Here is a 72089-nt window from a genome sequence, read left to right on the forward strand (position 1 = left end):
CTACACTTATCATAATTAATTTACAGTGAAATACTTATTATTATCCATAGTAATCTTATAAAGACATTTGTTTGTAAGGAACTTGAAAATTATTTGACCTATTTCAAATTCAAAAAAAGAATAATGTCCAGTCATACGAAGAAGCGACAGGTCGCAAGTAAAAATATTAATAGAAAATTCCACCCGTATCACCTCGACTACCATGTAAATATGTGGAACCTGCTTCCCACTGAAGTATTTCGGAACCAAGTCGACTTAGGGAACCTAAGAAGGGATTTTAATTAATGTAGATAATTGATTTTTGGCTGTATGATTACATTCTTCCATGAGAAATTCTAAATGAATAAAAAGAAAACAGAAGTTTTGATAGCTTAGGAACCCATAAAAATGTCGCGTCTGTAACCACTATAAAAACTTTTAAAGGAAAATATTGTGTCCGTTTGACTTTGTTTTCCCGGAAAATTAATTTTAGCTCCGACCTTGTTTTTAATTAAGTCACTCTTTTTATACACTTCAAAAGACTAAGCTTTCTGTAGAAAGCTTTTTATAGTGTTTACTTTCTCGCATTTTAATTAATGTAATGCTAGACAAATTGTTTAAATTCATTTTTATCTAACATCAACAAAATTATATATTGCGTAAATAACTATTGCAAAACTTCGGATTTTTTTGTTTTGGTTATATTGTACACATTGTTATGTTAGTAACTTTTCTTTTGTAAAATTTCTATTCGATTTTTTCTGAAACATTATTTTTCCGGGAATTGAATTTTGTATTCACGAGGTTCAATTACGCAACAATTTGCTGTCTTCATTTTCACAGTATTTATATTATATTATAAACACCCATTGATCATAACAGAAAAAAAGTTATCATGCCTTTTAATCTAAAAATACAGGTTTTCAATTTAAATCTCTGTTATATATACGTTTGGAGGTTTATGTAAAAGGCCCAAAAGTATTGAAAAAATATCATCGCTTTTAGTAACAATATTTTTTATTACTACGTCGTATAACAGTAGTAGTACAACACGTAGCTCAAAATATCGATAGAATTTTATTATAACTCAACGCAAAGTCACGAGAATTCGCTCGTTTCGTATCCTATATAAGATAAGATTGTTTCTAAAGACAATACCGAGACGGTTAATGGAGGTACACAATACGCAGCATAATCTGTTGGACTAATAAAGGAGGCTGCGTAAATAAACTTTCCTCCTATTATCGCCGCCGCTCTCAAGTAATTTCATATTTCATATAGTGCCTTAATAAGACCTTTCGGGGTTTAAACTATTGCGAAGTTCACCTGAATGGGCACTTTATTTTGAAGTTTACTTAATGATAGCAGTGTTAGCATAGTAGTTGACTATCAAAGTCGAGGTCATGGTCGAACGACTGTTACGTCTGGACTCTCTGGGTTGTATTTATTTTTAACCAATATGTGTCGAATATTTGAGCCGTTTATTATTTTCTGCCTGCTATGCGGCCGCCCCAACAGTTTTGCTTGTCCGAAGGAGGTGAGTCCCATACCAAAGCCCGTCCCATCTTTCAAGGGATCAGCGACATCCCATCCGGCTGCTTGCTATTGTCTCTTGCGAAGCCTGCCAAATGATATGATCGCTGCATCAATCTATGTAGTAGGTACAATACGAAATTCCACCCGTATCAATTCGACGTCCGTCATTCAAAAACTGCGCTCTTTAAAAGGCAGTTTTTGACGTGATAACGTCTTTAAAATCGTTTTAGTCGGGTGACATGTTCAGAAACTTGTGTCACACCAAAACCTCACGAGCGCGATCGCAGGTATAACGAGAGAGAGACGGACCGATCTCCCGTCTTATCTCGAGCGCTGCCAGTCATTCCGTGAATGTATGAAGAAAAATGTATATCATAGTCGAATAAGTAAACTTGTCATTTTACACCCGAAATTTATCATCAAAAGTGTGAATAAAACGATAGATGTAATTTAAAATTTGAAAAAAATAATAGAGCGTACAAGTTCTTAAAAGGCCGGCAACGCATTCGTCCTCTGGCATTGAGAGTGTCCATGGGCGGCGTATAACTTAACATCAGGTGAGCTTCCTGCCCGTTTTCCCCCTATTCTATAAAAAAAGGTAGAAAGTAGTGTAAACAAACTTAAAATAAAACAGACAAAAATCTGATATCAACGTAAAAGCGTACTTTGGGTATTAGCATGAAACCAAAACACAACATATAGCTTCCAGTAAAACTGCATATCAATTCCATTAGTATATTTTGGTCTACCATTAGTTCATACTAACAAGATGTATTTCAAAGAATATTAGATGGAATCTCTCTAAAGCTTTGAGCGTAGAAATCCAAATATAATTTCACAAAGTTGGTATCGTATGATTCCATGATAATCACAAATGAAAATGGAATGAAATAGATCAGTTTAAGGGTAACGTAAGCGTGCGTCCAATCAAAAGAGTCTCTCTGCGTTCGATTCGTTTCAAAAACTATGATTACACAATCATACACAGTTCATGTATATATTTGTATAAGCTATTAGACAAATTGATATCTAAGTAAGTTATTCTGAAGACTGAGGGTGACATCAAAGACGCTATTCGAACTTAACGAATAAATAATATGATAATATGATTGGACAATTCACACCAATTGACCTAGTCCCATGTTAAGCTGGTGAAGCTTGTGTTATGGGTACTAGGCAACGTATATACATACATATTATAGATATATAGACATATAAATACATATTTAAACACCCAAGACCAAATGTTCATCACATCGATGTCTTGTCTCAGCCGGGGATCGAACCCGGGACCCATGGATTCGCAGTCAGGGGTACTAACCACTAGACCAATAAGCCGTCGAACGAAGGGTTTAGTCCTGGACCTCTCGTAGAACATTGAATAAGCCAATTGCATTATTAACTAATTAAATAGATGGCTTTATCTATCTTAAGATAAAAACTATTGTTCGTATAAGTTTAAAAATTATGAATATGAATATAAAAATAACACTTAACAAATGATAGTTTAAATAGTTTTTAAATTAAATAACAACGGTGCACGTTAAATTGTCTCTTCACACCTTTTAACTATGAAGGAAGATATTTCTTTTTTATCTCTCACCACTTCCGTTTTCGGATTTTAATGCGGTTTCCCGAATTGAAGTTGGCAGAAAATGTATTAGAAAAACTCCATGTGAGGCTGCGCTAATCTGTCTGTTAAACGAGAACGTACTTGGAAATATTCACATTCTCGGGGCCTCATATATTTATATCTCGATACTAACGAAAATTAGAGGATCCTGTCGATTTCTTATTAATTGCATTATTTAGCGACATATCCTTAATTCAACCTACTGCCAAATTCTGTAGAAGACAGGTTAAAAGACTCCTTCTTTCTCATGTTAGCGACTTGTTAAACCGCAGACCGTATCTTTCTGATCATTGATTACTTGCTAACAGACAAAATCACAGCATTTCATGCTACTATCAAGTATTGGAACGTTATGAAAATATAAAATTAACAGATAATATATAAAAGAAAGTTAGTCGGGGTAGAATGGTATTATTACAGGAGAATTTTTTATGTTACAGGAGGCAAACGGGCAGGAGTTTTATCTGATGTTATTACCGCCGTCCGTGGACACTTGCACTGCGAGAAGGCTCGCAAGCGGGCTGCTGGCCTTTTAAGAATTGGTACGCTTTTTTCTTGAAGGACCCTAAGTCGAATTGGTTCGGAAATACTTCAGTGGGCAGCTCGTCGCACATAGTGGTGGGGCGCGGCAAAAACTGCCTTAAAAAACGCTCAGTTGTGGACCGACGGACGACACAATGACAGATCAACATGGCGATATTTGGCCTTAATCGAGGAACAAGCTGGTTATAAAACTAAAGGGATTTAATTTCCTCTCCCACTTTTTTTGTTGAGCTAAAGCGTACATGGCCCCTATAATGGTTAATAGGACCCTGAGCTGAGGCCATCTCCATGCTACCGATAATCTGCTAACGTACTGGCTGAGGCAAATTAGATGATAACTCACTTTGACTCTTAACGCGAACAGAGAATGTAATTATGAACGGGTAAAAATGTCGCTCAAGTAAAGTAGCAACACGCAATTATTTTCAAAATATCGTTTATATCTACGGATTTAGACACTTTTGCGTTATATGGACCATCGTCGTGTTTCTAATTAGTTTGAAAAGTGTTGAATGAATTAAAATATAATATTAAATAAAAAAGGTTAGTCGACATCACAGGAGACCGAAGAGCTGGCAGCTACCTCGGACAAAGAATGAGTCTAGCTTTTCAAAGGGGGAACGCTGCCAGTATCTTCGGAGCCTTACCTATAAGGACTCCTTTTAATAACATATTTTAATGTTGTTATTGTTTTTTGTTATATTATTTTATATTAGCTGTAGGATTCAGAAATAAAATACATGTTTTAATGTATTTGTTATGTACAAAGCTTTAATTAGATAATAAAATGCCTTAAAGAAATACCGCGATGTAAATAATAATTATTTCAGTAAATTTCCTTTAATTATAAATAATTATTTTGTTAATATATCAAGGAGTGAATAAAAATCCTTGATAACAAAATTAATTATGTTTGGACTTTGTCGCAGTAGTTTTAACGTGCGCAATGTTTATATCCAGATTATCAGTTTAGATAATAAGAAAAATTCTTTACTTCAAGTTTTGTAGAAATAAGTGTACAGCGTTGGCTGTAAACAAAATATTTTATTCCAGGCTCATTTGGTCCAAAGGAGACTCTTATAGTTGGGTCTATTCTATAGCTTATCAGAACATAATATTTTAGTACTGTTATTGTATTTGCACACAATCCCTCTATTACACTAAAACGATAATTATTGTCAGCATCGGTTAAGATTAAAACATATAAACACATTTGTTTTAATAATTATTGGCTTCTGAAATAGTGATTTAAATATTATCAGGATTTCGATATGCATCATCATAAAGGCCTTCAAGACAGGTAAGCGAAATAACGAAATTTAAATACTGGTTGTATTTAAAATTAGTTGCCTAGAAGAGATCGCGATAAAGCCGTCGTTTGTCCTCCTTTTCATTTAATTGCGTCAATATTTAAGTAGGTGCAACGAAGTTTAAATAAATAAAATATTTACTTTATATTAAAAAAAACTTCGTAACTTTATATTAAGAGTAGCAAAGAGCACAGAGTGAATTACACAGCTATCATGTTCTTAAAACTATTATTATACAACCATTTCACATTGAACCTAATCATTTGACATTAATTCATAAGCATGGTCATTAGTATATTCATCAAATCGTTGGTATTCGGGATTTCTAAAGCTGCTTTTATAAGCTACTTATTCCTTTAGGTCTTTGACACGACTAAGAGAAAAATATGTATAAAGCCGTTTTAGAGCTTTTACCCTCAAAAATGTTGAATGTGTTTTATAGTTATTGCACAAACAACTGAGTTTTGCGTTTCCTGTTTTCAGTGAAAATTTTAAATTGCATATAAATCATGCTTTGTTGACACAAAATGTACCGGTAGGTGAAAAACGAAGGATTCAATATTTTAGATTGATTGATCTATAGAACAAAATGTGTTGCGTATGTAAAATGTCAAGTGTCATCTGCAATTGTGTTATTATCTGTTAAGATAACGCCATAATATTTTTTTCTATGCAAAATATCAATATAGGGTTAGGGGTTAGGGTTGAAGGACTCCTTTCTCGTTGTGCGTACGAGTCCTGGCTAATTTAGCCAGCCTAGCTCCTTCCAGAAGCACAGAAGTCTCCTGGGCACTTCACAGGCTTCCCGGAGCGACCTCACCGTTCCGAGGATTTTTTCACGTTGATTAGCCACAGCCTCGCATTCCAGGACTACGTGGGTGACTGTTTCCTCTGCGCTGAAACAGCCTCTGCACAGGGGGCTGTCTGTCGCGCCTAGGATAAAAAGATGGTTATTTAGGAGGCAATGACCCGTTATTGTCCCTATCATTATTTTAAGGTTAGTTCTATTTAAGTTAAGTAGTCGCTTTGTCAGTTGCGAAATATCAATATATAATAGATATAGTTCACACATTTCATTAAAGAAGTTCCCGTTAATATTATACAGTATTTTTTAAATTAATGATTAGGCCAAATATATGTATAAAAATTTATCATTCACTCATTACTTTTCTACGCACAAAAAAGCCTTTTCTTTGATTAAAGTCTGCAAAGTATGTATAATGCTGTTTGGATTTGTGAAGTAAGTACAAGTCCTGAATATATTGTACAATTCAACTAATGTATTAACAAAATTTATTATTAATATTGAAATATTTCTCAAAACAAAACCATTTGCATCGCTGCTTTGACATATACATTATTGTCTATGAAGTGAGACCGTTTATTCACACTTCATATTTATAATCTTATGTATTCTGTGTATGTCACACTGACAAGTAGTACGATAGAATTTGTAATATCTTCTATGTATTACAAAACCACAAGATAACATATGATTCTCGAGAATAAACCAACTGAACACGGGAAGTAGGTTAGGAGAATCTAAACAAGAATGGCAGATACACTCAAGTTAGAACAAAACGTCTCAAGAATACTTGACAGTGCACAGTTGCAACGTCTCAAATACTGTATTTGATAAATACATTCGTGTACCCGTTCGAGCTAGCGTTCCACATAGTTGTCAATTGTTTCAGCATGGCTGTGTATCTAATCTAAAATTAATATTTGAATTACGAACGTTAAAACGATTCTATAATGAACTTATTACAGAGTATAAAAATAGTGTTACCATATTCTTTACGATATAGGCCAACGGTCTATACTCTATGGTATAAACCATTCCATTATATTTACCTTTATGAGGATGCACCCAATTTATGGGATTAGAGATATTGTAGTTTATGAAACTTTACGCATCTACGTGTTAAAATATGATTCTATTATACGGAAACTCGCGCTAAAATTTATTAATTTATTTTTAATCTATCGTGTGTATTTTACTTTTCTTACTACTTGCTTGTACTATGTTTTAAAAAGATCCTGTTCATTAATTTTATTAAAACTTAAATTTTTACATATTACAGCGATTTTTCACTATAGCAGATAAACTGACGTCTTTGATTCGTGATAGCAAGTCTTTGATGTACCACAAGAACTGTACTTGTTTCAATACATAGAAAGTCACCATTCGTTGTTTCATGTAAATTTAACAAAACTCAAGGGAAATTTGTATTCATGTTACACAACCGAGTGACCAATAAATGTTTTTGTTTCTATATCTATCTATTGTACCTATATATGTATGAAAAATTAATATTTCGCTATATGTATTATTTAAAAAAAAAAAAAGGATGATAATACTCAATTAAAACTTGACACCAGTGTTTCCTTTCAAATGCCCCATCTGAGCCTTTCTAAAATTCTTATTCCCTATGTAATATAGATCATGTTTAATAACAAAAAATTTAATTCTCTCTTTTTTAAATGACGGAAGAAAATTTCTAAGAAATTGTTAACGAAACACAGTTAGTAAATTTTCAAAACATACGATTTCGAATAGCCTTAACAATCAAATCGCCCCCCCCCCCGTGGGGCGTGGGGCCCATGTAAAGTAAAGTAAAGTAAAAAATCATTTAATCATATAGGTAACATAATTTACACTTATGACTCGTCAGTAAAGAAATACATATTAATGCTTCTAATTTTACATTTTCTCAAATCAAGGGCGTAGAACGGGAGAGAAGAACTGGCAATAAACTCTCCGCCACTCTTTTTAATCGCCATTTCTTTTTACACAACGTTTGTAAGGAGCTGCAGCCATTACACCATGTGATGGTGAGATACACTGCATTACACAATGTGTTGTTTTTTCAACATTGCATTCACTATTAATATTATTATAAAACATTGAACCGTAATGCACTTCTTTTTGCTGAAATTTGAACCAATATATAAACTACGATCGAATCGTAGTTTATTGATTGAGTGTTGAATAAGAGGAGATCACTTTTCTCCCCTTCTTTTTGTTAATTAGCTGAAGATGTTTATACATTATACTTGTGTTGATAGTAACTTTGTGAAAGAGGCATTAACATTTTACAAATATAAGTGTTGCTAAGAAATGAACAGTGCATTTCTTATTTTAGTAAAATACAAGCAAAATGTTTACATAGAATTTATAGAAAAGCATCATATTTTATAATTAGTTGTCTAATAAGAGTTTCATTTCGTAATTTCACTGTTCATTCTTGGCGAACAGCCGCTCGCTTCCCCTAAGTAATTTTAATTCTGCAGCCTTTGGCTAATTAAAATATAACAATCAAACCCTCCTTTGTTAGAAAGCTTGCTTTCAAGATGGCATTGACACCTGGTAGCTTTGACAATTCGCAAACTATTATCAAATTTTGTCTATTTAGTAACTCTTCTAATAAATGATAAATGATTTATTTTTGTAAGTAGGTTTTTACAAACACTTTTACACGTCAAACATATTTTTTTTTTAAACTAGATGAGATCGACGTTTCCTATCTGACTACTCTGAGAAGAAACGCCGAAACAAACTCAGTCTCTTTTAAAGTCCAGACATAACAAGATTATGTGAAGACCATGTAGATTGCAGTCTGAAATGGTCTTTTGAGGAAAGAACCATGTGTAGGATATGATTTATAAGAACTCCTACAGGAGGTTGTACTTAGCCTATTTAGTATGCGATGCTGAACTCTGGGTTCTAACCCCGGCTGTGCATCAATCGATTTTGTACAGTGGAGGAAAACTTGTTGACAAAGTGTGTTAAGGGAAAAATGGTTCACCTTATACAATAACAGTGTTCAGAAATTCGACAAGATAGCTTTAGACAGCGGTGAAAGAATTTTGGGACACCGATCCAGTGAAAAATTGCAGGCGTTTTTGTTCATAAATGTAGGATATATAAAGCTTTTTGAGAGAACAACAGAAATTTCTAGTTAACAAAAAGTTTTAACGAATGCATCCTAATGATTTCAGAATAATATTGCATTTAAAGTTGTTTGCACGTTTAATCCCAATTTTTGATAAAACGGTTTCATTCAAAGTAAAAATAAAATTAAAAAAATATCTATACATTTTAGTAATAGTTCGAAAACAAAAAAAAATCACAAATAAAGAAATAAGTAAGTAATAATAGTTTTTTAAGTATTTTTTTTTCATCACAAATAAAGTCTCGACTTAATATCAGCCGAATTGCAACGTTGCGTGAATAAAACTACTAGGATTTAGTAAAATCATGAGTGTAATTTAGTTAAACATCTTATACATATAAAGAAATACATTGTTATAAATTAATATCGAATTTATTGTATATCGTTAGATAGTGGACGTTATGCAATATTAATTGCAATTATCATTCTATCCTGAGATTTCTAGAACGTTAACTGAATAAGGTACTAAATTGAGTATTTACTATAATATTTTGATTATAGCTTCATTATTACTGTGAATTCTTAGGAAATATATCCTTAAATATATTTCTAACTCGCCCTCTTCAACGTCTATAAATGATGTAACAAATTTAATTAAAGAAGTTTTATTTATTTCTCTTTTACTTGAAATTCGAATATGGAACATATCTTTACAGCCGGAAGTGAAGCACACTCAACATTCGTCACGCCACATGTATTCGACAAGCACTCATGTTTTGCATGAAATAAAAGCCACCTCAGGGCTGACATAAAGATAATAAATATGTCAGAAATATCAGGCATCTCTAGCGATACGCGCTTATTTCCCTCGAGATGTGCCCGTTTGTAATTTACATAAAATACCTAATGCCATACTGGCCATCTCATAAAACCACTGTTTACAACCCTGGATTCTTTGAAAAGTCACGCTTTTTACTCGTATTAATAACGAGCGCATGAGTTTCACAACAATTTATATTACAAAAATTTATTTGGAGTATACCTATGAATACCCACTAAAGAGGGACCATCAGTCATCACACAGAATATGAAAAAGAAATATGGACTAAGTAGCGTCGTAATTTCTACCTTTATTTTAATCACAGTGCAGAATTCTATGAGTATGAAGATTTTCTAAATAGTTTTACTTCAAAAATATTACTTGGTTTACAAAAACCCATTTAATAATGTATTTGCTTTTTTGCGAAAAATATGAAAAGTCATGTGCATTCTGCTATCATAGAATGAATTTAATAGAAGGTCACTTTATCATTTCACCACCATATAAACGGAGGATTCTCAACCAGTCTATAAGTAGCGGCACGAAACTCTAGCGCTGACCGTTATTGCGCAGAAGTAAAAAATAAGGTACCTGAGGGGGGCTAGCGGAATGAAGAGCGTCGATTGGCTCTCCAGTCGCATTTTGTCCCCCGCGCGATAGTACACATGCGCAGCAATCCCCTCCACGTATCGGCCAGCGCTAGACTTACGTGCCGCTGGTTATAACTACTGACTGTCCAGCCCGAAACCCCGCGTGGCTGATGGAGAAACACGGGATTTTGTCGTTCCATACTTCAAGCTACAGTTAATTCTTTGTTTTATCAATTTAGGTATGAAAATTTCCATCGAAAACGACCCAAGTGAAAAAAAAACTTTTGATGTTTAGATTTAGCCGTTAAGTTGAAACTGGGCAATACATTTTACACATATCAAACATAGATTTATTTATGTTATAATCATATTTTTCTCTTATTTATATTTTTAATACAAAAACTATTTATTTTTTGGCCCCTGCAAACATTCAGGAAGCTCTGCTTAATGCCAGAAGGCTCGCGACTGCTGGCCTTTTAAGAATTGGTATGCTCTTTTCTTCAAGGACCCTATTGATTCGAAAGTCGTATTGTTTCGAAAATACTTCGACGAGCAACTGGTTCTATACAGCGATGGAAAGCGGTAAGCAATGCTTTAAAAAACGCTCAGTTGTGAAGCAACGGACGCCGAGGTTAAATGGTTGAATTTTGCCTCGACATCCGATGATAAAACTCAGCTTAAGGTATTAATCCGAACAACTCTTCTGGAGTGGTATATTATTAAGCAAACGTCAAAGTCAAAAATCATTTATTCATATAGGTAACAAAATGTACACTTCTGAACGTCAAAAAAGAAATAAGGCGGAAACATACTACCAAAACGCGACGCTACACCACGCCATCCGACGCATGTCAGTACTTATCAATCCCATATAATCAATATGGTCAGATGCACATAGACAACACGCCATGTGATCACACGCGGTAACATCCAATCGATTTGGATCGGCGTGTTGTGGATGTTGTGATGATGACGTCATGCGTCACTCTTTCGAATTATTGACACGAATGTCAATTTATATACTTAGATATTTTTGGATTTATTTGGCGAAATGAACGACGAACAATTAATTGAGTTGGTGAAACAATATTCTGTTTTATATGACATGAGATTACCTCAATACAAGGACAAAAACAGGGAGTTAGGATGTTGTTAGTTTAATACAAATAACCTACTAATCAATTCAGTTTATTTTAAAAATACAGAGTGGGCCAGAAAGATTTGCGAATTTGAAAAAATATAATAAAAAAACTAAATACAATACACATACAATTTTTTATTTCAATTAAAATAGACATCTGACATTTAATTCTTAAAAATAACATCATCCAGGTGTGCACCATTGCGCTGCAAACATTCCTCGAATCTGAACCTCAAATTGGTAAAAGCTTTTTGGCACATTGCGCGGGGAATAAATCAGCTAAATGACTTCTGAATTTGCAAGCGTGTCGTGGTGTCGCGTGTTGGTAATGTGCACGATGGACATCGGGTGTCGACACGACACGTCGCGTCGCGTTTTAGTAGTATGTTTCCGCCTATACGTATACATTAAATGCTTCTAATTATATATTTACTGCCAGTTCTCAAATCAAGGGCATCGATTGAGGGTAGCTACAATTTTTTTACTTTCGTGATTGGTTAAAAGTAGTAGATATATAAAAACCTTTTATCTTAAATAAATGTTATAAGTAATCGTAAGATCAACTCTGAGTACGAATGTTAGATAACAATAAAGACAGCAAAGTATTTATGTTTATCTTTGTCAAATCTATTATGTGTAAGATGGAATCGTCGAAAACACAATTTTACGACTCATAAATTCTGTGAATGCAACTTTCAGACAACTCAGTTACCGTTTTATTATTTGTATTCCCCTTATGCTACGACTACACTTGTGAATCACGAGGTTTAATCATTTATTGAACCAGTGCAGTGGCGCCACAACCCCTATGTTTCAGATTGCTGTATCTGTTTCATGATCGTTTGTGCTTCACACATGCCTTCGATTTTTAGCTCTAAGGCCGGTTTCCTTACGATGTCTTGATCACCGTACGATCGAGTGTTAAAAGTGCACTGGTACAATTGTGCACACATTGGTGCACGACAGGGTTGAGTGACGCACGCTCAATCCACTAGACCAGCAACGCAATCAGCAAAGCTATCATATATCGGCACCAGCAATATGTCTAAATTATTTATAATAACACACCAATTTCATATGTTAAGTTTTCATTAACATACTCTCTCTCTCTCTCTCTCTTTATCACAAAGTAAAAACAATTGACCAAAAAGAGACAAAAGAGTAGGTACATTAGTTTAAGAGTGCCGTTAGACTGATTTAGTTTTGGAATAAATGAATAAGTAGTTGAGCGATTTTAAATATGAATCGAAGAATCCAATCAAAAAGCCTTTTTATTCAAACCAAACAAAATCTTTAGCTTTTATATAGTAAAATAAGAACCCGTCCCGGCTTCGCACGGCTGTATATAAATATATGTATGATGTATGAAATAAAATCAATATAGTCTCTGTTACAATTTTGTAAATCAGTCCAGTATTTTGTGAGGTTTTTCTTCACAAGCTTACAAATATTTCCTCTTTATATTATTAGTAGAGAAATAAAGCTAGGGGTGTGTGGTTTTAACCATAATATGCATCTGTATTTTACCTTAATACGTTTAAAGGTGTTCAACGCGAGTGTGTTAGATGCCTTACTGAGTAAAAGCATTTGTATAAAAAACTGTGTAGTCGGAATGATTGAAATCTTCATTCATTCTTAGGTAATGGTTGAGAATACAAAATTCTAGCTTTTGTTTACAGAAAATAATTTTATTCGTGTACAACGTATTCCCCGCTACGAACGAAAGAAATTCTTTTATGATGTCCGTGGCGATTGTAACACGTTGACAATACATGGACACAATTTCTTTGATAAATATGTTTTCCATAGTTTTCTACATAATTAAATTAGGATGGAAGGGTTATTAATGAAGGCTTTGTTAATGTTTAGCAAGTAGTGTGAGATGTGAATAAAAAATAATTATTTATAGATTTTTCATTTGTATGAAATGACAAAACCAAAGAGAAGAAACGACCTCGTAAAGTAAAGCTTGCTAATTTTACTTATTTACGAAAATTTTGTTTTAACCTTTCACTGTTTTCGATTATTTTAAATTAAGAGTGTAATTAATCTAATTAACTTTAAAATATAACGTTGGTTCATTTTATGTATATGCTCACAAAAAATATTTATTTACATCAAACATCCTAACAATATAAAAGAAAGAAGGACACGAAAAGTAAATGTATTTATTAACCTAACATGGCAGAGTGTGGCTAAGTGCAGAGAGGAATGGCGATATTTGGAAAAATAGGGCACATATAATAAAAGAAAATTGAAATATAAATGTGTTTAAATGTAAAAGTATCTGAATTAAAAGGCTATTATTATTAACCTTATATTAGTTATAACAAAGATAATTAAGCGTTAACTTAAACTCATGCATGTTTATGAAAAAAAGCTAAAAACCATCATACTCATAAAAAAATCTAATAAATTTGTTTATAGTACTCATCTATCTCTTTTCATCACAGCCTTAACACAATTAGACAGAGAGAGAAGAAAGATTACTGTACCCGGTGACGGCCGGTTTTCTTCATCGTAGAAGTGTTAATTGCACAGATAGAACCAGGTTTCAATGTAGGATTTTGAGTGCGCCTATTCTATTAATCACTCCTCTATATATTATAAATTTAATAGTCCTTTATATTATTTAATCAATAGTCACACACAAGCCATTCCTATACCATTAATCATTCTCATAACGAAAAAATCTTAGCACGTTTCAAAGAGGTCGTATTGAGATTTTTCGTTGTTCGTTGATTTCATGATTTACGATGTTTGCCTGCTGGTACAGCACTAAATCAAGTTTCCTTGGAAAATAATTTCCCAAACACTCGATTGACGCGGCGCGTAATTACGAAACTTTTCATTTTATATTGATTTCTTTTGTATTGTTTGCTCACAGGAAAATTGTATATAAATGTTGTACCCTATTTTACACAATGTTTACCGTTTCTTGTATATAAAAAATGTCGTCACTATGATAAAAAAATTGAGCCATAGATTTGTTGGTTGATAACAAAAAAAAGGTTTGCAAAAATTAAAAAAAAACACAAAAAGTTTATTTTTTTAATAACGTTTTTAGTATAAAACATCAAAAACTCATATTAAAACAAGATCTACCGGTATTTTAAATAATGATAGTGTCATATGAATTGCAAACGGTCAAAGAACGCACAGCCGCATTTGCGGGTGGCAAACGGAGCAGTTCGCGCGTTTCGTATCACGCGCAGCTTATCGTAAAATAGACCGATTATTATAATATGTGTTAAAATTTCTCAAAAATGTCGAATGTACCGCTAGTACGTCGCGCTATTGTGGGTGCCTCCCTGGCCAATACTCCAGTGGAAATGCAATTAGTAAACCAAGTTCAGGAAGATCAGTGGACTCCAGCGGCTTTGGAGAGAGCTGGGTCTACTCTTAAGGCTCTGAACCGTATGGCTAAAAGACCACCCGTACATATACTCTTCGAAGATGTTTGTTATACTGTCAGTTCTAAAAAAGGTAGGGTATTTTTTATTTATAAACGTAGAAAATATAATTAAATAATTTTTTTATTCGGTCTAGAATAATTGATTATTATTGATTCTTCTCACACCGTTTTCGATTAATAAAATATAAGCGGGTAAATATTAACTACCTACGTATAAAAAAATAAAAAAAATTTTGTCTCTCATGTTATCTACGTATATATAAGCTAAAATAAAACACTTAAATCAATTTAAATATATTATATCAATACATTACAAATAGTTTTAAATAATCTTTTGATGTTTAATTTTTTTTTTCGTAAACAACCAGATATGTTTTTTTTTTATTTAAATGCAAATATCATTGAAACCTAGATTTTGTTCGCACTTACTCTCTTCGTTAAATCTTTTTGTAAAGCATTATAGTTTCGATACATTTATATTTGTGTGTTAATCTTGTAACAATTTAAATTAAAAAAAATCCAAATTAAAGAAAACAACAGTTTATGGATTTAAGATGTTAGACAAAAGTTAAATAATAATAGTAACCATAAATAATATCTTTATTAATGAAATTAAAACTAAAAATTAATTACAATCAAATATGACGTGACGTGCGTACAATCTAACCGAACTTGAATTATAAAGATACAGTTATATTTTTAATTACCGTTATATCAGTAATTTAATTATGTTCAACACCGTTCACCAGTCTCTGTTTCTTATAAAAAAAAATCTTCACATTTCCAGGTTATTTTTTTTAATCTGCTAGCACTAAGGGTATTCTTTGATCACTGCATAAACTTTACTATTGTATATATACAGATAACGTAATGCCTTAGAAAGTAAATTCGAAAGAGAAAGTGAAACTCGTTGTACAAGAAACGTTCAGATTCTTCCGCTCAACATTTACAGTAAAACAATAAATAAAATTTGAGCGTTAATCACAAATATGTTTATAATAAACCGTCACCTTTCCATATGGCGAAATCGTAGGTTATAGTCTTCCAATTTTAAAATTTTCCAGGTTACAACAACTTCGCGCGAAAACGATAGATGTTTTGCTGGCAGCAATTAAAATTAAAATGATACTGAATTCTCCTATAAGCCACATTAGGGGTTACATGATACACAATCACTTTAAACAACTTATACTATTTTGAAGCCCGTCGATAACTCGCAAAATATATCATAATTCCTGCTAGCAAATAGCGAGTGTTAAATTATCGGCAGAAGACATTCATAATCAAACCTTAAATAATGCTTGATTCTCGAAACTATTTCACACCATTATTATAATATGTATAAGCTTAATTTGACGGTAGAATATAAATTAGTACCGCAACTGTATTTTGGTTTAATAAATAGGCTATGACACTCACAAATAACGTAAATTTCTTTTCGTATTATCAGAATCGATTTAATAAATCCAGAGATTACCCGCGACAACTTTTCCTCTTTATTATATCTTAAGTATTATTTATTTACAATATATAAGTAGGTATAGATAATTTGTTTTAAGGCTTCTTACCTTACTTTAATTCCTAAAGCTCGTTGACCATTTGGTCCATTAAGAAAAAAAATCCATCCTCAATTTTGAAAATTTTTAGGAAATTATTTTTGAGAACTGGGGTGTTTTTATTAAAACACCAATATCATCACAATTCGTTACTATTTAATATAATCATTTATTCCGATTCGTATATTGGTTACAAAATAACTGGAATATTTAAAGTTGAATTAATTAAACGTTTCTCTGCGAAATAATTTATTGCAAACTTGTTTTATGATTTACGAAATTATTTTTTATCAATACTTATCCAAATTATAAAATATGTTAGCGCCTAATGAACTCAATTTCGTAAAAAAAAACTAGTTTCCCATAACTTTGAGCAATAATAAAAAATCTCGAACGCGAATTTAATTATTATTTACGTAGAATTTTCTTGTTATAAAAACAATATGATAAAATAACGATATACGCATTAATCTAGTGAGACCTTTTTAAATCATGGTGATATTCAAAAACGTAACATGGAAATGTGACTAAGGTAAATCAAAAACGTATTGAATTTGTTATTCTATACGTCCTCGATCTGAATGAAACCCTTGATACCCTATGAACAATTAATTATGTAGAAATTAAGTAATAAATACTATTTATATTGAATTATTTAATAGTATTAACAATGTCAAATCGTATTTTTATCACATTTAACTTTAGTCATTATAACCAAAAAATACTGCAAAGTAATTACAGCTTATGTGTTGTGCCCCCTAAAGTACAAAAATAAGGGATAAAAGAACACGGTACTCCAGCTACAAATGCGTAAAACGGTGTGATAGCTTTAATACATTTATTTACTCAAAATCAAAGCTTAGATAGATAGACCAAGGTGATTGCCATTATTAATAATGTTTTTCTATTAAAGTTGAATTACTTCTACATACATCTAATAGCCGAGGAGGTCTTGCATTAAGCTCACCCTTACCAGTCACGTATTCCTGAGTACCTTTCTTCCCACTTCATACATGTAATGAATAAAGTTTTCACATTCACTGAAGAGCATCTAAAGACGCGAGAGTGAAATACGCAGTGAGAAATACTGTCGCAAAGAAACCGATCATTTTTTCTTATTTTTGGAATCATTGTCACTATGTTCCATTTTATAAAAATAAAAGAAAACATATTTTCATATTATCATAATTGAAATCCCGTGGCTTAATTAAAGTATTGTCTACCTTTGTGAGAGGCCTATTTTACGAAAATTAAAATGGTTTTGTAAAATGAATGTGGGCATTATTTATAACAATGATTTGTTTAAAATATACATTATACTGTGTTATTAACAATTTAGACATAGGTTAGAAAACAAATGTAGTTATGGCAAGACAGCGTACCAACGTTACTTATGTATAATACTACATATTATATTCAGGACATTGTAAGCGTATAAGGATTTATGTTATACACCTCAATCGAAATATAAGCGAAATATATATATATATCTTAATACATATAAATTACGTGTCACGCTGTTTGTCCGCTATGGACTCCTAAACTACCGAACCGATATCAATCAAATTTGCACACTGTGTGCAGTTTGATCTAACTTAAAAGATAGGATAGCTTACATTTCAATTTATACCCGTAATATTATTTTATTGCAAAATATTTGTTTATTATTTAACAGTCACAATTCTAACAGATGGCGCTGTGTTGAAAGTACCAACGTTTCACATAAGCTACAATTTAATGGCATAACCACCAATAAAGCATGGTTGAATAGTTGAATAGTTTACTACTATGTAATATAACAAAAACCTTAGCCACAGCAACGCTTGGCCGGTCTGCTAGTATATATTATAATATATACATATATATATATATATATATATAGTGTCAGTGTTATTGAGCCGTATTCATTTATGTGTAATTTAGCCGAAAATAAAAATGAAATTGGCGTTTTGTATGGGAGGAATAAAAAGTTGTTTTTTTAAATAGAATATATTTTAGTAATCAAAGTAGGTACTATTGCTATCTTTGCACTTTTGCTTATAGGTAGTTCATTGCTCCCTTTACTAACAAAACCATTTGGACGGAAATCAACAGAATTTTTGAAGGCGGTTTCTACTGCCCCATCAGAGTTTTTTCCTTTTAAGAAATTATCCTAATTTCGAGAAAAATGGAAGGTCCGGGGAGTACAGTGGAAGACAGTCTTAGACATTCCAATTGAAACTCGAAAAATGCACTGTGTTTTGTTTTGCGACACCGCCGCCATACACATCATTAATCCTTCGAGCCGTTTCTACAGCACTAGTGCCACTGTGGAACTCGCGAAATAACGCGATATTTCATGTTTTCCATTTTATAAATATATAGTGACGTAAAGAAAAAAATTCAAACCATTTCATTTCATTTTCCCGGTTTTCGAAAAACAAATGCACGAGTAAATAACTGTAAAAAATTTATTTGAAATTCCTAACGAAAGAGGAGATATTTGAGGTCAATGTACGTACAAATGAATGGCCTTACATATGCAATTGACATTTTGTCATTTATACTAATATAATATTATAAAGAGGAAAGATTTGATTTTTTGTTTGTTTGAAATTAATAGGCTCCGAAACTACTGGACCGATTCGTTCGTTTGTAATAAATGTTATGTCTATGTCTATTTCAAAAATTCTTTCACCGTTGGCAAGCTACACTATTCCCGAGTGAGATAGGCTATGTTTTATTTTCAAAAAAAATAGGGATGCTTACTAAAACTTTAATAGTCTTAGTCCAAGGTGTAAAAAATTCAATCCTTCAATCGCGTGCACTGCGAAAACTATTAATGATAGAACAAAATGATGTATTAAATTTTTTCAGGACACATCACTATCTATAAAAAATGTCACGACACCATGTTTCTATCTTTTATAGTTACCTCACAATAAGCGTCCTTTTATTATTATTTTTTTTATTGAAATACCACGGCTAGAAAAGGCTCTTTATTCGTACCTAGGTATTGATCCTTATCAAAATAAAGACCAACGTTTCACATAAGCTACAATTTAATGGCATACCCACCAAAAAAGCATGGTGGATTGATGTTCTCCTGCCGTTTCTCTTGAATAGTTTACTACTATGTAATATAACAAAAATCTTAGCCACAGCAACGCTTGGCCGAGTCTACTAGTCTAATATATAATACAATAATAATATTTAGGTAATATTTTATGGCCTTCTATTTATTTCTTTCCTGATAAATAAGTAACCATTGTTAACAGTATCTGTTTCTATCCGTTAAATTCCTATCATTTGTACCTAAGTATTTTAACAAGTTTTTTTTTTAATCATTATTATAATAGAAGATACAAAAACATATATATATATACAAGCCGAAAGTAACAACCAGCATATTTAATCTTATCTTCACTTTCACATAGTATTCAAATACATAGTAGAAATTATATAACGGGTAGCCTTGTCACTAATGAGCGATCTCTTCAAACACGAAATATAGTAATGCATAATGTACTTTAAAAAAATATATGAATTATGAAAATTATCATGCCGTACTGTACCTTTTTAATTTCAAAGAACCCGAACAAGGAGGTTTACTATGACATATGTTATGTGCATAGCTTTTTCAAGAGGTCTGGGCCTCAGATTTCTGAATCTGTTTCATGATCATTTTTCAATCGAATAAGCAAGTAGGTGATCATCCTTCTGTGACTGACACACACCGTCGACTTTTTGGGTCCATAAGTACATATCGGTTTCCTCACGATGTTTTCCTTCACCGTTCGAGCGAATGTTAAATGCGCACATAGAAAGAAAGTCCATTGGTGCACAGCCGAGGATCGAACCTACCACCTCAGGGATGAGAGTCGCACGCTGAAGCCACTAGGCCAACACTGCTCTTAAGTATACCTATATAAAGTCAAATAAGAAATATATTCATTTTATTTATTAAGCGCAGTTTGGAGACGGTTACGTTATTTTTAAAGAATTTCAACTCGTTAATAAGAAGTCTTCGCTAATTGCGCTATTTTCTTCCACTCCAAAATTAATTCGGTTAAGTGAGGTGTAAATTTGTAATTTCTTACAGCTAAATGTCAGAACGTTAAGGAAATTAAAGCGTATATTATCTTCTTTATTTAAACGCAAAGGTTTCGAGTTGAATGAAGCAATAATTACTATTATGTAGAATAACAATGATAGTCTAGTGGTTCAGCGATTGTCATCCTTAGCTCGCGCGTTGGAACCCATGAATATTTTTGAAGTTATACTTCTTTTGGTGCGTTAGGGAAAAATGATGAGAGTAAATTTTTACGCACACCGTCACAAAAAACTGACATCCGCACACCGTCACAAAAAACCGACACCCTGAATATCTGTACAAAGGTTGGTAAAACAGTCTAGGCCGCTAGTTGGCGCTTACTCTGTTTTATCGACAAGTTGCATTGTCTGTCATGGCGTAGTGTTTTTCAGAGTCGTGATTATTTAAACCAAAATAATGATTTCTACACGAGAAAACCCGTTCCAATTTGAAAACATAGTATTTATTGTCAAATATCATGATTAGTACATAATATATCGTTTCGATTGGAAGTGACCATTAAAATGAACAAGAAAAATGCAATTCGAAGAGGGAAACGTCCCTCTAAAGTGCTCGAAGAAAATTATTACGCCAATGAAGTATAACGTCTAACGCGTCTAAGTACACACACGTTTTTTTTTAGAATACCGTTATATACTTTATAGCCGTTATATATATATATATATATATATATATACCGTTATATATATATCTGAGTAAATACTTTATACGAAATTTTTTATATACCCTTCCGTATATAAAAAAAAATTTGATTCTAACCATACAAAGTCATAGCTTCGCTTAGTTCTTACCCAAAGGCTTCGAGAAATCGATGACATATATCAGGAAATGCTCAGATGAGCAGTCGTACACTCTTTTAATGGTGATGATAAAAGAAATTAAAGCGCAATTATTATTTTATAGCTATAATTTAAGATATTCCAAGGAAACAATCATTAATCAAGCGTCATGTTAACCGCAGAACACATCAGTAAAAAAACAAAAGACGGTTAAGGAAATGATTTCTCTCACAAAGGCTCTCGATATTTATTTATGAATGCGGAAGGTTTCATTTCACAAAAGAAAGTCATTTCAATTAGCGCCAGCCTTCCTCTTTTGACTCACGAATTGTTAGTAATAGCAATAACCTTTGTTTAACTTTAGACCAAATAAATATTATCATTATTTTGTACTTTTTTGCCTTAATACATTAGACTGCAATGTTTAATTTTCAGCTTTTTTGGTAGTATGAATCAACAAATTGTTTTAAGAATTTTAAATAATTTTCTTACGGATTAAATTTCATACCCTGGGCGGGCTAGGCGACACGTTAATTTATGTTATTTTATTTCTTTCTTATTATTATATTATTTTTTTTAACTGAGTTAGAAATAATTTTATACGTGTTCAAACACAAACAATAAAAAAGTACGATATAATTAAAAATATTGTTATGCATCTATCGTTTAACAAAAATCGTTTTTTAAGGTAATGCGCGCACGCATCCCGGACGACAGCCTTGGCGCGTACATGTTAGCTGGAAACACACTCAAAGTACTCTGCTAGTCTGAGAGAGACCCTAAACAAACCTCAGATTTCATGGCCCTAAATTTGGACATTTTCAAAAACATTTCCAAAAGGCCTACTCCATATTTCAAACCCTTTTAAGTCCAATAAAGTGACCAATGTTTCAATCTAAAACACTTAAATGTGTGAACTGCACTATACAATAATGACAACAACATTATTTTCGTAATTTTAAAACTGGTTGGTCTAAATACTTAAAATGACTATAAAATAGTATTATGTTTGGCAAGAGACAAAATATGACCCTGGCGTTAATTTGCAATCTTAAATAATTACGGTTTTGTAAATTTTATAATTTTATTTATTATATGCGGGTACGATAGGTATACCGGCTAGATTTCGATTATGGTATTTGGTAATACTTAATTCATTTATACAACTTTCCTTGATTATTTAATTTCTAAAGAACTTTGCATAAACGTATCAAAAATACAATAACTTATGTAAATGAAATTCTAGTCAAGTTTCATAATTTTGTTGAAATTTAATTAATAATCATATCCTATTTAATTCATATTCAATAAAGTTATAATTACACAACAATAAAAAGATTGTTGATCAATGTTTGGAATTAAATTATTCTTTACAACACATTTCAAATTTGAATTAACATATTCTGAAGGACATTCAAACTTTCCACACGATTATCCTTTGCGTCAGATACAGTAATAACAGTTGTGGTGTGATGCGTTTAAATTCCATAAATACACCAATAAATTCCCTATTTATGTTTGCAATAAACAATTTGACGGTGAAGGTAAACATTGACATGTCAAATACAAAGAGCTGATCGCCTACTTGTCTATGAAACAATAATTGTTTTCTTTTATATTCAAGTAAAAAAACAGATTGAATCCGAGGCAAATAGTGTTGTGACACGAGTAGATTATTATCGTTAAAAAGTCTGCCGCCATTTCAAATACTTGTTGTCCAATCCAAAAGCTTGAGCATTTTAAAAATGGAATAAATTTGAATGACCGTTGACAAAAGGCTCGTCTAGTGAAATCGGTAACTACTGCCACCATTCCCCAGTGATTCTCTATTGTCAACACTTTGCATGCCGAGCGGAATTCCTAACTCCCCAACAAATTGGAGATTGCATGCGATACATCAAAAATCGTGGTGCTACGCCGCATGACAAATACTTTGGTTTTGGAGCAGAAATTATAAAGGTATATAACAATTTTATTGAATACGATATGTTTAACCTATTATTTCGTTCAGTTTAATAAACATTAAAAAGTTATGATTTCGTTATAGAACATTTACTATGGAATATATTTGTTATCAAATAGTCTATAAATTTTTACTTACTTTGAACTATGACCAAACAGAAAATCTGCTAGATGTATTAAAATCATTTCCACATATCATGGTCTCAAGCGTGTGCCTGCTACCAACCTACACACACCCTCCCAAATACGCACTCACATACACACACTCACTCACACATACATATATGTACTTTTTTGTTATGACTCAGTATGACTTTGCTGTGGACCTAGCTTAGAAACCAGTCTCCCAATACCTTTTGTCATCGTACTGTTTGTTTCAAATGTTATATGGGAAAAAATAAAGAATTATTATTATTATTATCAGGTACCATTCCCGTTGGATTAAAATAGAAAAGCTTATTTCTCTACGTGGTGATGCACCTTTTCGAGATTTTTTTTCCAATACATAATTGTTCGTGCTAGTTTCATCTTAACATATATAAATTACGCGTCACGTTGTTTGTCCGCTATGGACTCCTAAACTACTGAACCAATTTCAATCAAATTTGCACACCGTTTGCAGTTGGATCTAACTTAAAAGATAGTATAGCTTAAATCTCTCTCAAGTTATACCCGCAATATTATGTTATTGCAAAATATTTGTTTATTATTTGATAGTCATAATTCTAACAGATGGCGCTGTGTTAAAAGTACGTACGTTTCACATAAGCTACAATTTAATGGCATAACCACCAAAAAAGCATGGTGGTCTCCAAGACTGATGATCTCCTACCCTTGAATAGTTTACTACTATGTAATATAACAAAAACCATAGCCTCAGCAACGCTTAGCCGGTCTGCTAGTAGTATTATGAAACCCACCGATGGTTAAGCTGGTTATTTAAAATGTAATGTCTTATAATACTGGGTTAAGTAATTTATGACCAATATTTTAGTTCCTATAATTACTCACGTATGTTACCGACAAAATCATTCATCAACCAGATAGAAAAAATAATAATAAATTTCAAGGCTGTATTTTATAATATGTATGTTAAGGCGTTTATTTATGCATAAAATATTTGTAGTTATAGAGTATTTTAAATAGAATATTGTATTGTTTTATATATCGGCAACCACAGCATTAACGACAACCATAAAACTAACAAAACAGAATGAAATTTTTATTTTTTAAATAATCCTCAACGTTTAATATTTTTAGCATTATTATAAATGACTTCCCTACCCTCTAATAGACACATTGCATTTGTGCACTAGGTGATCGTTTTCTCATCAAGACTTAAATCATTTTTAATCCTAATCTTACATTATACATCTCCTAATTTTACATTTACTGCCATTTCTCAAATCAAGGGCATAGAACGGACGAGAAGAACTGGCAATAAACTCATCACCACTCTTTTTAATCGCCAAATTTTTTTGTTTTACAAAATTTGTAAGGAGCTGTCCTCTATCTAATAAAGCATTGATTGAACTTCTATTTTCCGTTCAATAAATTAATACGAAGAAACATAAATATACATGATAATTATAAATGGAATTGAATATAGCTGTCAAGATATTATAAATTATACGAAGACATAGATGAATAATAAAAATAATCTGTGTATAAATTGACAACGAGTTACTAGTTTGATGGAAAACTTAAGTAACGTTTTGTGTTTGAAACTAAATAGCGTTCGTAAACATAAAATCTAACCAGAGTAAAGAAAAGTTCGAGCCGTCAAATATTGCCATATACAAATTGTGTGTATATAAAAGTATGTTAGAATTTCTTTGCCAGATCAAGAGGAAATCAAAATTGGTTTAATAGCTTAATTACAAATTGTTGGAATAAACATTGATATGCAAAACACAAGTTTTAGGTTTTCACGTGATCTAACTTGTTTGATACCATTTTTTGCCAGGCCGCCCCTATTATTTTATTTATGCCAATCTTAGTGTACAATTTATTTACTGTATAAAAAAATCAATAATTTAAAAAAAAAACTTTTTCGAATCGAAACTGTTTTAACTGTTTACGCGGCAAACACAGCGGAATCTCCCAATAAACTCTCTTCCTGTTTTTGCGATATTTATCAATGATGCCCCGATCCTGACACAAATCAATTTCGGCCAGTAGTTTCGCGTTCGAACAAACTCTTCTACTTTATAACATGAGTATAGAAAATATTTTATGGAATTGTTATATCCTTCATTTATGTTAATTTTATAATTTGCTTTGCATATATTTAACATAATTCACAGATCAACAAATTAGATAAATCATTGTTGTTCTTTATTATAAATATATAGCGTATAAAAAACATAAGGTAAGAAAAAAAAGGTGCGTGTACTTATGTACGTCATACTTCTTTGGCATTATTAAAAATAGTTTTTGATTGCATGCAAATAATAAATTACAACTAAATAATCAAAGACTGGAAAAGGAGTAATTATAGTCAATAAAGTTCAGTTTACATTTGAAAAATTAAATAAATAAATATTTATTATTATTCTCTTACATTAAGTGTAACATAAATTCTATTATTATTCCAATGTTGTTTTTAAATTATGTCCAATGCCGAAGCATCTACCGTGGGCAACTTCATTCTGTTAATTTTGTGTCACGGTGCGCGCGCATCGTAAAATTTCACTCTCATCAATTTTTCATAACACGCCTAAAGAAGTATAACTTCAAAAACAGAATTTAAACTTAGGGCTTAGGTACATTACAGAGTGTGGACGTGTGTCAGACACATAATGCTGGTCACCACAACTTGCCTTCTTAAAAATAACGATATAATAAGAGGTTGTAACGTCACTTTATTTTTTAGACTATGTTGTGATGGAAAACCAAATAAAATCTGTTTTTATTTAGTTTTCCATTACAGACTATATAATTGTTACATAACATTTGAATATGTTGAGTATAAATTTCAGGCTTCATAGATTTTTAAAAGCTGATCATGCTTCAGGGCATATCAAACGAAACAATTATTAAATAAAAATAAATAGTTTAGACATAATACAAAAGTATACATTATTACTAATCCAAAAAGACTAGTAAGTGTAAATAACATTTTCTGCAATAAAAATTAAAGTAAAATGCAGATTTAACGTTATTGGCACTTTAATTGCGTGGCAAATATTAACAAAAAGATATCTTTATTATATATAGCTAAGGAATTAAATAAATTATAAAGAAATTATAAATTTATGATTCGTGTCTCAAGGCAAGGACTCTGAAATCATATAAAATTTTATTTGCGTCGAAATTTATTTTGATTAATTAATAAATATATTTTTTCGGAGTATTTAACTAAGTGTGCAACTCTCATATTATTAGATTTTACAGTCTACGTAAATAACACTTACTCGCATCTTAAAGATAAAGTAGAGAATAGATTTTATTTTGCCTCTGTGACTTAGTGGTTAAAGAGCGTGGTATTACCCACGCATTGTTTCATTTGCGGGTAAATAATTTCTTTGTCTTGCTCGCGTAATTGGCTATCTATAAAGTTTCGGGTAAATTCAAAACGATATAAATACTAATAGGCATCAAAACAATTATATTATTTCTACATCCAAATGTAATGTTCACGTCCAATTAAATAATTCGACTATAAAAAAAAACAAAATTAACCAAGCTCCTTGATCTCCAAACAGAGGGGAAAGGGCTTTGTATTGAATCAGAATAATTTCAATATTATTCGATTCCGATACTGATTGATAAGATTAGGCCAAGAAAGAACGGCTTTGAACCGTATTCAGTAAATAATGTGATCAAAGACTTATTGTACCCAATGATCAAAATGATTCGATCTTCGTTTTAAAGACAACTACCCTGAACCATTTATGTATAATAATTTCAAAAATTGTATTTTATTATTTAAATAATTTTTGCTTTACTTTACTTACTTTAACATACCTATAGCTTACTGAATGTAGCTTACGAATCTTCATAAAGCGACAAACGTGACAAAACTTCTTTCTCTCTCTACTTTAACTATTTGAAATTAAAATTATGTATGAACCTGATCCTGTGGGACTAGGCTCACTAAAAATAAATAATAAAAAATGAAAAAAAGAACAAAATTCTATTATTGATTATTTGCGTGAAACATTACAATTCATATTAATTTGTTAACGTAACAATATATTTTAATAATGTGATATTTCATAACTACAAATACTATAAGAATTGACTATACTGATATGACTCATAATGTATGTAACTTCTATGAAAAATTCATTTTTTTGCACGCCATTAGGACATGTGTGTGAATATGCGAACGTGGCAGAATATGCGAACTTTAGATTGTACCACCATAACATTTTTGTACCATATTATATTCCCTTAGCAATATGTTATTAAAAATATTTAAACCCATTTCACATAGTGAGTCAAATAGAAGCGTATTTTAGCACGTTCCGTTGTAGCTTTGAATTTTGACTGTTATATTTTGTAACTGAAGAGAAATCGTTTGAAGTACGGTCTCTCGTTAGATATGGAAAAATTAATAAAACCTACCTTTCTGTTATCTTTTGAAATGGTTCATTTGGATAGTTTTGATATTACTTAACTGGAAAAACTAAAGTAAATAAGTAAATAGAAAATATAATAGTGTATATAAGAGAAATAGTTTACGTGTGTGTTTAATCACTTTTATAAATCAGAAGAAAATGAGATCATATTTTTATTTTTATACATTTATGATGTTGCAATTTTGACTCATTAAAAAAGCTAAAAAACATAAAATGATTCACTTTTGCATAATGCATATAGGGATCAAAATTACTAATAAACCTGTATATATACAGGCTGTGGCGTAATTAATAGATAATAAGGTAGCGGGTACAGGGTTGTGACGGTTCAAATATAACTCAGCTTTATGTTTAGTAAAAGTGTCTTAATTTTCGAAATATTTGACATTTTCGTAATAAATAAACCACTCTTTTTGGTGCCAAGACTACAACTGCCTCTGCTTTACACTAGTTCTGGATGTTCTCGAATACATTTAGTGTACGGCGAGTGTGGCTAATCGAGCTGCAGCACTATCATCACGATTCTCGAGTGTTTACTCGCGTGCATAACGTATTCAAGGAAGGGGAATTCCTGGAACTGGTATCGGCCGCACGAGCTTCGGAAGGCCACTAGTACACAATAAAGAGGATGTACTTAATGAAATCGCAGCTCCGACCACCTATATGCGCATCACAGCAAGACATTAAAAAGAAGAAGTAATACCCATATGATTATCAGCATGTAAGAGATAGAGCTCATGGTATCCACTTTGATCATGTTTTGTAAAATTTAATTTATTTAACCGATTTTTCAAAAATTATTTTCTCTTGTTTTTTTTTCATTATCAAATCCCAGTTATGAAATCAATATTTTAAGTTAATTTTAAGTAATTAAGTAAATTTTAGCACTTTTGTAATTAAGAAAGAAATCTGTTGACTCATTGTAATTAATGGTTATGTTTTAAATCCTGGTAATACATATTTTTATCTTAAACTTATATATATTAAAACAAAACACACATTTTATTATTACAATTTTATTTCGTCGATAAAATGTTTTCCTAGAAGCGAGTACATAATTAATTCAGTAATGAAAAAACGGGAAACTTTATTTTTCCCTCAGACATATTCTTTGAAGTACTAACGAGTTCAGGTAACCTTATATCATTATAACGGAAAAAAACTATAGATGATCGAAATACCAGATACAGCCTTCATAATATCAAAATATTAATATTCAAATGTATCAAGGGTCAATGTCACCACGTGGACTATCCTACCTGTATCTTTAAGGTTAAAACCAGTCAACGACCATGATAAAATGTTATACAATCGATGATTATTTATATTATTATATATTGATTAGTACTACCTTTAAAAAAACGGTTTCAGATGACAATATATATGAAATCCCGTCACGCCCAAACGGAGCTGGTATAATATAATTTTTTGCGTCTATTTCATAGATAATTGGAGTTTACTCCTTATTTTATTTATAAGGCCCGGTACGGAAATTTTATGAGGAGTAAAATCAAGTGTAACACGAAAAGTTGAGGCGTTATGTGTAACACGAAAAGTTGAGGCGTTATGTAGAAAGAGACAAACATATATATCTGTAGGATTGAACGTGTAAAAGAATGAGATGGAATACATTACACAGACTTTTCTATTTTGAATTCACGTTTTGACAGCCACGTTACGACATTGTCAGTGTTGACATGTGTAAAAAATAAAAGTAGATTGTCTAGCGTGCCATAGAGTTTTGTCAATAGTAATGGTCAGTGAAATTAAAACTAAAAAGATTGTTCATTCTTATTCTTCTCTTACTATAAAGGTAACTTTGGTCACAGAAAGAAAATCCTATTTGGGCATAGATGATGTAGGCACGTTTTATTACTACTACAAACATTTATATTATAAAAACATATATTCTTACCACCTTTAGTATGAAAATATGGTCGACAGCCACAGAACATTATCGCCATTTTATCGTTCGTAAGGAGTAAACTCCAATCGTGCGTCGTAGCTGACACACACACACTTTTTTTATCTGTATGGGCAAGTAGGTGATCAGCCTTCTACGTATTTCATCACAAAAATGTAAGAATGATTTTTAAATTGTCAAGTAATGAATTTTTTAGCTCTATTGAATTAAGAGATAAAATAAAAATAGGAAATTGTTTATTATTGCACCAGACTGAATTCTATAGTAACAATAGAAATTTCTATTGAAATCCCTTAGAAAAAGGTAACAATCGTTACAAAGATCCCTCCTTTGAGCCCTCCTTAATGAGACATTCGGCAAAGACGTGACATTTAGTCAATAGATAGTTGCTTTTCGCCTTCAACAAAGAAATTGTATGTCACGCACCGATGTTGAAGCCTATATTAAATTGTTATACATAACTTGTAATAAAATTGTTTATTTACAATTTTATATATAACTAGATGACCTGGTTAACTTCGTATCACCTACATATATTTCTTTTAATTGTCTATGAAACAGACAATCTCCTGAACGAACCTAAAAATATTTAACAAGCAAGTGACAATATTTAAAAAAACAAAAGACATTGAAGCTAGAAACGAACTGTATTGGAAAATTAAATTATTTATGCTTGTGTATGTTTTGATTTTTTTAAATATATATTATACACGTTTCTCCTTTAAACCTTTTCTGAACTTCCACAAATATTTCAAGATCAAAATTAGCCAAATCGGTACAGCCATTCTCGAGTTTTATCGAGACAAACGAATATTGATAGATATTTTATTACTAATTTATGTTTAAAATATACATACATAAACAGATTGTGACGCTAATGCCTGTTATAATGTAAAGGATTACTATTCTAGTATTTGGAAGTGCCAACGCGGCTGAGTTTGCTGCCTCCTCAGAGATTTCTTGAACATTTATAATCCAATATGAATAAATTAACGTATAGTTTACGAGATTTTGTGTAGGTAAAATGAAATATTGTAGTGTTTAAAGTAGGCAGGACATTTAGGATATCGAAGCTTCGAAAGAGGCGCATACTGTAGTATAAATCCGCTGGAATATCTTGTCTACGAGCTGGGAAATAGCACAAACGTAAGTCGCTCGTGCATATTTTGCAGGTCACTATTAAAACTTTGTATTCCTATGTAGATATACCTAGATAATTTAGTAAAACTTCGATACATTTTAAATATGTTTAAAACGATGAATTACACATAGTAAAATTGTATAACGTGTAATATCTTTCATTCAAGGAAGAGCAAGTTACTCGTGCAAGTTTGTGGCACGATCATAGTTGAAGTTACGTATTCTTATGATATTTGAAACTTTATTGATATATCGTTAACTAAGCCTATATATCATATTAGGCGTAGGTCAAATCTAACGCCCTTGAACTGAATGAGGAAAAACTCCTAACATAGTTATTTCGTAAGGGCGCCAGTCGACCTCAATGAAAATTATCTATGTAATTTGTTTTACATTAGTCATATTGTTAGATTGGAATGCAATTAAGGTTAAATTGTTTCCAGAATTCGTAATTGTACTTGCATATATTACAATGCATATATATTTTTTACTAGCGTTTTTCCACATCTGGACATATATTTATATCACTCGTCTACTTATGTTACTCTAAAATAATGGAGCTCTCTAATGCAATATTGTTGAAATATGTAATTTCTTTATAACAAATTGCTATACTGAGAGTACTGTCGCAGTGTAGTCGGTGTTATCGCGGGTCACCAATCCTTTAGAGACGTTTTGTATCGAAGGTGTTTTATATTCTTCGCCATTCACCAGCGAACTTATCTGCTACTCAGAGAACCGGATGAGCTACACCCACTAAACCACCTTGAGTAGTACCAACACGAGCGCATCTAAGAGGCCTTTGGGGTCGCTTTCGCATTCTATTGTGATCTCAGCGGTATAGCCATATGGCGTCTACAATGCGTGACAACATAGGAGGCAAGAGACGGGAGAACCTTCTTCTCTTCCCTCCACTTCCATCTAGCTGACTGGCGACTGCCCTTTGTAGCAGATATTTTTGACATGTGTTTAACTAATATTTCATATCTCAAAAGGAATACCACCACGTTCATAAGTGAAGTAATTCTTATTTTACAAAAGTCACTTTAATCATGACTGTACTTAAATAAAAATAGACATTCCATGTTTATGGAGAAAACGATTTCTTGCGGCAATAACTACGATTATGAACATATAAAAATTATATCAAGTATTAATTGACGTGGCTATTAAAGCATTTAACATTTTTACTTCTTTTATTAGATCATTTATTTTACATATAATAATTTTCATTATTGAACCATTCCAACAATGAAATGAAAAATAAGACAGCGCGTAAACTAAAGCTGCGTTGGATTAGTGGCTTCAGTGTGCGACTCACATCGGTTCGAGGTTCGAACCCCGGCTGTGCAGCAATGGACTTTCTGTCTACGGCCGCATTTAACTCGCTCGTATAGTGAAGGAAACTATTTTGAGGAAATCGGCCTTAGACCCAAATAGAAAGCAGAAATATAGATAGCAGAAAAGGCTAATCACCTACTTGCCACTTAATATACTATAATATTAAAACACTCATATGCCAATTTATACACTTTATATATTTTTGCAATAGCGCAATAGCACAACGACATACAGCCTATGTAGTGCAGTAATAATTAAATACCATTTTGATTAAGGTAAAAGCCTTTTCATTAGTATTCATTGTTTTTACATGACAAGACGTTTGTATACGTTTTTAAATTTTTAGAAGTTTAACAACACGTTTTATATTTTTAAAACAGGAATCGTAAAAATCGTTCAAAGAAGTCCGGATTACCTGCTTCTGAGTTTTATAATCGGACGTCATGACAGAATACCGCCTGTATCACCTAATTTTAAGGCTGTTTTTCCCACGCACCACCACTATTCGAACCTGCTGCCCAGTAAAGTATTTCCGAACCAATTCGATTTAGGGTCCTTCAAGAAAAGAGCGTACCAATTCTTGAGAGGCCGGCAACGCACTTGCGAGCCTTCTGGCAGTGTGAGTGTCTATAGGCGGCGGGTATCATTTAACATCAGGTGAGCCTCCTGCCCGTTTGATCCGTGTTATATAAAAAAAATGGTGCGTGTACTTTTGTACGCGCGTAAGAAAATATACTTCTTTGGCTTTCTTTATTTTTTTAAAATATTAAATAATTAATAATCAATATTAAGCGTTAATAATTTAACAATATTTAATATTTAGTATATTATTCAATTATTAATTAATATTAATAATAATAATTATTATATTATATTATTAATTCAATTTAATAACTAGGTATGTTTCATAACCTTTTAACTAAGTATACATAGGTCTTTGTGAAAAAGCATTGCTAAATTTCTTTAAAAAAATAATTAAAACTGCTTTATTTGTTTAAAAGGTACTATAAGTAGATTGTCTTATTCCCATCTCGCTCGGGCACGCTCGGGGCCCATACTGAATTTTGTGTCACGGTGCGCGCGCATCATTAAATTTCACTCTCATAAATTTTTCATAACGCGCCTAAAGAAGTATAACTTCAAAAATCAGTAACTAAATTTGTTGAAAGAGTTCTTAGGAGCCAATAGGGTAAACTATTGTGGTACGTACGGATTTGATGCGTTATTCGGCGAAGAATACTTCTCAAAAGCAACACGATCCAACACGTTTTCAAGGTTTATACAACAAGCGTTTGAGTTGACCTCTTGCGGTGAGGCATATCAAAATGCATAGGTATATAACCAAACAATTTCCCGCAAATAAATAAAACCACAACATCAGGGAGTGGAAATCACTGTAATTTGTTAGAAATACGACGAAACGTCAATTTCCTTCGGATATCTGTTATGTCGAAAACGTAGTTTATAAAAAAACAATGTTTCCGATTGAGCGCTTTTATTTTCTGTCAATCTATAAGATTGGCAAGGTTTTCGTAAAGATATTTTGTTCAGATTGATAGCACCCACACAGTATTAATAGCTATGAGTATTTACACGAATAAAGATTATATATTTGTATTTGTCTTCTGTATATGAATTAACTCGAAAACTCACTCCAGTAGTGATTTTTTATGAGGTGGAAATGCGCTTGCCCGCGCCATGGATGTCCAGCTTGTCGCGAGGACTATGGGGCTGGGAATCAAAGCCCTCTGCTATTCAGAGGGGTAGCGAGACCCCACGCACTAAAAACACCTCAGCCCTTCACAAGGCCATAAGATGCACCCTCGAAGTTCGATTGAATGAAAGGCAGAACCCAAGGGACCCGAGCTTATATCCGACATAGAGAGCTCAATCACAACCCGCGGTTCCGGGCCACCGGAGACCGACATACCAGCCTTGAACCACCTGCCAGTCTACGATCTGTCTCATTATCCCTGAGTAACATAGGCAATTTTTTTTTAATTAATTCCCAGTCATTCAAAGCCTAGATAAAATAAAAAAATAAAAAATAAAATATGTTTATTATGGAACATAAGATACATGTATCACTTATTCCACGTCATTAAATTTGAATTTGTAGGCATCCCTACTCATCGGCAAAGAAGACAGAGGGTGTAGGTCGAGAGAAAAAGCCGGCGTAAAAAACTCTCGGTACTCTTTTAAAATATCAAATCATCAAACAACACTTATTTTAAAACAATTATCGCAAATTAATTAGAGGTAGCCTGTCTAGCACTAGTCCCAGGCCCTTTTATCAACTAGATAATCGTTGACTTTATAGTAAGCCTTTTTACACAGCTTTTCTTTAAATACATTTCTTAAATTTATTGAAAGGCAGAGATAAAAGAGCCTCTGGGATTTTATTAAAGAAGAGTATCCCTTTCAGAGTATCCATTCCAAAAAAGAATTACTAATAGTCTAGTACGGGGAAATTGCAGCCTGCGTTTGTTCCGTGTATTAACATTGTGCGTATGTTCTATTCTAGTAAACATATCACTATTTTTGTATACATACATAATATTTTCATAAATATATTGCGAGGGAAAGGTAAGTATATTAACTTCCTTGAATTTATCTCTAAGAGATTCCCTACATTTTAAATTATAGATTGCACGAATAGCCCTCTTCTGCAGGATGAAAATAGTTTCGACATCAGCAGCATGACCCCATAATAATAAGCCATAAGTCATTAAGCTAATAAAAAATAAAAAAAATAGAGGCTGCTAGTATCATGTGACTTAGTCAAATGAACTATGTACTTGTTAAACCCGCTGTTTTCGCAAGTTTAATTAAGCATTGCGCAAACTATATTTTCTTAGTCGCATACATTAAAGTTAACTTATTGAGATTGTCATGAGATCTAGCCACTGTGAGCTAGACTTCATTTACTTTAAAATCTATAAATATTGCGTCTTTATTCCTTTGTATTAAGATATAAATTACAACGAGTAAATCGTATTAGAATTGCTTCAAAGTCAATGCGCATATTTAATTATTCAATATACAAGTATATGATATACTTAGTTGTTTCGACTTTGTCTATTTTGATCATTAAACGGCATTCAAGAAATCTCTTTGAAATATTTCACTTTAATATTATTAATATGATGATCAAAACCCAAGCGAATTTCTAACGGAAAGTACAGCTGTAATAAGGCATAGGTGCCATTATCGTATGAATGTTATTTTGACTCTGATGTACGTTTATTCACTGATATCCATATCGCTACGGGTCCGTACTAAATATAAATTTAATTTTTATAAAAAGAATACATGTATGGTATGTTTGCCTATCCGGGTATCCAGATATTTTCGTATTCGTGGCCTTCAAGACAAAATTAATGTGATTATATCACAATGGTGAAACTACTCTTTCAATTGCTATGTAATTACGACACGGTTCGATGCGGGTTGACATGCAATTATTTTTTTGTCATACTAACTACCTTCCTTTCGGAGCTGTATTATGTCGGTGATAGCGTCATTCGAATTAACCAAATTGGACAGATTTTCCGGGAAATCTTCAATTTAAATAATTACTACATACTTATTTATATTAAAAATTAATAATAAATCAATAGAAAACTAATTTAAAAGTTTTGTCCCGTGGCACCTTTAATGCTGGGCGCACTTCCTCGCTGTATTGCGATATTTATTATTATTGCGAGGATCATCAGCTCTGGTCAAGGATACTATCTACCTACCAACTTAAATATTTAATTAGCGTCTGTGCACTTACACTTCACGGCCCTAGAGTCACTGCCCCAAAGGGAACAAAATCTATTTTGGCCGGGCCAGCTTTGAGGTAGTACGGAAATTGTAATTTTATTTTCAATATTCCTACAGCTACCTATATAATTACTCAATACATCACAGCCAAAAATAGCATACACATTTAAATATAAACATAGTTAATAATTATTATGAAAAAAATATAAAATACATCAATATTTTTTATTATTCATTACAAACAAACCCCTTTACCATGAATAAATGCTATTTATTTTATACAATAGATTAATAAAAATAAACTAGTGGCGCTACAACCATTTATGGGTAGCTACAGACCTGTTTAATTATATTACTTTTAATGGTATAGATAATTAGCCATATAGATTTTAGATATCTGGGTCTTAGACATGCATATATTTACAACGCTACACACATATCAAAATCTATAGCCGAATACCAAACGCATTACCATAGAGTTAAAACCCGCCTACTACTGCCCTGTGATTCTGTAACTTACTTCACGAACTCACACAGCGGTTTTCGCATCGGCGGTCGCTCTCAAATCTATGATTGGCATTCTGAAAAGGTGGGAGCTTGTACTTTATTGTTTATCAGAATGCCAAATCATAAAATGACTGCTTCACGACTGATTTGAGAGAGACCGCCGATGCGAAAACCGCTGTGTGAGTTCGTGAAGTGAGTTACAGAATCGCAGGGCTGATATGACATCTACGTTACTAATATATTACACAGACCAGTTAGTAGATAAGATTTATTCGGAGTTTTTAAAAATTAATTAGATACTAATATGTAGTCTGTAGGACCGCAGACACTTAAATACTTAGCATTGAAACCTTTTTGCGATTTCATCTAAAATATTCGGTGAAGCAGAATGATACAGCTATTTAAATGTGTCCCAGAATGAGAGGGAGTAACAAGGGTTCAGACATACGTTACTCGGATTGAATATTGGTACGAAGCCTCGAGCCTCGTCCGAAGGGTTTTTTATTGATTGCTTGCATTCAAATGGGCCTTTTCGATACTATATGTGATTGAACAGCTTTATTTCCTACAAGGAATACGGTTCTTACGGTTTCTGATGTATACGATTGTGCGTTCAATATCTATTGATTCATTAAAATTATTTAGCAGTTAACTGGCCATTTTCGTCAAATTAAACCGAGCTTGAACGAGGTTTAGTTGAAGACAATTCAAATACGCGAAAAGACAATTTTTAGAAGGAGCATTAGGTATAACATTATCTTTTAACCGCTATTATGATTCTTTGTAGACTTTATACAAAATATATACGATCACGTACCTCGGTCTGTCTCTTTCCCAAAGCAAGCATTTATAAATCGTTGACCCAGCTTTGTAGTTGAATAAAATTATTCAATACTTACATATTCATTTGCGTAATTTATTCAACGATAATAAAATAATCCTTAAAATACTAAGCCTTATTCTCGATACAAGAGAAGGGTACCTAAAATTAATCGCGCTATACATCACCGAGGACACATAATTTATATTAATTGAAGCTGAGCAACTCGAGACAAAAGTTTTCACTTCAGAGACAGTCGTTTAAAAGAACAATTTGTACCAACTGTGCACTTACGGCCGTAAATATCGAGCCGTTTCTTAATAAAGATTTTGAAACCTACGTACTTCCACTTCATTACCACGAACAGTAAAGTAAGAATGTTACATCATCTTTTATTTACGCGTATCACAGATGTTTCTTCATTTGTTCTGGAAGACAGCAAACATGATGACAAAAACTTTACAAATGGCTAGGCGTTTAAGTCCGCATTCATATTTCACATATCCGCCGTTTCAAAACGTTAAGTTCATAATGAGAAATGTCGTCTGACAGGATTGCATTTACGACATCAACTTGTGCAACTAACTATTAATTTACATTTTGGAATCGCACTTCAAATAGTTGTGGCTATGGTACTTGGTTTAATGTAAATCCAAAAGTCAATAGGCTTTATATACGTAATAAAATATTAGTAATAATAAAATTAAATATCATACGGCAATTGTAATTATTCAATTCTAACTAACGACTAATTGAAGTCAATTCAAGTTCTGCCTTATATTCTTGCCTTATTATAGACGTTGCTATATAATTTCAGTTAATAGTTAAGTTAATATTGGATGGAGTGCTCGATATCACTATAATATTGTACTATTATATATTTCTCTTCTACACTCACAGGTACCAGAAGGGAGTGCCCGATAATGATTGATTGCTAAGTAGATTCGTAGACGAAGTAATAAAAATAAATTTTACAGAGAAATATACATGATAATTCTCCTGACCTAGAACATTAAAAGCTCTAAATATTATCTTTTTAAGTAATGTTAGGAAAAAGGCCTTTTATAAATAAATATTCCACTTTAATATCTATTCGTTTACAGTTCCATCTTTCATCTTACTTTAGTAATCCTTATGCTATGATACAAATAACTGGTAGGTGGTAATTCTGATCAAAATAAACTTATATAGGAATACAATTTGACAAACGACGCAATTTCAGCCTTAGTTCTTTCTTGGTAGCCTTATTAAACAATCAATTAAACAATTATTTAAAATTACCTCACATTATCTACCCATTAAAAAATAATAATACCTGATTACAAAAGACATACACGACATAGAATTAAAAGGTTACAATCAATTCAAAAATAACAAAAGAAAAACAGCTAATAAACAGCGCAACGAGGCGTCAAATTTAACGACATTGACAAGTTGTGTATAACCGCCTAATGGTATCGTGGTAATAATACATTGTGGTGGTAATAGTCTGGTTTCCTGAATAAAGTGAAACTAAGCATGACTTACTATTGTTTGAATTATATAAGGTGCTTATGCAAGTGAGATGATCGGTAATTTCAGGATTGTCTTATTATGTATTAATTATTTCATTTTGTATTGCATATAAAATGTATAAGATTCAGTCCGACTCTCGGAACCATTCGGATACGTAAATGACATCGAAATATGTACCGAACCGATATCAATCAAATTTGCACACCGTGTGTAGTTTGATCCAACTTAAAAGATAGGATAGCTTACATCTCAATTTACACCCGCAATTTAATTTAATTGCAAATTATTTGTTTACTATTTGACACAATTCTAACAGATGGCGCTGTGTTGAAAGTACCAACGTTTCAGATAAGCTACAATTTATTGGCATAGCCACCAAAAAAGCATGGTGATCCCATGACTGTTGTTTTCCTTCCGTTTCCTTTGAATAGTTTACTACTATGTGATATAACAAAAACCTTAGCCACAGCAACGCTTGGCCAAGTCTGCTAGTTAATTATAAATAGAAATAGCCGTATAAATAAAATGTGTTTTGAAATTTCTCTTACCTACAATTAAAAGCTAGCATCAAAATCGTCTTAATGCTCTAACAATGAACTGAATCAAATGATCTTTTCAGGAGAACGCCGTATTCTACACAACGTTTCTGGTGAATTTCGTTCGGGCGAACTAACGTGCATTCTGGGACCTTCCGGCGCTGGGAAGTCCACTTTACTGAACATCCTCGCTGGTTACACGTACGTATTTGTTAAATAGCCTTTATTCACTTCCTTTACTTTTTAGATATTTATTTATATTAAATACAGTTGATATAATGTACTTTGTTACTAAGATTACTTTGTAAGAGGTTGTGGATGTATGATTTTTGTTAAGCTATTGCATAGATTTTATCGCGGGCTTTGAGCGCGGCGACTGAATTAAGAAATTCCGTAACGAAATAAACCTAACACACGATGACGTAATATAGGTGCGGCCAATACGCGTTAGAGTTGGACAGAACGCATATTGCGTATTCACATCTCTCTGACGAGATCGGTGACATAGCGTAGGTAAGCGCGGCCGGTGCAAAGAAAAAACTTACTTCAAAGAAAAAAAAATCTGCATAAATAAATAATTATAATTGTTGTAATTATAAGTTGATAAAAAATGCTATGCAATAGCTTTACCGCGGCAGTCCCCGAGTGCCACACGTTTTATTTTATGAACTTTTAATTTCGATACACACAAATATGTTTGTATTAATTTTATTATTTACACCTAACTACATGAGGTAGGAGGAGAAATTCAGAACGCTCTTTTCACCATACTTATTGTTCTGTATCGATATGTTAGCTAACTTTCTATTATATATATTTTGATCAACAGTAGTATGAAGAGATAAATCAGTATAAATTCAAGATAATTAAAATTGTTTCGCAAACTTGCTCAAACATATATAAAATTGCTGTTTTATGTGTAAGATGGGTGTTTTTAAAAGTTCACACGATGTTTACCGAACCGATCTTGCTAAAAAGGCATAAAATACCACAAATTTTTATATCTGCTAATTATTCTCACATTTTATAACATGTCTGTTACACAATTCTTAATTTTTTTTTATCGGAATCGGGAATAATGAGGTCTCTTGCAAAAAGTTTTTTTCAAAAAAGTACGCAAACAAAGAAGTTTCTATGTAGGGGCCTCATAGCCTAGCGGTCTTATTAAGTGGCAGCTAGGTGAGGGGTACCGGGTTCGATTCCCGGTTCGAGGGCAAGTTTTAATTTAATTTAAATTTGTTCTCGGCCTTTGGGAGGGTTGTGCGGTTACGGGCGAGTGCCTTAAACCGTACATGGAGGACACGGTCGAATTTCTAAAAGACAAGCAGGATTATAAAAAATCCTATACTTGACGCTGGCTAATGCACAAATCGTGTCAGAGCCATAAAAAATAAAAAAAAGTTTCTTCGTCTTTTAAATTTGAGAAACATTTTATAATGACTAATAATATCTACCAGACTCCTATAAGTGTGTACCTGTCAAAGTATACTCAAATGTACATTTGAATTTTTTGTCACCCAAATTCCTGACCGCATCCGTTCAGGTAAATATAAAACATATTAAATTTCCAATATAAAAACACTTCAAATGTCGAATAAAACCAAAAGCAAATGCTATAACGGATGTTGAAATTATTAAAACTTAGACTCAAATTACGACTGGTGTTATTAATAAGAATCGTATTAGTTTCAATTCGAACCAAAATGTAATATAGTTATATGGGCCCAATTAAAACATTTGTGGTAAAGGCACCTAAGTTGGGTCCAGTTTTGTTCAAAGAAATTTATTCTTTTGTATTTACTGTGTGTTACTACGGAGTTACTCATACCTGATGTCGTGGGTCGAACCCCGGCTGTGCACCAATGGACTTTCTTTCTATGTGCGCATTTAACATTTGCTCAAACGGTGAAGGAAAACATCGTCAGGAAACCGACATGTCTTAGATCCAAAAAGTCGACGGCGTGTGTCAGGCATAGGAGGCTGATCACCTACTTGTCTATTAGATTTAAAAATGATCATGAAACAGATTCAGAAATCTGAGGCCAAGACCTAAAGAGGTTGTAGCGCCACTGATTTGTTTTTTTTACTTTAAACACGTCTTTTATACATATACTAATGTACTTTAATATACCAAATAATTGACGTACGACGAAACCCAATTTTGATGTTTATTATTTTACAAAATCTATGCCAAACAATAGAAATGTTATTTCACTGTAAATTATGGGTACGTGATGAACCTGAAGTAAGCCTACGTGTCAATATAACCTAGTGTAAGACTGGTTAAAAAGAAAAAGACTATCAAATTACACGCATAAACTCTTCTAAATTAGTTTTTTTTTGTGAACTGTAATCATGCAACCAGCTGACAATCGTTTAATTTTCACTTATTCTAGATCAAATGGAGTGAACGGAAGAATTTCTGTAAATGGGCAAGCGAGAGACATGAGGGTTTTCAAAAAACTCAGTAGCTATATCATGCAAGATGATCTTCTTCAACCAAGACTAACAGTTGGTGAGTCCATGAAAATCGCAGCGGACTTGAAACTGGGAAAGGAGTTGGGTGATGCTGAAAAGGAATTAATCGTATGTATTTATTATAATAATTATATGATACAAATATTTTTTGAAGTTATACTTCTTTAGGCGCGTTATGAAAAATTGGTGAGAGTGAAATTTTACGTTGCGCGCGCACGGTAACACAAAATTATCAGTATGAAGTTTTTAAACCAGCCGGGCGCCGAGAGTGCGCGAGCGAGATGGGAATAAGACAATCTACAAGTAAAAAGAAATAGAATATGCGTGAAGCTAGCAGCTATGCCAAGAATTTTGAATGACCATAATGACCTTTGTAGTACCTTTTAAACAAATAACGTAGTTTTAATTATTTTTTCAAAGAAATTTAGCAATGCTTTTTCACAAAGACCTATTGATACTTAGTTAAAAGATTATGAAACATACCTAGTTATTAAATTGAATAAATAATATAATAAAATAATAAATAATAATTATTATTATTATGAATATTAATTAATAATTGAATAATATACTCAATATTAAATATTATTAAATTATTAACGTTAAATATTTATTATTAATTAATTAATAATTTTAAAAAAATAAAGAAAGCCAAAGAAGTATAACTTCTTACGCGCGTACATAAGTACACGCACCCTTTTTTTGTAAATACTGAGACTGAGTTCTTACTAATAATAATAATAATATACAATTTATTTAAAATTTTAGTTGTTAAATTTTGTATTACGTATGTTATTGTTATATTTCATTACAACCTTTTACTATTACATGAAAGAAAGTATAAAGATAACTAAACGAGTTAAATTTTTTATAAGGTTTCATCTTAAAAATAAAAATCTTCCCATTGCTTAAATGTAGTAGAAACTTATTATACCATCAAACTTATATTAATTAACCTTGTCTTGAAAATAGGACGCATTAAAAATAATAAAATATATTTAGGTCAAGCATACCTAATATTGGTGGCGACGTGTAACTCGTTCATACATATTAAGTTTCTCATGTAAATAAAATACATTTATTTTTTGTAATAAGAAATAAAAGTTCTTTAAACATTAATGTTAAATAAGGCCGTTTCTCTTTAGCGTAGGAGCAAGCGTTTATTGTGCATATAGAAAGATTCTCTATTGGTTCACAGCCATGATTCGAAAGCCCTCGAAATTTAGAGTACAAACACGTGATAGGTGTCTGAATAACATCAGAGAAACAAGCAAATAGATTAGAACCAGACTGCAATCAAGTCTCTAGTAAATAATGCAACTCAAAGCTCACGTTTAGCAACGGAATAATTTATAGTTTGAAACCTGGATCTCAGTTGGTAATATTTACGTGTTACGGTTTTAAGGTTCGATTCCTAGATTCGAAAGACTTCTACGAGAGAGGTTTTTAGAATTCACTCAATCACAGATGAAGAAGAATTTCTTTATGCGTCAAATTTTATTATTTAACTGCGACTTGTATTTAGGATTCCAAGAGTTGTAAATACTTCATCAATATAAAAAGTAATTTTCGGCTATCCTTCTGGCTAGCATATCAGTTTTGCCCTAATGGCTGAGTGTGTGACACTCAACTCTGATCGTGGGTTCGATCCCCGGCTATGCACCGATGGGCTTTCTATGTGCGCATTTAACACTTGCTCGAACGGTGAAGGAAAATATCGTAAGGAAACCGGTATGACTTAGACCCAAAAGTCAACGGAGTGTGTCAGGCACAGCAGGCTGATATACTTGACCATTGACAAAACAAATTATGGCCAGACCAGAGCCAGAGGCCAGACCTTAAAGGGTTGTAGCGCCGCTGACATAGACAGCTACTAACAAAATACACACACAGAGAAACACACAAAATAACAATAATCAAACAAATATAAAAAATAATGAAAGATAACAATTTATTTTTATTTTAAACAAGGTACGTTTTAAGTGTGTAATGCATGTGTGCTGTGGTTGTAATTGGCCCTGGCTCACCATTATGCTGAGGAGCAGACTGTTCCACAGCGCTGGTCATTCTACCAGAGACCAGAGCAGCTAGTTTGCGCCTCAGTCACAGATTTTTCTTATATAGCTAGTTATTTAAGCAATAGGGAAAAAGATTTGTAAATTTGTAACAAACAAACTCAACCTTGGACCGATTTCAAAAATTATTTTAGCGTAAAATGCTACTTTATAATTATTATTTTTTTAAATTAAATGTCAACTGCGAAACTGGACAGGTCTCTGATTAATATCACAAATAACGAATTGTACTTGCATACAAAAATGTCGCGGTGGGTATCGCTATCGCGATTGAATGTTACTGAGTAAGGGCGCAGATCTTTTGTCGTAACTACGTGCCGGTACCATATGTTATGTTAGTAACTATACAATAACTAGGAATTATAACACCCGAGCATTACGAGGGTGCCTACAAAATAATATACATTAAAATGTTCATGACTCCAAAAAATAATACAACAAATTACGTATCATCGTACAATGTAAGTATTTTTTTGTCTAATGGAACGAGTTTAATTACGTCAATCATTAGCATTAATTACTTAATAAAATAAATTCATTACATAAATACAAATAAAAATATTAATGCATTTAAAGTAATTTTGTTTTAAAAATAATTTTGAGTAAGGGCAAAAATATAGTTTATTACATCGCCTTCTATCGACCTTTAATGACTCATTTGCCACATTTCCTCTACAAATATAATGTGTAAAACCCACATACAAATATACAGTATTTAGAACATACCTATAAAGTAATAAAAATAATAGTTAAAAGTGTATAAATAGAAAATTAAAAAATTGGTGGTACCCGTGACAGTGTACTTTAATGCTGACAGCATGTCCTTGTTGTATTGTGATACTTATTCATGGAGCGAGGAAAGCACCAGCTCTGGGGTCACCAGTAGTAACTAACAGGCACGAATCTCTGCTACGTGGATTCTCGGACTATGGTAGACTAAATCTAGTCCAATTTAACCACAAGAAGACACAAGTTTGCGCGTTATCACATATCTTTGTAAATTAGATTGTGAAGTAAAATAGCGTTTGTATGGAAATTCATCAGGAACGTTAAAACGCTTAAGGGATACATACAACAATAGCAACCTTCTAGATGTCACCATCTCAAACATAAATATTCTCCAACGAATATTTCAACCTTCCAAATCTTCCTCGTGGAGTCCTTCCACGCCATCTTAGTCTAGAACATTCGTGTCCACCTGGTCAATTTTTTTGCAACATTTATTCTATGAAAATAGCTAGCTTGAATAGTTTTATATAAAAGAGTTTCTGACTAAAAGTTGCATAGTATTTAAATGAGTTCTAGTATAGCCATGATCTGTGAAGTTGAACTATAATTATTAAGTTACTATTTAGAAATATTACGGTCAAGGCTTGCTACCCATTTAATGTAAATAAATTGTAATAACGCTTAGACCTATGACCAGAAACAGATTTAAAGAATTGTATAGGCTCACAAGACCTACAATTAAACAGTATATTAAGAAACCAAATACGAATTCGTCTTTGGTCCGTACTTGGTTGGTACTGACATTCCGTAAAATTGACCGTTTCTTATTCGTAAATAGAATAAATTAATAATTAAATCATTAATTATTGTATGTTTATAACTAAAATACTGTAACTTTGTAACTTAGTTAAATTATGTTTTAATTATAATGATACTTACCTTTATTTAGTACATATTAATCTCAGAACCAAATTTTACAAGAATCAGCCTAATAGTTAAAGGTATTAAAAACATACTTTTGATACGAAAAATAAACAACTTCTGTGCAATCTCCAAATTAAGACAACTTTTTTACCAATTCGCAAGTTAAGGGCCTAGAGCGGGCAAGAAGAACTGGCAAGACTCTCCGCCACTCTTTTTAATTGCCAACATTTACACTGAAATGTATTTTAAAAATTACTCGCATACCCCTACCTCTTACGTTTGATTAAACATTTCAGGTAGAAGAAATCCTCCAAACGATTGGTTTGTGGCAACACCGGGATACAATGTCGCAGCATCTTTCCGGAGGACAATCTAAAAGGCTGTCAGTCGCCTTGGAGTTGGTCAATAATCCTCCTATTATGTTCCTGGATGAACCAACAACGTATGTACCTAATAATTGTTATTCCAGGAGACAGACACACAATGTTTTGTTAATCAACTATATTATGAAAATACGCAAGCAATCTTATCGAATCTAACTATTTAGTAATAATTACAATATGTAAAAAATACAACTTCCGAATAACCTTCACAACGCTTGCGTTACATTATTGTAGGAAATCTTATGGTGGCTGTACACACTCGGCGAGAGCTTCTCGCCGAGAGTCTCGACCGAGAGGACCGAGAGAAGAGCGCAGCCTGTACACACTCGTTACGTTAATTGTATTTAAAACACCGTTGATAATGGACGTGGCAACCGCTGCTGCTGTTTGTCTTTGTGCAATGAGTTATTATAATTTTCTTCACGTTAACCATTAAAAAAAATACGAAGCCATGGCGAAGAAGAAGATGGTCACTATACACCGCAACAGAAATTGGTAATTAGGATCATAAAGTTTTAATATTATCCAAAATTTAATGATTGAACGAGTGTGTACAGGTCGCTCTCGTTTTACTCGCGAGACCCTTTGACTCGTGCGCAAAAAACCGACAGGCGACCGAGAGAGGCGAGACCAACTGCGAGGAAGCGAGGCGAGACGAGAGCTCTACTGTACACTCTCGCACTCGGCCTGTCTCGGGGTGTCTCGACGAGTGTGTACAGCCACCATTACAGTTTTGCTGCTGCCGAATTAAAATTTCATACAAATATTTGACGCATACCTATGCCTGCCATGAGAGACAATTCCACAAAACGCTGTCATAACATATACTGCATTAATACCTGTTTATATTTATTACCAGTAGCATGTTGGTAAAAGGGACACGCATAAAATATATGAGTCTAATGCATGAAAATATTACTTGTTTACAATGAAATAAATAATACTATGGACGCGATTGGTCAACAACGCGTGCTCCAATATTTATTATTTTAATACTTTAATGTGAATAATGTTTAAGTACAATTTTATATTTCAAATTCAAAATCATTTATTCATTTAGGTAACACAATGTACACGTATGAACGTCAGTAAAGAAATACATATTAAATTCTACATTTTTATTTACTACCAGTTCTCAAATCAAGGGCATAGAACGGACGAGAAGAACTGGCAATAAACTCTCCGCCACTTTTTAATTGCCAAAAGTTTTGTTTTACACAATGTTAAACAACAATGTTAGTAAGGAGCTGCAACCATTACACCAAGTTCCACATGACATCTTAAGCAATTAATTGTCAATAAATAATAAAAAAAAATAGCACTCCGGGAGTGCCGACAGAAGTGAAAACTTCAATATTAACGTTGTGTTTAATTATAAGTATAAAAGTACTATCATTTATGAGGTAGAATACAATGTTTATTTATTGCGCTATCGTACACAAATATGACAATTTAATACATCAATAATTAAACTCAATTGAAGATCTGTCTATCAAGCATTAATATAACATGCGGACAATCTTAATCTTAATGTTAAACATTCTTTTACCACCTAATGTTAATTCATTAAATTCAACCTTTATATAATGTAAATGTAAAATAATTACTCTCCCTTCCCCTCGATCTTACGCTTTTTCGATCAGCATCACGTGACCCTGACGCAAGTTTGAAAGTTTTTACCCATACAAAAAGTGCTCAGCGCCGCTAAAGAAGTTTTCACTTCAAAAACAAAGATTTGTCCTCTATCAGCAGTAGGCATTGGCAGGTAGAATTAATAACTTTCATCACCATACACGAATTCAAGTACGACCAGTCACCACAAGTAGCACCCGTTCACGAGTATGACGCATGGCCAGCCATCGGCCCCCTCGCCATATTTTAGGGAGAGAGACAGCCCGACGCATGGACGCCGCCACAAGCAATGAACTTGTAGTTGTCATTTAATAAAATAATATTTAAATTATAAAATCGAAACAGAAAAGCTCAAAATAATACAACAATATACTCAATTTATTCTATAAGACAAAACATAATTTAAAAGCACAAATTAGCCCCAGAAGTTAAGGTAAGGATTAAATAATCAAAATATCCGCATTTATTAAATTTTATACCGTATAGTTGTAATGAGAAAAGCTAACAAAGCCACTTCCCTTATTACCTACGCAGTACTCTTGCACTTTGTTTGATTAAACTATATTCTTTGCACTTGAATTTAATACATTGGTTTAATCACACGTTGACAGGATGATCTATATTAGTGATGACTTCTGCATTTTCTGCTTATAGAAAGAAGACTGTGCATTACCACATGAGACAATCAATACGCCAGGAATCAAAAGGGCTTAAATTAAAAAACATCCTTTGGATTTACCGTTTAGTATTAATAAGAAATTATAAATACATTTTAAACGCCATTTTCACCTAACAGATACCATATAGAAGCAATATTTTCGTCATTATATTTTATTTCATTTTAAATATCTTAATAAATTCAAGTCAACAACAACCTCATTTAACCCAATAAAAATACTTGTTTTGAATGTCTCAATGTAAACATGTAATAAAATATGATTGTATTAATTAATTAAACAAGAAATTTCGTGTCCCTCGTATGGGACACACTGTATACCCCTCTTCAACTGATTACACAAAATACCGTGTACACAATAATAAGTAATTGGCTTAATCACCGAACTCGTCGTATCGTTTTATTGCACATAAAGCCGGATCGTGTTTGGAAAATTGAAACGTTTTTTGGGGTACTACCTTTCTTTATTTTCAAAGTACTTTGTGACTTTTATTTACACTAGAATGGTCTCATTAGGAACACGTGTATCGATCAAGTAAAATATACTGAAATAAAAAGGAATCTTTCGTACAATGTTATACAAGGACAAACAAAAGTTCAAAAGCTTTGTGTCGATTTTTAGCCAATATATTTGTCTTTTATGTTACGTAGATATAATCTACGAATAATACAGCCTTATGTTGTACGTACAAATGGGTCCTTTAAACGGTATTTCTGAGAAACACTTCAGACAAAATATTTTTAAATCCAAATAAAATAAAAAATCTTTACTACATTTCCCACATGATATTGATGGCATTTGCTACATTTGACTAAAAATTATTTACTGGACTTAATCAGTTTTATTGAAACGTAATGTAAAGTTTAAAATACTACCATTTTTGGAGGGAACGTAGTAACCATGGTTACCAGCACTATCTCTACATATATAGGCCAACTAAGTTTAAACGTATATTCATAAATATATGCGTGAATACCACTACTTTTTACCTTTACTACCGCTTCGCACCGTTGCTCTTCAAATTACTGTTGTTGCAAATAAAAATACCGGTTTTCTATTTTCAGAGGTCTAGACGTCGTGTCTATACGTCAGCTGGTGGTACTATTACGTCTGCTCTCTCGCCAGGGCCGCACTATTATCTGCACAGTACATCAACCTTCAGCGTCTCTCTTCACTCTTTTTGATAGAGTTTATGTATTGTCAAGAGGACTTTGTTGCTACCAGGTAATAATAATAATCCAGTTGTGCTCTAATCCTATATATCTCAATAGGTCTCAGATTTTATCCGATCCTTTGGTAATTTTTAATTCATAGACAAGTAGGTGATCAGCTTCTGTCTGATCTGTCATAATTATATTGTCGTCGATTTATTGCATGTCTATACCATAAACACGTATACATAATTAAATTTAAGTAAGCTTTCTACGCCGGCCAAGACGCGAAACATGTTTCTCCGGGATCAAGCCCGAGTTAGTTATATGCTATGTTCATTACCCACTAAGGCACTAAGTGTCTTTAGTTTTCAAGAATTTAAGTTATTATTTTTTATATTTCTGGGAAAACCCTTTGGCCCAGGAACATATGTAATGGATATAACTATTTTATTTTAATATGCTAGACAAATTAAGACTAATTATAACATTTTATGCCCTCAATTGACAAAGTTTGATTATCTCCGTCATACTAATTAAGGGAACTTTGCACCGCCGGATGCGCCATCAAAAAGTTTTTAACCTGTGTCAAATAATTTGTTAATGAAGCTCAAACTTCGTGATGGGAAGTTTTATGGTGATCCTTTGGGAGGATAAACGCGGTTTTCTTTTTTAATTTATTTTTCGGGGTTAGTAAAAGCGCAAGTTTTTTTTCTGCTTATAATTATATTCGATTATTTTGTTAATATACAAATTGGTTATAAGTCATTGTCTATTCCATCATTTTTGGGCCTTCTAGACTAGTTTAATTAAAAAGAAAAATTTGCACACAGACGTACGACCCCGAACGAATTAATAAACCAATAGGCTTCTGCAATATTATTACTGTTATTAAGATAAATATTATTCAATCAGAAGTGAACTCTTAATTAGATCTAAAACAATAGGGTTTCCGTAAGATTATTTTGAAACGCGATAGAATTAACGATAGAAGAAACGCCTCGGCAACAAAATATTTGTTGACAGCAGTATTTTGTTAGTGTTTGTATGACTTTTCTTGTTAATATTAGCGAATATAATATAAAAAATCTCGTCCTTATTGTTTGATATACCTTATATCCTCTTTCATCACATTGATTGTAGAGGATAATTCTATTTACAAACTACGATCGGCAATTCTGTTTGAATTCTACGCCGGAACTTTAGAGCTTTGACTAGACCTATACACACTCCTTTGATCTCGTCGTGAATTGCCCAGACAACAAAGTAGACTAAGATGTTCTTCAGGCTACAAAATTCACGATTAGCTGTGACTTATGCTGTGGAATATACATTTGTTAATTATAAGAGACAAGAATATTTTATGAGTTTTTATGAAGAAATTAACTACGTATGTATTAAGCTAGCGTTGTAGATTATGGCGTACGCCATCATCTACAACTATTCATGACTTCAATGAATGGAAGTCATGAATCCCGACTATCACTGATGTTAATAACAATAATGTTATGTATAATTTTAAACTAAGTTCATATTAGTGATATATTGATGCATGTATATATTGTATAAACAACGTAACATAATATATTCCTGAACCCATTTAGATTTTAGACAAATTATAAATCTCTATAATATTGTGGATAAAGCTAGAAGCTGTAATTACAAATGACATGCATCTATACTCTTTTTTTAATTAGGTATATATATACCTACCTTCGTTGCCAGATTTAGAACGTCATTCATAAAAATAAATTAGTCTAATGGCACTCTTGTAACTAAAGTAGGTACGTCTATTCTATCAAATTGTGTTTAAGCTGTATTATTTCATTATGACGGTTTAATTAGATAAATCCTTATGAATAAGAGGAGAAGTATTAAGGTTTAAAAGTCGTAATTCTTTTAGTAGGATTGTAATGTTCTAAACAATTTCCTTTTAATGAGCGCATTTCACCCGCCATTGTTCATCAAAGGTCCGAGATATATAACTTAATATGGAAAGCTAGAATCCCAACTTGTACTGAAACTAGTAAGGATGTTAGTAGTTGAAGCTCTCTAGGGAAACTTAGTCATACCAACGAAACATTACAAGGGTTAAACACAGCTTGGAAATGGAATCGACTGCATTTGATATTGCATTTCCGTTGAGCAAGCTGAAACGACTTACTCATAGAGAACTCAAAGACTTGATAGGATTTTATTACGAAGTAAACATGAGTCTATGTTAAAATAAATCACACACTTTAGTCCGCTATTAGCTATATCTGTGCGTCTTTATATACTAATTATATTAGTACGTTTTATGTTAGTAAGTTTTAAAATTAGAACTGTATTATAAAGTACAGATACAAGTACAGGCAGTACAGAAGACTGAATTTCAAAGAAGTTTAAGCGAACTTAATCTCCCATTCATAATGTTGTAATGGGATAGATATACGTATGTATGAATGTTTTTTAATCTGAAACAAGCCTAAAACCAACTAAAGGTTTATGTCAAACTTAAGACAATACCAGGTTTTTTTATAAATCATTTTCTATATTTATAAACTTCAATAGTATATTTTTTGTCCGTTTATTAATCATTTTACCTTTTAACAATATTTATATACTCTCTGCGTATAATTATTGTTTATTTCTGTGTATAATTATTGTAGTTTCTGTGTATAATTATTGTGTATGATTATGTGTTTCATAATCTCGTTTACTTTCAGGGTGCGTCACCACTCCTAGTACCTTTCCTGACTGAGATTGGCCATATTTGCCCTGTAACCCACAATCCTGCCGATTTCGTACTCGAAACTCTTGTCAGCACTACCGAAGCGCCAGCACAAATGTCAGAATTGTGTCAAAACGGAAAGCTCTGCCGAGACCTAGACAAAATGACATCTAGAGGAGGACGGTTAGTTTTGCATATATTTATAAAATTATGTTTGAATTTATTTGTTTAAATGTGTATGTACGTTTTTGGCTATTGTGTACAGTGTAATTGTTTGAATATTGTATAATAAGTAGCTGTAGGAATACCGTTGAGCAAATAAATAAAGCCGAGCAAGAAACAGACAGTTTTAATATGCACTTAACGCACACTTAATGCACACGTAATAGTATGAAAAAAGATTTTTTGCCGATACTGTCTATTTTTTTTTTCTCAACTTTGTTTATTCTCTTGATCACTCCCTTTACACACACACTAGTCACAGCAAGTCCCTATCTACCTTCACCATACATATTCTATGTTTATTTCGCTTCTCTTCGCGCTATTTGATGAACGCCAACTCTTTACCTATTCCTCCAGACTATTAAAGAGTAATCCTGCTTCGCACTAAATGCCATAAACGCAGCAGACCTGCACAATGTAAGCTTTGTTTCAAAATGTAAAACGCCTCGGTAATCTTCTTTTTCAGCAAACCGGTTTTACATTCAGACGATTCAATACAAAGGATTTTTGTGGAGCACGTCGCCAAAGAACAGCTACTCAGAATGGAATTTGCGACGACGTTTTTGAGTCAGTTCTGGATATTGCTAAAACGAATGATGTTACAGACTAGACGCAATTCCGTAAGTATTTTTGTTATTTACAGCTAATATGAGAAAAAGGTTTCTGAATCTTATTGATTATACTGATGAGTAATGTAGGATATATTCAGAAAAATACTTTTAATTTTCGTTGGTGAAGTATTATAAAAATTTTAAAACAAGTTGATTGTTAAGGGGGCTATCCGAAAATTCATTAAAATTATTTGTAAGTAGAATTGCAGTTTTTCATTATGTTTTAAAAATTTACTACGTTTTTTTAAACAATTTCCTAGTAATATAGTATTGTCTTTGATTAACATAACTCATAACATTAAAAGAAAAACGCTTTTTACCGGATTAAAGTTATGTATTATTATAAATATACAAACTGGATTGCGACTGTGGCCTGTCTTACATAGGGCAAACTAAACGCAATATGTCCAGCAGACTCAAAGAACACATTGCAGACATAAGACATAGACGACACACAAAATCAGCAGTCTGTGAACACATACTAGATAGGCCTAATCACTACATACGCTTTGACCAACCGAAAATACTTGCGAAAGAGAAAAGATTCTTCCCAAGATTGGTACGCGAAGCCATTGAAATCAAAAAACACCCCAATTTCAATAGAGAAGACGGCCTAAAATTGTCAAACACCTGGGATCCAATAATATCCAAATTAAAATCTCAAAAAGAAAAACAATCCGCGAAAATAGAGGACACCGTGAGCCATTTTTGCCAAAACCCTCCATCTTTTAGTCGATACCAACTCCGGGGAAATAAATACAGATAATGCAACTTTCTCTGCAGCTGTGATACTTTTTGACATTCAACATCTTTTGTCTTCAGTCACCGTGACCACGCACGCTGTAAAGCACGCGAAACGTCGGATAAATTTAAAATTATGTCAAATAGTTGTAAATTTATAATAATACATAACTTTAATCCGGTAAAAAGCGTTTTTCTTTTAATTTCCTAGTAATTCCTAAAACCTATCATTTGAGTTTCATAAGTGAACAATTCAATTTTTTCATATTAAAAATTATGTTAGATTCTTTATCGGAGATTCATCTGTAAAAGCACTGCATTACGAGCCTAGTCAGCTCTGTATTATTGAGGTATTTGGAGTGTCTATGGACTCTCTACCAACGATTAGAGAAATATAGTACGTTTACCTGTACGAGACGGAATGATAGAGGGAATTAATAAACGCAAGATTTTTATACGCGTATTGTCCTTAATAATATACGATATTCTTCTTCTGATTCACCTCAACGAACTCACTAATAAAATCCCAATTATAATAAGTCACTTAAAAGTCCATAATATTTATTTCAGACGGCTTTATGGATCCAGTTAATTCACCATATTCTGGCAGCTGTGTTACTTGGTGGCATCTTCTATCAGATCGGCAACGATGGCACTACACCTATCGCAAATTTCAAGTTCTGTATCAGCTGCCTTGTGTTCTTCATGTATACTTATGTCATGATACCTGTGCTTCTGTGTAAGTTCACTGATTGCTCACTACCACCAGAAAGTCATTCGACACTTAAATCCGTCACGGGGCAGTTTACTTCATAATCCGAATTTAGCAACTTAAGTACTAAATTCGGATTATGTGATTAGTATGAATATTAGAAAAAAGGTAACAAGAACTAAAAAAAATACAAAGCCGATGAGGTATATGAAGTGTGTATCATAAAACTCATTATAACTAACTCACTAATACTGTGTAAAGTACGTCGCAATACGATTTTTGAGTTCTTTTATACAAATAACGCCCTAACTCTGATTGAAAAAAACTTCATACGGTATGCAACAATGATGTACGAATGGCGCCAAAACTCAAAGCTGGATCACGCATGCGCTAAAGCCCGCTGCCGCAGATAAATATAATTGCCATAGACTAAATAGAGATGGCGTGCTTCGCCAAAATATGTTCTGCTAAGCTTCTACATGTACAAAATAACTTTACTTAGGAAATCATACAAAATTATATTAAACTATAACATGATTTTGATAGAAATAACATGTGTTTGTGGAATAGAGGTGTTTTACATTTATTGGTATTAGGTTTATTTTTTTAAGTACGTATCCTAATAACAATTCAATGCTTAAAATACGTAATAGACTAAATAAAAGTATGTTTTGGAATGTTTATTTATATTTGAAGTTCTCATAAAGCTATAGTTAGTATCATGTAACTAATGTTTTTTACAAATGTTTAAAACAAAAAAATACTTGTATTAGGTATTTTATTTAAATTTATTTTTCAGTTCCTATGGAAATGCGTATGCTTCGACGTGAATACTTCAATCGATGGTATAGTTTAAAGGCGTATTATGCGGCCCTTACCATATCATCTGTACCAGTTATGGTAAGTTAATATAACCTATTTCTAATTCTGAATAAAAGCCACGTTATAATCACTTTCAGAAATCAGAACTAATATGACTTAGGTGTTTGGTACCGACTGCACACAGTACCAACACTGTGTAGTTAACGCTAATGGCCTTTAAGTTGGTAGTTGTGGATTTGATACCGGACAAATTGTTTATATCAAATACTGCGGCAGATTAGAGATCTGTCGTAATATCTGCCAATTATCCTAATTATCCAAGGAAAACTACTGTGTGTCTGTCTTATAATTAAATATTTTAACTTTTCCAGTTGAGCCTAGGCATGCTGTTTCTAACAATAAGCTACGTGATGTCTGGTCAACTTATGGAGTTAGACCGCTTCGTGTTGTTTTCTATAGTGGGTCTTCTAACTGGATTCTGCTCCGAAGGTTTGGGCCTCTTGGTGGGATCAACGTTTAGTGTAACGGTTAGTATTACATCAATTCCAAATTTTTATAATAAAGTGACTGAAATATTAATAAAATATATATAGAGAGAAATAGTAATATATGCATAATATTTTATTTTGATATATGTTTATGTCATACTCCATTAGTATTTTACTTGAAATATATATGAATCAAATTAATGATTAACTCCACAACGTAGTAGATTCAGACTCGGATTTGTCGTGAATAAAATTACAGAGTATATTTCGACATTGTGTTTTCTATTATTCTATTAAAAATATTAAGTATAGCAAGCACTATTTTCTTTTTTTCTCTTCTATTCACTTTTCACGAGTCTTTTGTTTTACAGAACGGTTCCATAGTGGGCCCGGCGACACTAGCGCCACTATTAGCTCTCTGCTGCTACGGCATGGGCTTCGGAAAATTTATTGAACCATTTATGAAGATCCTTATGTCAGTGTCTTACTTACGATACGCACTTTCTGGCCTCTGCTTGGCAATTTACAACAAGCGACCTCTTATGGAATGTGACGACATTTTCTGTGTCTATTCCGATCCGAAGTTATTGTTGCGAGATGTAGGAATTATGAATGACAATTATATAATACAAATTGTCGCTCTCGTAATTTTTACGGCTATACATAGAATCAGCGCATACTTTGCATTACGATACCGCCTTACTTCAGAGTTTACAAGCAAGTTCATGACATACATCAGCAAATTTTTGAAACATAGATAGGTCATAAATTGATTAAGTACTCTTTATCAACCATAGACACGGTTTTGTCTATTTATAGAAGTATAAAGTATTGTAAAGTTGGTAGCTGTCTCACAATAGGCGCTGGTTGTCTATTACCGCTTCTTAATGCTTATTATCGCCCAGTTTCTGAAATGCTTACCAAGGTAAAAATTTACCAAGTTATAAATGTTAAAATCTCCAGTTATCGTTTTATCGCCATGTACAAATTTAGACCATTTACCCAAATTGTACATGACCTGTCCTCTAAAGCTTCTAAAACTTTTAAGATTCATTATATAAGTTAACGATATTTAAATGATTCTCACGGTTTTAAAACCTAAAAACAAATTGACCAGTTTCGATCTCATTAACGTTTCAGTAACTCGAATTGATTTGTTAACAGTTATATCAGTTAAGAACAGCAAACATTGCCAATGTTGCGCTTCTTCCAGAAACTGGGCTTAATTTTTAACTCGGTAGTACCTAAGGTTTTTATTAAGAAGAATGTGTATTTACTTAAGCAAAAATATAATGCGATCTTTAATTTTTTGTAATTACGTAAGTAAAGTAGTACAAAGTATGTTTGCGAAAGTGTGATTTTAATCTGTGATTGTGATTTTTAATTAGGCTACACAAGGGTGTGGTGGTACCCACATAGTTGAAATATTATAGTTTTAAGAAACACCAAATAAAAATTATTAAATTTAGAATTATTTATACTATCAATTAGTTATTCTTTTGTCTCAATTATGTTTTTAAAGGTAAAACAAACTTAAACCAAGTTTAAACATCAGGCACATTTTCTATGATGATTTGAATATGTACAATGATTATTTTTATGATGTTACCAGTAGCCTGATTTCATGATATTTATTATTTATATCTGCTTTTCAGTTTCTCCTGTGATAAAAATTCTTAGAAGGTGGGTATATCATTATAAAATTGTAAATCTATATTGTAATATTATTAACTATTGCGAAATAGGCATAATATATCAATTAATTCCAAGATTATTTAGATAATGATTTCAAATATGTACAATAAGTTTATCCATAGATAACCGTTATTGTAGGTTTTATCAGATATGATTTCTTAATGATTGGAAATAGGATACATTATTGATTAAGATCAATAAAATACATTCAAAAATATGAATAGTTTTTATTTCATTCTAAACAACACAGCTATCTAAATGCTCACTTAAACAAGAATTAAATACAACAGAATAATAGCTGTGAAATTACAACTGACATACAAAGTATGATAATTTATTGCCAATAATATCAACTAAATCTCATTTATCCTTATACCTACACCCTAAAATTACTTGCATACTTCCAAAGCATCATTCTTTTCTTCATCCAACTCCTTACCTGTTGCATCAATCATTTTGCGGGCAAAATCAGAAATAGTCAGGCCTTCAACAATCTTCCACTTGCCATTACTGACTGTAACAGGGAATGAGAACACTACATCCCGTGGTGTACCATACGACCCATCAGACACAACTCCCATACTAACCCAACGATCACCAGTGCCTAAGAACCAATCTCTCATGTGGTCTGATGCTGCTTTAGCAGCTGACAGAGCAGAGGACATTTTTCTAGCTGCAATAACAGCTGCACCTCTCTTCTGTACTGTTGTGACAAAGGTGGACTTCAAGAATTCATCATCATTTAGCGCTACCGGCACTGGCTTTTGAGCACCATTGACTGTGACAACAGCATTTGATGCATCTGGGAACTGTGTGGAGGAGTGGTTACCCCAAATGATGACATTCTTAACATCCTGGACCTTTACCCCCAATTTAGCTGCCAATTGGGCTTGGGCACGGTTCTGGTCAAGGCGCGTCATGGCAGTGAAATTTTCTTTAGGGATTGATGGGGCATATTTAGAACAAATCAAAGCATTAGTGTTGGCTGGATTTCCAACAACAAGTATTTTAACATCCTTACGTGCCACTTTGTCTAAGGCCTGCCCTTGTTCTTTAAAAATGCGAACATTAGCTGATAAGAGATCTTTACGTTCCATACCTTCTTTTCTGGGCATAGCACCTACTAAAAATGCAGCTGCTACATCCTTAAATGCTTCTTCAGGGTTGGCAGTAGGGAGCACTCCAGCAAGTAAGGGCAAAGCACAGTCAGCTAACTCCATGACAACACCCTCAAGAACTCCCATCATTGGAGCAATATCCAGGAGATGAAGATAAACTGGTTGTTCTGGGCCAAAAACAGCTCCAGAAGCAATTTGGTAGAGAAGAGAGTATGCAATCTGCCCAGCAGCACCAGTCACAACAACTTTAATTGGTTCCGCCTGAAAGAAATATATTGCCTGTTAATTTGAGTAAAACTAACTGCCAACATTGTTCAGGAGCATTTTCCATATATCATATATCCATTGATTACCATATAAAACTGAACAAGGAAAAAAATACTTAGAACTTTATATGAAATGGAAGAAAGAATAATTTACCATTTTACATTTGTTTTTGCTTGCTACTACAATAATTTGTTGTTCAGTACTTGTGAGTTTTTGTGAACAGCAACAAGAAGCTAACATTTTCAAATATCTTAAGTTGAAATGTACAAGTGGTTTTCTAACTAAATAATGATAACATTATCAGACTGCAATCGATCAATCAGATTGTTTATTTTACAAAAGAGACTTATGAGATATAAAATTAATAGTCTAAGTCTAACTTTAATTCCATTATTCATTGCTTAATTATTTAGACTGGGTATATAATAAACAGAGGTCATATGAATGTCACTGGAGAATTCCTTCTTATCAAGTATTAAAACTACGTAAACTTACCATGTTAAAGAAAATGCTGCAAAATATTTAAATTACAAAATTACAAATCACGGCGATTTGCCGACAAACCGCTGCAAAAATCCTGTTTTGAAGGTCACCCGTAGTCTTGAAAGATTGTACTGGATTGTTTCCTTCAATCTTTGCCACATGCAAAATTTAAATATCAAAGTATAGTCGATAGTAGTTGTAAATCTACCAATTTTAAAGAACACTCATCTAACATCTTTCACGTGAACTCAAAACATACCTTATTCAAAGCAATTTGGAATTAATGACAATAAACATAAAAACTATATTTGTTTGTAGGATAAACGATTTTTTATCAGATACCGTCAACGTCAATTATTTGACGTATAAACTATAGAGCCTCTTAACGACAAACGTCACAGAGAAATCTGGCGTAAAGTGATCCAAAAGGTTTACTCTATTGTACTCGCATTTCGTGCGGTGAGTGAGATCAGAGATGCCGATCTTTTCCCCTACCCTGTACTATCTATAAAAAAATCCACTCTGGGTGACACCTCCTTCCTCTTCTACCCTGGTTATATACGTTCGAGAGGATATTTGCTCTCGTCGTCTCGCGATGCTCGATGATATTAACTCTTTGGTTGCACGTAGACTGCGACGACCATCTACGATACTACGCTTGTTTATATAGGTCCCATAGCGGTAATACCGAAATGAAATGGTTGGTAGAGCACATTCAATCAGCTGCAGACTTTCTGCTCCAAAATGTTCCCACCGCTGAAATTGCAGATTGGCGATTAGCGACAGAAGAACATTTCCCGACTTTTCCCTGGCTATAACCTGAAACAAATGATGCCCTCCATCACAAGAATCCCAGATGTCGACGGTCATAAACCTTCACTGTTGGACCTATTGCTGACCTCTGGACAGCTACCAGGTGACTACGATCCGATCGATCCGCCTTCGGATCATTGCCTAGTTCGGAGCACTGTGCAAATGCCATGGGGCCGATATGTTTTTCGCCGGATGATTCTGTCACTCATGTTGTTCTGCAGGGCATGGATTTTTTTATTCCTTTCTCTGCAGTGCAGTGGCAAGTCCCAACACTCGAACGCTCCTTTAAAACGGCAGCATGCCGAAAGCAGAAGTGTTTTTAAAGTTTTTTAAGTGTTAAAAAACAGCGAACTTAAAAAAGCCTCAGCCTCTAGGTTCGTCAAAAGAATAAGGCAAAGTTGGAGCATATTGGAATTGGTAAGAAATTAGCTCACCTTCCTTCAGGAGCACGTGCCTTCTTGGGCACGTGCTCCTGAAGGAAGGTGAGGTGATAATTCATGGCCAACACCTCAAAGGAGAAAGCCGATCTCTTCTGCTCTCTTTTGAGTCCTACTCGACACTTTAGAATGTACCACCGTCGTTAATTTGGTGTGATTTTTCAATGCCGGAAGATATATTCCGACTCGGTGCTGTCCGCAAAGTCCTTTTTTTCTAGATATTTATAAGTTGAACGGGCCAGATTGTATACCTACAATCGTGCTGGGCACGCATGCTTCAAAGCTGGCTCCGGTTCCGGCACTCTTACTCTGGCAGCATGGTCCCAAACGCTTGGATGACCTCCATAATTCATCCGATCCCTAAAAAAGGTAAAGGCTCTGATCCGATCAACTACCGACGAATAGCTATCACCCCTTATAATTGTACCTAGAGAAATACCAGCTGATTAGTGACCGTCAGTACAGGTTTCGCCAACATCGCTCTGCACAAGGGTTTGACACAAGGCGCTTCTCTAAAAACTTCCGGTTTATGGACTAGCCGTGAAATTGTGCGAATGGATATATAATTTTTTGGCCTATCGGAACATTAAGATCGTTGTCGACGGTACGTGTTCCGACTTAAAACTAAAAAATGCGTGAGTTCCTTAAGGCTGTATACTGTCTCCATTACTGTTCCTTCTTCATATCAATAATTTTATGTTGCAGTCAAGAAAAGTTAATTACTATGTGGATAAAAGCACTGGGGACGCCATTACTCGTAATACCGGCCCTGCTAATATTTCTCTGGTTAATGTCGAGTGTGTTTCATGTCATGTCATGTTTCTAAGAAGAAACAGTTTTCCGAGGCCGGCAAGTATCGCGGATTTTTGAATAACCCTGTAGCTACCTATATAATATTTTTGTATTAAAAACGCACTATTGATGAGAGTTTTTTATTAACTCAAAATAAGTACATATGAAAATTACTACAGATAACCTATAAATTGTCGGTAGACACTGGTAACCAAGAGTACTAAGTGCTAAGTAGGTACTAGGTAGTGACTAGTGAGAGTGACATAATCACATAATAGACATAACCTCAAAAGTAAAAAGCAGAACCTACAAGAGTAAAGAATTTATTTCGAAAAAGTAGGATTAACAAAATAACTGTAGTGTATAAAATTAAATAGAAGAAAAATCGTTTACATGCGTGTGTAAAGTATACTTAAAAAAGCCATAATGTCATCTCTTCTGCGATCTACCAAGTTTGTGCGATACTTTGCTGGTGCGGCTAGAACACTTATATTAAACTCTGCAAAAACAGCTGAAGCTAATACTTTACTGAATCCTAAATCACTATGTGCTGCCAACAGGTTAGATATTATTGTAGTTTGATACAAAATCATTGTAATATCAATCATTCTATTTCCTAAAGACAACTGGGTATAGCAATTGGGAATCGATGATTATAAATTTACATAATTTTACATCATAATAATTATTCATACAGTTCCGTGTAATCAAAATGAATATATATTTTCAGTATTTTACTGAGAGACTATGCAACAAAAAAATCAGAAAACTTGGAGCCATTGCTTCAAAGATTGGATTCGGAAGTTAGAAGAAATGGAAGAATAACTAAAAGGGACATAGATGAAGTGTTTGATGAAATCAGAGCAAAACATGACATTACAAGCTCACAATCTTTACTTGTTATTAGATGTTGTGGTAAGTAATAATTATTTTTAACATGAAACAAACTTAATAACAGAAGGCTGTGGCATAAGGCTGAACATAATATGTTGATATTGTTTTGTATTATATTGTAAAAAATCATAAAACATTTGGCTAAGTGGTCATTGTAGACATTGTCTTTCTTATGGTAATATAATGTTTAATTTTTTTTTTTTATAATGACAAAATGTTCAATGCACATTCACATTTTCTTTGTGTTTAATTTACATGTTCCATTAGCAGTACTAATATAGAAATAACATCACTCAGTTGCTTTGCAACACTTAGATCAAAAGCATTTTATTTTTTATATATACATATAAGACATTTAATTATATTTTAAGTCAAGTCGACTTGACTATACATTAAATATAAATTTATATTAACTTTAAATCTCCTCTATTTCTAGGTGAGCTGGTACCAGAAGAGTTACCGGAACAGAGAACTCTATTAGTTCAGAAAATATGGAATGTCCTAAATGAGAGAGGCGTACCCATGGATGTCTCCCATTACAATGCTCTCCTGCGTGTTTATTTGGAAAATGAGCATGCATTTTCTCCTGCCCAATTCCTTGAAGAAATGGAAAGGAAGGGCTTGCAACCAAACAGGTAATTTTTTTTTTAAATCACATAAAAAAAAAAATTTAATTGTGTTGAAATGTGCACCATTATTTAAATAAAACTAATGCGTTAATAAAAAACATTAGAAAACATTTAAATAAGTTTTCAGTTCACATATTATAGTCCTCTAAAATGTATTTATAAATTTTAGAGTCACTTACCAACGTCTCATGTGGAGGTATTGTCAAGAAGGAGATGTAGAGGGTGCAACCAAGGTTCTAGAAAAAATGCGGGAGCTAAACATGCCCGTGTCTGAACCTGTATTAAATGCCTTAGTCATGGGTCATGCATTCCATGGTGACACAGAAGGGGCTAAAGCTGTGCTAGAAACAATGGCAGGTGCTGGCCTTACTCCATCTAACCGTACCTACACTTTATTAGCCTGTGGCTATGCAAAAGAAGGTGATATTGAAAATATAAATAAGGTCATCGCTATGGCTGAAGACAAAGATGCGCCTTTGTCAGACAAGGTTAGAATAGAATATGTTAATACAATTTATAATAACTTCGATTAGCTTTAAGTTTTAGGGGAGTCAAGGAATATTTAATTGTGCCACTTTTTTTAAACAAATTTAAGTACTAGAGTCTGAACTGAGTAGTGTAGCATTATAAAAAATATCCTTTACCAGATAAAAGCATTTTTAATAAAAAAAAAAAATAATTTAATATGTCGCAATAATAATATAAATATGTATTTTTAAAATTATGATAAATTTAATTCAGTGCAGTTTATTTTCAACCTTGAATGTATGATATAAAAATTCTTAAAATAGAGAGATATATATATATTTAAAACAGTAAGTCCTAAATTGAATAAATTATACCTTTACAGGATATATTAGATGTTGTAGAATATTTAGCAGTTGGCGGTCACGAGAATAAAGTTGAACAGTTGTATACACACATTCGTAAAAGTGTGGGTTACAATCAAGATGTATGCAATCTTATCTTGAGACTCCTAAACCAAGGCTGTGATACAACTGCTAAAAGTATAATGAAAACCATGTCAGCATCGGTGAATATTGACGAGACTGGCAATTTCTTCAAAGGATCGTTTTACGTGAAGCATTTAATCAAACTAAACCGACCAGCAGACTCTATCATTAAATCGTGCAAAGAATTACAAAAAGAAGCTTTAGTGCCTAAAGCCTTACAAATTGCTACAGAAGTTTCGTTACAGCAAGGTAAAACTGAACTGGCATATAAACTGTTTAAAGAATTGAAAATGGACGGCTTTGAAATTCGCCAACTCTACTATTGGCCTCTCTTAACTCAAAAAGGAAAGGAAGGTGATGAAGAGGGTCTTCTGCAAATTGTCCGAACAATGACTACCGAAAACCTGTCTCCTTCCGGTGAAACTCTCAGAGACTATATCATACCGTACTTGCTAAAGAAGGATTCGCCACAGAACGTTATAATTAAACTTCAATTAGCAAATGTACCCGTTTTCCATAGTGCAAGAAATGTAATTGTAGAACTTTTACGAAAAGACAATATAGAAGCAGCAGCAGAAATCGCGTTACGGTATCGACCGAAAGGTGGATTTTCTATTATCAGTCCAATGTTAATTAACGCTTTAGCTAACACTAAAGATATTGATTCCTTTGCCAAAATTGTACATGTTCTGAGTAGCCGTCAACCAAATACAGAAGAAGATACGCCTGATGATGGTCCAGAACGAAGCACGGGTAACGAGGTAGGGCGTGTTGTTAGACAAGCTATTAAAGCTTTGAATAAAAGTGGATTATCAGAAAATATCCTGCAAGCCGTGTTAGATAGGGGACTGCGTATAGACGTAGCGTCGGCCGAAGAGATAGAGCAAATAATTGGAGATAACATGACAACAGACATTTCAAAGTTACTATCAAGTTTAACGTCTTCAGATCTCGAATCCGCGCCGCTAGAAGCATCCAAACTACCGAACAATAAAAAAAAATTAAATTCCCAACAACTGGAGAATCTAATTAAAAAAGTACAGGACCAGGATGGCAACCAGGCTAGATTGCAAAAACAGCTACTCGTTACTTATATGGAAGAGAACAATATTGAGAAATTGGATAGTTATATAAAAGAATTAAAGTCTTCCAACTTCGAACTATCAATGACCATACTCACGCAATTGTATGAGGTGTATTTGGAGAATGATATGATCGAGAAAGCGAATGAAATACATAAGCAAATATTAGAAAAGAATCCAGACTTTGTTATTAACAGATACAAGAAGGTTATGATGGCTGAAGCTTTGATCAGGGCAAATAAATTTGATGAGGCGATACAGTATCTTAAGGATAATAAGCCCACTGATGATATAACATCGAACTTTGCATTGAATGCCAAGTGTTGGCAAGTTCTGAATGGAGTATGTGAAGAGAAGGATGTGACCAAGGTTAGTTTATATTTTAACTGGTTTTCATGATTTATTACTGAGCAATTTCGTTAAGTCTAATCGGTAGTTAAAAACAGGCTCTCCCTTTATGATTGCTGGATCAGATGTTAAATGGGCGTTACAATCGTAGTGGGGTGATAATTTATGACCCAATAATAAATGCGTATTTGACATTTTTTATTACGGAGTTATTTTAAAACTAATATCTTAGCATATTCATTAAATATCCGTTTAAAATTTGATTTTAATAGAGTATTTATTTAAGTAATGAATAATATCTTCTTTATGAAAACTCGTCGCAAGAACAAAATTGATTACTATAAGCTTATAGTGAGTCGACCTAAAACAATAGATACTGTTACATACATTAGGAACTTTTAAAGAGATACAATTTCTTCATACATAACAGTAGTATATTGTGATGTAGCCTTAATTAATAATTATAAAGCCTTTTTGTATAAATTTTAAACTACGTACATTGTTACAGTTAAAGTAAGGGTGCGTGTACTTATGTACGCGCGTAAGAAGTTATACTTCTTTGGCATTATTAAAAATAGTTTTTGATTGCATGCAAATAATTAATTACAATTAAATAATCAAAGACTGGAAAAGGAGTCATTATAGTCAATAAAGTTCAGTTTACATTTGAAAAATTAAATAAATAAATATTTATTATTATTCCCTTACATTAAGTGTAACATAATTTCTATTATTATTCGAATTTTGTTTTTAAATTATGTCCAATGCCGTAGCATCTTCCGTGGGCAACTTCATTCTGTTAATTTTGAGTCACGGTGCGCGCGCATCGTAAAATTTCACTCTCATCAATTTTTCATAACGCGCCTAAAGAAGTATAACTTCAAAAATTATAAACATCCATTTGTTCAGTATCTAAAAGATTAATTTAAAGTATTGCAAAATTACTCACTAATAATGTGAAATGTAAATAATGGTGAATGAATTTTTGAAATCTGTGCAGTAGCTTAAGACAACAAACACGAAATTATATCTTTCCTCTATAATACAGTTATACAATTATTCTCTATGGTAAAAACACTTTACTTTAGGCGAACACTCAGGTATGGTTCCCGGGTCACAGTAATCTTATCAAAACAAAAATTAAAAACTGTTGATCAGTTTAAGTTTAAGATCAGTCTTTAGTTAGAACTAATATAAAATCTTAATATATATAAATTACGTGTCACGTTGTTTGTCCGCTATGGACTCCTAAACTACCGAACCGATATCAATCAAATTTGCACACCATGTGTAGTTTGATCCAACTTAAAAGATAGGATAGCTTACATCTCAATTTATACACGCAATATTATTTTATTGCAAAATATTTGTTTTTTATTTGATAGTCACAATTCTAACAGATGGCGCTGTGTACCAACGTTTCACATATGCTACAATTTAATGACATCAACCACCAAAAAAGCATGGTGGTCCCCATGACTGGTTCTCCTACCGTTTCCCTTGAATAGTTTGCTACTATGTAATATAACAAAAACCTTAGCCACAGCAACGCTTGGCCGGTCTGCTAGTATAAATATAAAAATTTTAAATTATTTTCAGATTAAAACATTAACAGAGACTCTAATTAATAACAATTACATTGAACCGTCAAATGTGCTATTGGGACCTTTAATCAAGGTACACATTTTGAGGGATGATTTAGATTCAGCTTTGAATGAATTTGAGTATTGCTGCAAACAGTATAGGAGTACACCGTGGAAGGGAGAATTGACTAAAGCGTTGATTTTAAAGGAGGATGCTAATAAATTGCAATGGCTCGCTGATCTTAGTACACAGGTAATATATTTAATTAGACTACTTTACCATGTTAAATATTTAATTTATATGATTGTACCTTCTAAATAAATACAAAATAACTAGAAAATTTTACAAATATGTATATATATGAGTCACTGAGTGCAATTGGCTTTGGATCAAATCTTTAATAAGCCAGATTTTAGGCAACTTGGTTAAAAAGAGCTATTAATTTATGGTAGGAATATTGAATATAAAATATCTTGTGGAAAAAAGCATCAAGCATCAGAATTTAATGATAAGTAGAGTCAAATGTTTAGCTATGAACTCTTTGAAGCATTTAATGTATAATGTATATGTTTTTTTTTTTGACGTTCATAAGTGTACATTGTGTTACCTATATGAATAAATGATTTTTGACTTTGAGTTTAAACATTTGCATGGTTATGCTTCAGTTCTTCTTAGTTAAAATTATTTTAGTGCAAATTAATTTTGACTACTTCAATGTCATACTATTTTAAATATAATTATATAGAAATAAGTAAAATGATAATACAGTACATGCCATTTTATGTACGTATGGCATTTTTTTACACATTTTACAAATTACATCATAGTTCTAAATGATATTTATTTATTTTTTTAATTTTGACCTCCGATATGGTGCTTAAATGCCGTAGCTGCAATGAAAATATCCAAGAAATTATGTACTTGCAATTTTTTTTTAATAAGTTATATTATTACTATTTGATTGTTATGATAACAATTATTATTATTACTATTTGATTATTTAACTTCTGTATTTACTACAAGTCGTTTAGCAACGCATTTATTAGCCATATTTTGGTATTTTGATCTATTTCAACATAATTTTAACATTTCATTTTTTTTTTTTCATTGGAATAAAGTAAATTTGACTTAAAAACTTTTTTTGAAATCAAATGTATTGTATGTATTAAAATTATAACAAAACACTATATAATATATATATAGATATAATACATCTTTTCGTCTTTATAGATTCACGGCGAGATCAACATCCTCCACGACCTGGTGCTGGCATTCGTAGAATGTGGCCGACTGCGCCAGGCCAGGAGAATTCTGGAGACACCAGGGTTATTGGCTAGACGGCGAAAGGTCGATGAAGCTTGCAGAAGATATGAGGAGGTAAACAGAAAAACACATGCAAATATAAAACTTACTGTGCATACATTTTATAGTCCTTTGTGACCTCTATCACCTACGAATCACTACTATCGAACTAAAGAAGATATTAAGGCCGCTAAGAATATTTACAATTTCTCCATCTTAGCCAATGGGCTTAGACTCGTAGAGGATTCTGCGTTTAGGGGAGCGTACAAGTATTAAGTAACGCAATTTTTGAACATTTTGCTCCCCCATGTAACTCGCCGTAACGTTTTTCAGTACCCAAGTACAGTACTGTTCCCAAGTCTAGTAAAACGTTTCGTGACCACCTAGTGACTCTTTAGTAACTATTATGTGGTGTAAGTAGAAAATAATATTAACAATGACGCGTAATTCAATCCCCGCCCCGCATCGTAACGTATACAAAAGGACCCCCCCCCCTCCCAAAATACGTTACGTAATACTTGAACGCTCCCTAGGGCAGAAGAAGGGCAGCACAGTTCTTCCTCCACAGTAATATTACTAAAGATATAACCGCGACTAAAAGGTTGCGATATTGTTTTATTATATTGTCTTTGGTTTACGCGAGTACACTTTTAAACGAATACGTAATACAATTTGCATGACACAACCACAAGACAAGAACCATACAAAACACTCAACGTTTCGACATTAAAATGGTTTTTTATTCAGACAAGACTTTTTATACATATGCCAGTGCATATTCACCTATTCAAATAATGACTTATTTTATTTTTCATAATTTCCAGGAAGGAAAGTCTGAATACCTCGAAGGACTTCTAGAAGCGACTAGAGACTTGTCCATTTTGGATCGTTCTAACATTTTCTACCACTTATTAGTAACATACTGCAAAGCAAACGAAACGGACAAAGCCGTAGGACTCTGGACCACATTACAAGAAGAAGGTGAAATTCCCACCGACGACTTCCTAATTTACCTCGGAAACCATTTGAAATCGCAAAACAAAGACGTGCCATTCGTAATCCCACAGACTAAAACAAACATACAGAAGAAACAAGATGAAGCGATAATCAAGACATTAGCAACCCGAAAAGAACCAGTGCAACCCAACAAACGTGGTATTTCAGAACAGATAGAAAAACTCATAAACGACGGACTCCTTTCCCAAGCTGTGGACTTCACGATCAAATCGGTGGAAGATGGCGTCGTGCCCAGACAGAATGTCATAAAGTATTTACTGAAGAGCCTAGCAGCCGAAGGGAGTGTGGAGAAAATTCAGATGTTGGGAAGATATATCAATGAGGACATGAGGAGGAAAGTGACTTATGATGATAAAATGACGGCCGCGATATTCAATAGAGGTGGTGGTGATCAACACGTGAGCAACTTGTTGTTGACCGTTGAAGCGACGCAATCGCCGGATGAGTTGAAATCAGTTTTAACGAAGTTCCCAAGGAGCAAAGCTTTGGCCGCCGCTGTTTCTAATGAAGAATTGAGCAAAAAATGTGAGTTATTATTAAAATTTATATTTCCAATCTTGTTTTATGCACATTCATATTATCAAAAACATAACAGGTAAAAAAATCTTCCAATTCATTCCTAGTTAAGAGACCTACTATATAGTTATTAGATAATTTAATTAGCTAACTAACCTAACTTATAGTGACTATATCAATTTTAATAAAATTGATTGACACACGCATGAAAACAATGTATCTCACAAATTATATTAAATTAAATTGTTTTGTTTAGTTTACTTAGACCTGACCTGATCCGAGACAAAGTATGCTGATCAGTGATCACTTGCTACTTTAAAAAAATGAAATACATACAGAAATCTGAGGCTATAATAATCGATAGTTTTATTTTCCGTCTTATCATTAATATATCTGCTGTCAAGTACATAAACAATAATTAATTGGATATTGTTGAAGTCTCTTTGAATGGGACATTACAATTTCAGTGTTTCATAAATTTTTTTGAAGTGAAACTTTTTTATCGGGTTTGGAAAAAATTTAGTGTAAAATTTTTTCGTTACGCCGTACGCGTCACGTTTTTCGGTTACGCGCCATGTTCCTCTTTGAAGTCAAACTTCTTTATCGGCGTTGGAAAAAAATTTACGGTCACATTATTTATTATTTATTATTCGACACTTAATATTTTAATGACAATTAAATTCATTAAATTCTTAACATATCTTCCTTTTTCCGTCCCTCTAAGTATCGGAAATCTAAACTTTTAGATTTGTATAAATATGAACAACATTTAAAGATTAGTTTGCCACAGAAGTTTCACTTCTGACATGTGTACTTTGTACACACACACTTTTTTTTTTAAATGTTTCTTTAACTTCCATGTATCGCTTTGTTGAATGTGTTAACAAAATGACTTTATTAGTTAACTTGTGTAAAGGCACACATGCTGTATTAAATTAAATATTACCATGAATTATAATCTATGGTACTAACTACGTATAAAATATAGTATCATAGACTCAAGACGTCTAGGTTTGGCTACGACTATATTTGTAGATATTTTCTTCCCGATACTAATGTTCATACATACAGGAGAATTCCAGTTATCTTTTCTCAAAACAAAAAAACTAAATATTAAAGATACAAAAAGGAACTGTGATCTTCTACTTTTAAATGCCAGTTCTCCAATTTTTTTGTATTTTTTCAGGTTTGAAAATAGCGGAAATATCGGCTTCCAAAGGCATAACTCTCCCCTTAAACCTTCTATGGTTGGAATACCTAATCGCCGACAAGAAGGAGGAGGCCGACGCTATATGGAAGAAGTATTTAATTAAATCTGAATCCCTCGTCTTCCGACGACTTCTCCAAGAGAGTCACATACAAAGTAAACCTAAACTTATCGAGGAATTAATAAGCTACCTTAAAACTAATCCTACTATTCTTCCTTCAACGCTCGGAAACGCATATTCCCGATTAATTAATCTACATTTGGTACAAAATAATTTAGATTTAGCGAAAGCGGTCACGGACGAAGCGTTCAAGAGTGGTTTAAAGGATACCGATTTGAATAGAACAACTCTGCAAAGATTAAAGTCTGCATTTGAAGAGGCCGGTAAGGCTTATCAGTAATCTAAATTTTTAATTGCCGAAAACGGTTAGCATTTTTGCAAACACTTGAATATAGTCTTATTCATAAACGTATAATAGATAATTAATATTTGCCCTTAAATAATTTATATATTAATAAAATTTGTCCTGAACTTAACAGCACATTCTAAGTATTTGAGGCTGAACTTGAAGAGGCCGGTTTATTTATTAACAAAAGTTAGATTTACAAAAAAAAATGTTTTTTTTTTAAATCGCCTTATTCAAAAATCCCCACACTATTTAATTAAAATAGTCAATCACAATTAAAAAAAAAAAAATTCTATGACTGTTAAAGTTGAGTTTGAAGAGGCCAGTAGGCCTTTTCTGTAATCAAAAAATATTGAAATGTTCTGAAAAACATAGTTTAGTGATTGTTAGCAGTATTCAAAAATATTATTCTAATGTATGAAAATATTGTGGAAAATATTATATAGCTTTTTGTGGCTAACTTTGAAAAGGCCGGCCCTTTTAGCCAATTTTTTTAGGAAAAACGTTTATGAATAAGAGTGTATATCTTTCTGTCTTACTCGACAATGTATTAGATAGTTTTGACATGATTGGTTAAGAATAGTTGAGAATTTGTAAAGGCTCCATTTTAAAAACCAAATGTTATTTAGTTTGATTAAACGCAGTGTACCAAATATTGTTCTGTTGCTTTTATTACTTCTGATTTCATATGTATTATATTTAAATGTTTATAAGTTTACTCCGAGCCGTTCACAAAAGACAATGGATACTAAATTTTGTTATGATTTCAATAAATTCTCCTCAGACAATGGCCACAA

The 72089-nt window shown here is 32.8% G+C and overlaps 3 protein-coding genes across 4 annotated transcripts; 2 read left to right on the plus strand and 1 right to left on the minus strand.

The window, feature by feature from the left end:
* Nucleotides 1-14599: 14599 nt before the first annotated feature.
* On the plus strand, nucleotides 14600-57022 carry LOC125055017 (ATP-binding cassette sub-family G member 1-like). The gene is made up of 11 exons (XM_047657209.1): nucleotides 14600-14934; nucleotides 39474-39591; nucleotides 41787-41976; nucleotides 45893-46038; nucleotides 49353-49512; nucleotides 52148-52335; nucleotides 52841-52994; nucleotides 54297-54465; nucleotides 55238-55338; nucleotides 55632-55787; nucleotides 56120-57022. Exons 1-11 carry the CDS (start codon nucleotides 14715-14717, stop codon nucleotides 56507-56509), a joined length of 1992 nt encoding a protein of 663 aa, XP_047513165.1. The 5' UTR covers nucleotides 14600-14714; the 3' UTR covers nucleotides 56510-57022.
* Nucleotides 57023-57654: 632 nt separating this feature from the next.
* On the minus strand, nucleotides 57655-59515 carry LOC125055018 (malate dehydrogenase, cytoplasmic). 2 transcript variants are annotated; one of them, XM_047657212.1, is made up of 2 exons: nucleotides 59324-59515; nucleotides 57655-58822 (listed from the first exon to the last, which is right to left on the minus strand). In XM_047657212.1, exons 1-2 carry the CDS (start codon nucleotides 59324-59326, stop codon nucleotides 57833-57835), a joined length of 993 nt encoding a protein of 330 aa, XP_047513168.1. In that variant the 5' UTR covers nucleotides 59327-59515; the 3' UTR covers nucleotides 57655-57832. The 2 variants fall into 2 exon arrangements, with proteins under 2 accessions (XP_047513168.1, XP_047513166.1); XM_047657210.1 differs by lacking the exon at nucleotides 59324-59515 and adding an exon at nucleotides 58982-59083.
* A 2096-nt stretch (nucleotides 59516-61611) lies between these two features.
* LOC125055095 (leucine-rich PPR motif-containing protein, mitochondrial) lies at nucleotides 61612-71665 on the plus strand. The gene is made up of 9 exons (XM_047657334.1): nucleotides 61612-61913; nucleotides 62084-62268; nucleotides 62684-62882; nucleotides 63046-63364; nucleotides 63727-65280; nucleotides 66859-67095; nucleotides 68074-68220; nucleotides 68970-69687; nucleotides 70865-71665. Exons 1-9 carry the CDS (start codon nucleotides 61780-61782, stop codon nucleotides 71284-71286), a joined length of 3915 nt encoding a protein of 1304 aa, XP_047513290.1. The 5' UTR covers nucleotides 61612-61779; the 3' UTR covers nucleotides 71287-71665.
* Nucleotides 71666-72089: the final 424 nt, after the last annotated feature.

This window comes from Pieris napi, chromosome 13 (genome assembly GCF_905475465.1).
Source record: "Pieris napi chromosome 13, ilPieNapi1.2, whole genome shotgun sequence".
NCBI classification, from domain to species: Eukaryota; Metazoa; Arthropoda; class Insecta; order Lepidoptera; family Pieridae; genus Pieris; species Pieris napi.

What these genes read in the sequence shown, in the direction of transcription:
- LOC125055017 (XM_047657209.1), top strand. Translation starts at nt 14,715, where the DNA reads ATGTCGAATGTACCGCTAGTACGTCGCGCTATTGTGGGTGCCTCCCTG. An exon ending in ATGCTGAAAAGGAATTAATC is followed by an intron (nt 41,977 to 45,892) that starts GTATGTATTTAT and finishes TAAACATTTCAG; the next exon opens with GTAGAAGAAATCCTCCAAAC. An exon ending in CATGATACCTGTGCTTCTGT is followed by an intron (nt 54,466 to 55,237) that starts GTAAGTTCACTG and finishes TTTATTTTTCAG; the next exon opens with TTCCTATGGAAATGCGTATG.
- LOC125055095 (XM_047657334.1), top strand. Translation starts at nt 61,780, where the DNA reads ATGTCATCTCTTCTGCGATCTACCAAGTTTGTGCGATACTTTGCTGGT. An exon ending in AAGGGCTTGCAACCAAACAG is followed by an intron (nt 62,883 to 63,045) that starts GTAATTTTTTTT and finishes TATAAATTTTAG; the next exon opens with AGTCACTTACCAACGTCTCA. An exon ending in TCGCTGATCTTAGTACACAG is followed by an intron (nt 67,096 to 68,073) that starts GTAATATATTTA and finishes TCGTCTTTATAG; the next exon opens with ATTCACGGCGAGATCAACAT.
- LOC125055018 (XM_047657210.1), bottom strand. Translation starts at nt 59,068, where the DNA reads ATGTTAGCTTCTTGTTGCTGTTCACAAAAACTCACAAGTACTGAACAA. An exon ending in GCAAAAACAAATGTAAAATG is followed by an intron (nt 58,823 to 58,981) that starts GTAAATTATTCT and finishes TATTTCTTTCAG; the next exon opens with GCGGAACCAATTAAAGTTGT.